This window comes from Candoia aspera, chromosome 6 (genome assembly GCF_035149785.1).
Source record: "Candoia aspera isolate rCanAsp1 chromosome 6, rCanAsp1.hap2, whole genome shotgun sequence".
Lineage (NCBI taxonomy): Eukaryota > Metazoa > Chordata > Lepidosauria > Squamata > Boidae > Candoia > Candoia aspera.
The window spans coordinates 29,843,495-29,899,780 of NC_086158.1; the positions used below are offsets into that span (position 1 = coordinate 29,843,495).

General features: G+C 37.7%; 1 protein-coding gene across 1 annotated transcript; it reads right to left on the minus strand.

Moving 5' to 3' along the window:
- Positions 1-1,141: 1,141 nt before the first annotated feature.
- ATP1B3 (ATPase Na+/K+ transporting subunit beta 3) lies at positions 1,142-36,011 on the minus strand. The gene is made up of 7 exons (XM_063306649.1): positions 35,722-36,011; positions 16,013-16,141; positions 13,510-13,623; positions 9,769-9,953; positions 8,446-8,496; positions 5,815-5,901; positions 1,142-2,206 (listed from the first exon to the last, which is right to left on the minus strand). The coding sequence occupies exons 1-7, from the start codon at positions 35,828-35,830 to the stop codon at positions 2,036-2,038; spliced, it is 846 nt and encodes a 281-aa protein (XP_063162719.1). The 5' UTR covers positions 35,831-36,011; the 3' UTR covers positions 1,142-2,035.
- Positions 36,012-56,286: the final 20,275 nt, after the last annotated feature.

Below are 56,286 nucleotides of genomic sequence, written 5' to 3' on the forward strand. Positions count from 1 at the left end.
GGGGGCAAAGAACATGGCCTGCCAGGCAATAACCCATCCATCCCTCCTTCCCTGTCCCTGAGATGCACCACCTTTGCCCATGGGGGATGTGGAACTCTCTGATGCCACATCTTTCAGAGTTGCTATTTGTTATGTTCTAAGCAGCCAATGTTAGAGTCAAATTCATAATAGAATTCTTCCAGTTGTACCTGCATCCTGATTCAACTTGTCTCGTATTTAGGCTGCTCTGTTATACCAAAGGGCAGAAGTATTCAAAATATTACCTTTGAATGAAATCACATTCCTAATAGCCTAGAAAACTGAGCCTTATTTCTCAATAATGCACCGTATCTCAAGCTTCACAGTTTTATCCTAATGCTTGACCTGCTCAAGTCTATGGCTACAGTAGGACCAACAATGGTTTTCACAGCACAGATTAAAGCCCTATCAGCCAAAGAATGGCAAATAAAACACTGTTTTTGAGCTTATTTTTTCACAGGCTCATCAAAACACTTTATACAACATAAAGGGACAGAGGGAGTTAAGTCTTTCTGTTCCTGTCCATACTGACCATTCTTGGATCAGTGTGAGAAGATAGTGCAATATAGTATGTGAAAACAACTCTTCGTTACAGCACAAAGCTGCATTCTTGCAAATGAATCAGTCCACTCTGACTCACCAGACCCAAACTCGTGTATTTAAAAATGACTTGGGACACATGACTGGCAGAGACTAGAGTTCATCAGTCTTTCTGGTCTGGTTCGACCTTCATTGAACTTCTTTTCTAGCTAACTTGAATATGTTCAATATGGATCTTATGTATTTAAGACAATTGAATACTTTTCCTCTCAGAACTCGTTCCATTGTCAATAGCTTTGTTCTTATTGACATTTTATTGTGTGTGTGTTTTTTTAAAATACTGGTGGCACAAAAGTTAATGGGTGTATTTTAATGCACATTCTGAACCACTTATTTTTGGTTCTTAAACTGCCTGGGATGAAAAAAAAAGAAGAAAGAAACATTAATAACATATCCAGGAGTAGAGAGAAGTTTTTAAAATAAATCTTGAAATGCAGAACTTATTAAGTCTGAATGAGCCTAATAGAAATTAAAACTAAATTCAAATACTACTTACAGAGAACAAAATTCATCTGAAACTATATAAATTAAACAAAGGAATGTTTAATCGGGACAGTCCTTACTGAGTTTTAAAATGTTTAAACAGACATTTCTCCATTCTGGATTTTTTTTTTATTGGAAATTGTACATCTAGTCTCATATTGTGAGGTCTTTTTTTTCTTTCAAGCAGCTTTATAATACAACTGTTACCAAGTCTCTAAACCATACACATTGCAAAGAACTTGTTTCATATTGATAATTCTCAATTAAAAAGTTTTAAAAAGTGACATTGTATTGGTTTTATCTGTGCTCCATGTAACAGCATTTAACACAATAATTTCGCAACTAAAATATCAAATCTAGACCAAACATTGCATGTACACACAATACTTGCACAATAAGCACAACACACTACTTCAGTATTTAAATAATGTCAAAAATCAATGCTAACACTTAAAATCCATTTAAAGCTCTCCACTACCTCCCATCCAATATAAGATTTAAGGCATCTCTGCACAAACTTAATTCATTGTGTTGGATTGGATAGTCTGAAATCATCTTACTTCTTACTCTAAGACTGTGTTGGTATTGATATGATAGTTAACCAGTGTTAAACCAATACAATATTTACATAGCACAGCACATACATTATAGACACTCACTTGGGGATAAAGCCCACATTTTGAACAGGTCAAAGACCACCACGACTACATGTTTGGAATCTATTTACAGTCACTAAAGTATCTGTACAGTGGTCCAATAGGGCAAGCAAAAGCATGATAGGCAGTTACGTTGTGACAAATTGAAAACATGATTTGGAAGCACATTATGCTACCCTGAATGCCTTGTTCCATCCCAGGCTTCTTATGGATGGACTCATCTTTCAGAATGGCAGGTCCTGCTGACAAGGTTGACTTTATGGCAATATTGGTGACTTTTATTCAGATATCTGAAATTTGAACGAAATCCGTCCCAGAAACTTGTCGCGCTCATCATTATTTCTTAAGTTGGCTGCTCCCATGATCTTGCATTCAATTGTTACGTCTTCTTTGGTACTGGTTGTGTTAAATGCTAGTTGAATAGCCACTAGTGGCTGTAAGTAGTCAGGCTAGTTCAAAAGAGGCAGAAATAAAAATTGTATTTTTTTCAAATAGAAGCACAGATTTAATATTACTTAAAACAAGCTATAACTGTTTAAGTTTGGTTAAAAACCTGGTCATCCTAAATGTGACTAACTATGCCAAACACATATTAGTTCAGTAGAATTTTTCCAAGTAAACACGCACAAATATTACAGTCCTCAAGTATTAACTCTGAGAATAATTCAAGCTACGGCGAAAGGCAAGAAGGAAAGTAAAGCAACCATCAGCCCTCCTAAGAAGCCAGCACTGTCAGTCTTGGCTCCTCCAGAGAAGTCATTTAACCATTCCTGTGGCAGGAGAAGCTAAGACCTACTAAGAATTTGGCTTATAAGTCTTCTCATTTTTCTTTTCCCGCCACCCTTTTTTCTTATTGCACTGTGATGTAGCTTTTTAGGTAGTCAACCTTAAGAATAGGAATTGCCTTGTTATTGATCTGTGAGTTGTACTGGGAGCCTTTCCAGCTAAAGTGTGGGATATAACTATTTTAAATATATAGAAATATAAAATGAAATCAGTAGGTACTACTGAACATTTTCTACCATTTTGACTGTCAAAAGACTTCCCTAGAAATAAATATACAAATTTATGCAGATAGATTTCCACATAAAATATATTTTATTAATATATTAATATACCAATATTAGTATTATTACTAGTATACTAATATTAGTGTATTCCACATAAAATATATTTTATTAGTTTATTAGTATCACATTCCAAAAAAAAAAAACTTAGTCTAATATAATAACTAATGGAGGTACATAGGAATTATTCTGCAATTTAAAAAATAATACATGAAAAAGTACAAGTTGCTCATTTGTAAATGTTTCTTAAGTGATCATCTTTGCATTCATACATGCTTGCATGCCTTCTAGAGTAATATGGAACAGGAAGCCCCACAAATGTATACCCTCCTGGAATTAGTTCCCTCTTTCCCTTCAGATCTCTAAGACTGCTAGCCCAGGGAGAAAACAGGTAAATCTACCAAGTGAAGCAGCTGAAGGGGATGGGTGGGAGAAAAGAGTCCAGAACAAGGCACAAGGCAGCTGCTGCTGCTGATTCACACAGCCCCTCTCCACCTCAAGGGGGTTGCCCTGAAAGAGCCCAACTGGCATGGCTGATGCCAGTTGAAATGTTCATTTTCTGTCCTTCCCAAACTTGTGCTGGAGAAAAGCAACCAGCCTGCTGGGAAAGCAGCAGCAGAAGAGCCTGACCAGCTCATCTCACCTACTTGCATCCCCATCAATATTCCCAGGATCTGGTTGTTCAGCCTTAGGAGACACAACTGCACCTGTGGCTGGCATATTCAGCCACACTCTGGCTTTCTTGAGCACATGACTATACCCACAGCTGGCCAGGTTAACCCACCTTCCCCTACCCAAGTCCTTTGGATAAAAGGGACAGGTAACTGGGGGTGGGGGTGGGGAGTAAAAGCAAACAGGAGGAGAGAATGGAAAAGGACTGAGTGAAGAAGCAGAGATGGCAATGTCAGAGTGACCAAGAGCAACAGCTGCTGCTGCTAAAAGGCAGCAAGTCTTGTCCCAAATATCCAGCCACTGGGACAAGAGCTGCAATAAGCTGCAGTTTGGGAGCTCAGCTTGATTCTCAGCAGCTAGCCAGACAACAAAAGACCATGGCAACCAGCCAAGACTACGCCAACCCCAAAGTGGCCAAGTAAACCTAGCAAGAGACAAGGATTGAGCTCCCTTTTAAACTTTGAGAATTTCAAGGGCCAGAAAGGGTTGAGTAAGTCAAAGCTGAATGGCCTGATTACCTGGCCAAACCAGGTAACTGTAAATGGGAGGGTGAGGTTTACCCTATGTGAAATAAACTGCACTCACAAGGAACAGTAGAGAAAAAGGGAGTAGAGGCTTGTATTGGGGAATTCTGAAGCACAGTAAAGTTCTAAAAAAGCCTCTACCCAGCCTATGTGTATATCTCCAGTCATAGCCAAAAGAATCCACTCAGAGGGAGAAAGGGAAGGCAGTTGTGCGAATGCACAGATGACCCCTTGAAGCATTAATCTATGGGTACTGCAACTGAACTGCAAACTCCTGTCAAAATACCATCACTCCCCAAAATCAAGCTATCATTTTATTAAATTGAGCCTCTTCTGGGAAGTGATTAAGGATGGTTATTTTACCTTCCTTTCCAAGGACAGAAATATCCTGTAGAAAACTGTTTTTACAACACATTCCCCAGAATTCTAATTGGTTGACTGTATGATCATACTTTTTTTCCAAATTCATCCAAAACCATGTCAGTGATAATATACTAGGGTGGCCTATACGCTGCCCAGACAATTCCTCTTAGAAGATGCTCTGACTAGAATGCCATATATGGAGAAAAAGGAAGTTGACTGAAGCCAGAAAAAAGTATCATCATCATCATCATCTTGGACTGAAAGATTGTTCATTTTGAAATATCTTTTACCAAGGTATTTGCTTGATCTTTTGAGGTCCAGGGATAACCTTTAGACTTCCATATATTTTGGACATGAAAAAGAAAACAGAGTATGGTAGTCCTTGCTTAACGACCACTTGTTCAAAGTTATGACCACACTGAATGAAAAGACTCATAACTGGTCCTTGCAGTTATGATGGTCAGTGTCCTGATTGTGATTGTGATTTGCGACCTTCACTGCTGGCTTCTGATAAGCAAAGTCGATGGGGAAGCCAGAAGGAGGTTGCAAATGGTGATCACGTCATGTCGCACTTAATGACCATGTGGGATTCACTTAATGAGAGCAACCAGAACTGCCCCAACTGCCATTGTAAGTTGCCGGTCTCAATTGTGGTTGTTAAGCAAGGATTACCTGTACAATCCAGATCTGCCTAAGACTTGGAAATTGGCTGTATAACTTTGATATCTATTACATGCTGAGTAGCTTTGAAAATGTTCTAGTATTTGAAAGGATTCCTAAGAGCCTAATGATGTAATTAACTTGTTTCTTGGCTGTTTGGTCAATTTTAAGGAACATCTCTTGAAAATATAATTCTGATGAATGATTCATCATGGTATCTTATCAAATTTGAACAAAGTTGAGGAAGTGGCCATCTCTTCCTGGACTGCCATGCAAGTATGTTTTACATCTGAGTTTTGGTATATATAAAAGCATAAGAGATGGATTTATAGAAATTTGTGTCTCTATTTCTATTTCATGTCTACAACTTACATGTACCTGAAGCCCTACAGAAATAAAAAGGCCAAAGGATTTCAATCTGTAATCTTCGTTTTTGTCTTTATCAAAATTGTCTTTAATGTTTTCCCAAAACGCCTAGCTTTTGCCGTATTCTCTATAGGTATAAAGACTGGCTATTTAGGAGCTCCAGCAAGACCAGATTGCTTAGCTCACAAAGCAGAAGCTGGGAATTGGGCCATACCCCCTCCATAGGAGAGGCAATGAATCCTGCCTGTTTGCTCCAGAAGAAGGGGGCATCCCACAGCTGCACATCCTAATTTTTAGTAGAAGTTGAATAGAACAAAATTATTAGTGAATCCAGTTACGTTCTCATAATGGTATTGACATGAACAAAGCAAATATATCAGACAGAGAATTAAGACATATACTCACATGTAGGCGTTTTCCATAATATGGGAAATACATCAAATCAATTGTTCCATTAACAGGAAAATAAGTTATTGTAGCCTTGCCTTCTTCCTATACAGGACAGAAATTTGTCAGTTAAACATTAGTACAATACATGTATACTTTAAGCCAGCATACAAAAGTAATTGGGAAATATGTTAATTTTAGAACAATATAATTTTGCCATACTTATTTGTAAAGTATTGTCTAGCAAGCTTTCAAAGTCTGTTCCAATTTCTTTATGAACTTCTCATCTTATAGAACAAGCTCAAATTCACTAAGAGAGATCTGTGAGGAAAATGTACTGAGAGAGATCTGTGAGGAAAAAATACGTTTCCATGTGGTGGTCATCCTTCAAAGGTGAGGTAAATTTACAGAAGAGCTTCTGGGGAAGGGAAAACTACCCCTAACAACTGGAAATTCACACATATAAGAAAATTTATGTATGTTTAACCCTGGAGGGAAGGGAAATCTTCATGTATACCATCTCTGACTTGCTAAGTTTGAGAGTTTTTAGACCAGGATCAGAACGTTTCAGGAAACTAGAAAAATGTCAAATGACAACTGCCCAATTCATAACTTGTAGGGAGCAACTGGTATTTTTAATATCAGATATCACAGAGCAGATAATCAAAACACCAGGTATTAAAAACCCTAAAGTACAATTTTAATCAAAACCAAAGACAAAACAATTCTTTTATTCACATATGTTGATTTGAGAGCTCCAGTTACCAATCTGAATGTGCCAAAATAGGGATGAACAGAACCTTATAAAAGAGTTCTGCAAGATTCCTTACTTTTGAACGTTTGTATATGAAATCTTACCTATAGCAGTTATAAATGAAAAAGAAAACACCACCATTAATACAAGAGTATTAATGTACCTATAATAGGCAATTTGCCGATTATGTATTTTAAAAAACATAAATTTTAAAACTTCAGAGAGAATGTTGACAGAATTATTAACTGAATTACATTTGATAATTAATTACTGTTTCAATAAAAAACTCTGACCCATTACTTGGCTTTGGGAGGTAAAGCAACAAGTATAGTGAATTAAACTAAGAATAAAGTTGTATATTTTGATGTGTAATTCTATCATCACTATTCACAAATAAATTACTTATCCATTTTTCCTGGATTTTTCAAGTACAAATAGATTTTAAAAGTCGCTATGAATAAGACATTTTATGTGAGCAATGAAACAGTATGCAAATTATGTCCCCAAAGTTAGTTGGGCTGATAAAAATTGACTAAGTAAATGAAAGAACCAAATTGCTTACATCTGAAATAAGACTATAAGAATAAATATAAAAATGCTGCATTAAAGAATGACATTACCAAATATGACAAAATATTCTCAAACAATTCTGAAAGCAATTTGGATTACAGGAGCAAATGAAAGATTTATATATAACAATAAACATTCTATAATAATATTTAAAACTCTTTAACAAATTAATTAGGATGCATAAAACTTAACAGTAGATGTTACAAATGTCAAATTGAAGTACCCTTAGATATGACAAGATAAAAGACTGTGACATTAAGCTGCTTATACCCAATTATTTTTTATGATTCGAAGTACAGGAATAGAAAAAAAAATTAGAAATAATTCTTATCATTAGAAGCCATATACTAGCCAGAACAAATGGAGGACTTGTCACACATCAAAACAGGAATTTCATAAAAGCTGGCACCATATTGATGAACAGTGTTATGGCAACTATGCATGTATTTGTGAAAATGTATAGTGGCATTTATCTGAAAAAGTATCAAAGATAAAATACAGCTGTGTGCAATGTCCACTGGTCTGAGGATTACCTCAGGTTTTGCATACCCTGAAGGGTTATATTCCCAAAGACAGCAAAGGCAGGCATTTTTTTTGAGGAGGATTTAAGGGATGAAATAGGATCCCTACCATTAGATACAATAGGATAGAGCCCAACGACAGGTGTTCCTTGTGCAGGCTTCCCTCTTTACGGCAGCTTGCCCCCACTCCCCCCGGCAAGGATGATTTGGCAATATTCATTTATAGGGGGACCCTGAAGGTCAGAAAGGGATGCTGACTAGTAGCATTATTTTCACTCTGGTTTAATAAATGTATGTTACAGAGGAAAAGACTTTAAAAGGAGTGTAAGTACAGGTACATACAATTATATTTCAGTATAAAGTAGAAGGTGGATTTTGATTTGAATATGTAAAATCATTTACATTAGAAGAAAAATTTTCAAGACATGTAACATTTATAATGAATAAATTTTGAAAATAATGGAATGAGTACAAGTGAACAATTTCACAGTGCAAACACTAAGATTTCATATTCTGCTTCAGTGCTCATTTTCTTACCCATCATAAATATATTGTGTAAGATGCATTTGCAGCATGGAGAGAAAAACAAAATGCTGGTTATGAAATGAAATAAAACAAAACAAAAAGCAAGTAATTATGAAGAAACGGTATCTCTTCTAAATGGAGACTGTAACATAAAATTTTAAAATTAGTGAACAGAGATCTAAAATACAGGGAAATAATATAATTAAGACTAATTTATATCAAACTACTTCCCCCTTTAATAACATAAAAATGAGCACATTTTTATTTTAAAATGCTTACCTTAGAATTACACTTTATGTATGGTTTTCCATTAGGCTTTAATCCAATTATCTGAAATGTAGAAAAAATGTTATATAACTTGAGGTGGAATACATTTTAAAAATAAACTACATGATAACACATTCTGATAGTTGAAGTTTTTAATTTTAATATAATGAAACTATATTTCTTTATATAACTATTTCTGTGGTATAGTTTACACAGAGGTTACTGTGTCCCATTTTAGAAATCAGTATATTCAAAGTATAAGTCCCTCTTTTGGGGGAGATGGGCGGTAATTAAATTTGAATAATAAATAAGGTAATAAGCAATGAAAATTGTTTTAAGTTTCAACCATGTCAAAGCTGTTTATTTTCAGTACATTAACGGATATCTGTAATTCCAATATATCACATGTACTAATGTCCCTGCAGCTATTAAAAATATGTATGTTTGATGTATATACAAAACTTAAACTCTACAACAATCTCAGTGTGGATACCAATTCATTTGGAACAGTTTTGTAAGGTATACAGCAAATAGGCACCTTATTCATTAGTTACGTTAAGTCTGCATTGTTGCTGGGCAGAAAGTTCTCAGCAAGGAAGGAAAATAATTATCGGTCTGCAGATGTAGGTGTTTTTAACATAATCCTGTTTTAAAGTACAGTCACAGAAGCACTCAAGAATGTTTCCCTTCCATGTGACAATTCCAGCAACAGCAGTTCATTATTTCAGATTAGGCACATAACATTAATGGCTGAATCCAGAAGGCACAGACAAGTAACATGTCACATAACACATAGTTAAACTGTTGAAAAAGTGAAATATTTAACTACAAGTAAGTGTGCAGCAGAGATTTTAAAGAAATCAAATGACATTCATCTGTGTTTGATAGAAATACATACTGGGTATCCTTGCGACGAACATTTTTGATCAGTAGATAATCTCTTGTGTGATGTACTTAAGTGAGTTGTTCTTTCCTGACTATAATATTATTGTTGTTTAGCCCAGAAACACACAATTTGAACTTTAGTGTTTTAAGCACAAAACTGACATGATTTCCTAAGCAACTGGGAATAACTGGTAAAATGCCATCCAACTTTAATATAAAAACTCTGAATTAGAAGCTCTAACATAGGCAGGCTAAATCTTTCCCATGAGCTCCTATCCTCAACACAGAAATCAGGAAAGCTCAGAAAAGAAGGAATTCTAAGAGCATGTAGTAACACACACACAGAAATTTACCCTCAAGCAAATAGCATCCAGCTACAAATTTTGAACAACAGTTTTCCGCAGGAAAATCTGGAAGCCTTATGAAATCCAAAAGAGTAACTGAACTTACTCTATTCATTTTTATAACAACACATGGTGTTCCTCTGTCATAACCAAAATTTTCATCCTGTAGTCCAGAGCATGGTCCCAGGTTATCACGATTAAACTGGCACGCCGATTTATTTACAGAGTTCTGGTCAAAGAGCTTCCCTGGAGAACACCAAATGTTTCTGGTTTGCTTTGATTCATTATATGCTAGAAAAAACAATTCAGTGCATGACATTACTATTTAATAAACATACAGACTACAGAATCATTTAGCAGATGAAAGCCTTTCATTTCCAAATTTTGAAAACTTACATTTTCAAAATACTCATTTCCAAATTTTGAAAAAACATTACTGTGCAGAGGTGTTCAACTTGTCAAGAGCTGGGATCCATTTGAAGCCTGAGCACAGACCCAGTTCCAAAATTCATGTGTTTAGGGGAATTACCAAGGAGAAAAATTAGATTAACTTCCAAACAATGCACAATATTTGCTTTATAATCACTACAGTAATTGAAAATGTCTGATAATTCAAATAGTATGGATGGTATTTTTTTTTCTTTCAGTGTTTGATTCAGTGTACTTTCCTGGAATACAATGAATGCTTTCTGGATCTTTTTTTTTGGTTCATAATAAAACATGTAACTATTAAGGCTGTCCTTAATTTTATTTAACAAAGACATGCTCAAAGATAAGCTACACTGAATAGTAATAGAATCATACAGCATCACTTACCATCTTTTTATTAACAGAAATCCAAAAGTTCAATATAATTCGCTGCTGAATTTACAACTTTAATTTTGTGCCATAAATTCATAGAATTTTCTCTTTAATTAATCTCAGACTTCAGTCTGTCTACACCCACACTGTAGGCAATTTTACTCCATTTCATATCTTCACACAAATCTTGGAGTACAAGGCACCAAACTGGTCCATATGCTGCATTACAACTTCTTTGTGAAATTGTTCTAGCATTTTCTTGAACATACATCTTCCTTACATTACCAAGAAACATGACATTTCTCTTTATATTGAGACATTCAGCTCATTCAAACAACTAAACTTGCCTGCAAGGTATGCCAGTTTCAAAACCAGGACTAATTTGTCAAATAAAAAAATATGAGCCAATGACTTGTTTCACACAAGAGAACAAATTTTTGTATAAGAAGTCTCAAAATTGCACACGTTACTGTTAATATTAAAAACTTCTACATGTTTCTCTAAATCCTGATGTGATTATCTGTTTAAGTACTGTATTTCTCTGTATATGAAGCAAATGAATCCGTTTTAGTTGAATAATACAAGGTAAATCAATAAATTTTCTAGAATGAAATTGCCCCAAAATTATTTGCTGACATAATTTTGACAACCAAAATTTAATTTCATTTTTCTGAAACATATCTTTAATATGTCTTTAATTTCTTTTTCTGAAACATATCTCAACTATGCAAGAATAATACCGGTAGTCCTCGCTTAATGTCTATTCATTCAGTGACTGTTTGAAGTTATGACGGAGCTGAATAAAGGGACTTGCAACCGGTCCTTAAAGTTTTGGCTGTTGCAGTGCCCCTGTGGTCATGTGAACAAAATTCAGGCCCACCTGCATTTACTACTGCCTTTTGGCCACCCACCTACCTGCTGCCCCCACTGCCCGGCCCTGTCTGCTGCTGCCATGCTGGCCACACTGCGCACTGTTTGGTACAGTAGTGGTTGTGGTGCGGTGGGCATGGCAGCAGAGGGGCAGCTGGTAGTCGGGCAGCCAAAAGGGCAGAGATGAGGGAGAGATGATGGATGGGGGGAGTTGAAGTAGAGGTTGTCCCTTACCTTTTCCCAAGAATGGCTTGGATCTGGATGGGTTTCTGCCTAATGACCGTGTGGGGTTCACTCAATGACAGCAACTGGAATTGCTGGAACTGCCGTTGCTAAGCAGAGCAGTCATGTGACCTTTTATTTAATGACTGTGTCGCTTAGCAACAGAGTCAGTGGTCCCAATTAGGGTCATTAAATGAGAACTACCTGTACACAATATCTGTTGATTCCTCTTAATGTATTGCAAATGTCTTAGTTTTTATAAGTTTATATGGCCTTAAATCATTGTAAGTGTTCTCAGATATTTGACTGTGGTGTGCAACAAAAATTTAGATTTCAATTTTGACGCCGCTACTAGATATTTCAGTATCCATATTAATTGCAGTTTGCAATAGAAGTCTCTTATTTTTAGTCCAATTGTTCATTTTTTCTCCACATTAGCAATGTGAGTTCTGCAACATTGTAACCATGGATTCTAATGGAATTTCTTATGAAGTTGTAAAATAGAGCAGTTTTCGTGCTCAACTCAGGCATATATCTATCTATATTTTTTATTTATTGGCTTTTTATAACTGGAATGCTGCCTCAACAGCTTTGATGGTTTCAACATTTGAAATATCGTATTTGCTAATGTCTAATATATAGCACACGCTGTGGTATTGGCGACCTACTTCTTCCAGCACAAGTAATCCTGTACATAATTTAATGTCAATTAAAGCAGTATTTTCACATTTGCACTTCCTTACCAAAAAGGCATTTGTAATCACTGAAATCTATTTCAGCTCACTTTTTAGTTTGCTTTCTCTCCTCTATCTTCTTTTTTCTTTCACATTTTTCTCTCGTTTACCTTCTATTCATCTCTCCTTTCACCTTCATCCTGCCACCGCCTTTGCCACCTTTGTTCATCTTTCTGTATTTTATCCTCTGACAATTCCTCTCATTTTTTCACTTTCTGTCACTTTTACTTGCCCTCTGACTTTCCTCTGCCCTCTTACTTTCTCATGCCTGCAACATGTAAAATACAAAAATATGAGGGTGTTCAACACATGAAGCTAACTACAGCCAAACTGAGTATCATCTGCTTTCAGGAAAGTTCTGAACAAGATTTCTGAGGCTGATTCTCTGTATTCTCAGACATCCCTTCCTTGCCCTTGTTTCAGCACTTTCCTATGTTCCTTTCTCAACTAAACACTGCACAGTTAAGACTTCCAGCTCTCTGCACATTTATTTGAAGTAAGTGCCTCTGAACGGTGTGCAACTCACTTCTCCCTAAATATGCATAGGAAGCAGTGACCGTATCATACCTGAGAAGAGTTCTGCAGGAGTGCATACTATCTTATCTGCACAGGTTTTGGGTTAAACTAATCAAATGCAGGCTGCATAATAAAGCCCTTGCACAGCTTACAAGGGCCTGCAATACAGAAGTGATGAAAGTGATTTTATTATCTTTTATCAGCAAACTCTTAATTGTCCTTTTTCCCTTCCTTCCTCCCTATTAAAAGTTTGTTAATAAACAGTATAGATCAGAGATATTCTTAAGCAAAGCAACAAAAATTACTTTACATTTTCACATCAAGCCATAATTTAATAAATACTCATCTTAGCAAATTTAATAATATTAACAGATCATTAAATTGGCCTTAAGTCAATCTAATTAATGTTCCAGAAGCTTCCAAAATAATTTATTTTTTAGCACAGAATGTAAACAAATTTGGCCATATTTTAAATTCAGGATATATCTTTACCAGTTCACAGAAAAATTGCTTTTCAGAAATCAGTAATTCTGACAACCTTAAGAAAACTACTTAATCATCAAAAATATAGCTGTTTTTACAAATAATTATTAGTGTAGTGCTAGAAAAAATTACAATCCACTGAAAGAATGACACAAGTTATCTGTCTACTGTCCCTCAGTAGCTTATATAAATTACTTGGAAAAGAGAGAAAGTATACATACCTCCTAGAAATTTATGAAGGGCTTCTACATAACGATTATAATTATAGCTTCTTGAGTTATTTTTGTTTATTGAAAATTCCAGTGCGGTTTCTGGTTTTGGTGAAATCATTAGCCCTACAAATATAAAAATTGTTCATCCAAAGTATCTCTCAAAAATGATTATTTCTTAATGTATAAAAATAGTTTGAGTAAATACTTTAAGAACTGGGTTTTATATAAACATGGGAGTAAACAGCTAAATCTTTTCATTATTTTACATTAAATTATCAAAGGATTTCATCATTTTATCACTGAACCAGCAATACCAAAATTATTTAAGCAGAAACACTTGCAGAGTACATTTTACTTTTACTTTTGCTTATCTATCAATTATTATATGAATTAGTATGGTTGCCCAATTAACACACAACTCTAAACAGCTAAAAAGCAATAAAACAACTACATTGACAATTAAAAATAATTAAAAATAATTATACCAAACAGGCTCATTCATTACTCAGGCTCAATAATATTTCCATAATCCAGATTTCATATCAAATCAGTAAATCTTGATTAAAAATTAATAATATAGGCATTTTTAGCTCTGCTTTATAATTTCAGTTAAGAATTTATTAAGTTTTTTAAACTTCACCCATTTGGACATGCAACCTGTGCCTGTAACACATTATATTTTGTAGAGAGCGTCCTTCAATTAAAGTTTATTTGAACTATGTCATTAATGTGCATCAGCAGCCTCATAGAATAGAAAGCTGGAAGGGTTTTGTATTAATTTCATGATAAACATGTGTTAAGAAAAAAAAAGTCAAATCCTAATGATTCATTCAGGAAAGGTGCTTACTTGTAGAATATCAGAGCACTGGAGACCTACATTAATCAGAAATACAGTCGGACAATTAATTTACTACCAAAATGGGTAGTACAGAAGAACTATGAGGATGGGCTACACTTTATGATGGTATGTAAGAAAATTTTGGGTGAGGTGAATTAAATATGTAATAGGAGCTGGAATCATGACTTTCAACTTCACCTTGTGTAACTCTGGTAGAAACCAGAGAAAAGAGGCTAATGAATAAATAAAGAAATAATGCTTTAAAAATTAGTGTTCTGGTACTGGGTATTAGATTCCAAACCAGATTTGGCAATAATGGATTGAAGCTAGATTCCAATGCTATCTTAAGAAGAAACACAAGCCAGTTCAGAATTCAAAAGTTATGTTAACACAGAGCATAGCATCAGCCTCTGGTGAATGGGGCAAGACATGTGTCTCTCCCTAGTTAAAAGATGTAAATGTGAGTTGGGGTTCATAGTGATCTCTGCAGCTTCAGTAGGTTTGAAAAGAAAGGATAGAATGACAGCTGAGTAAACAATGTCCAAAGTATCTCAAGCATACAGGACAAAACCAGGAAGCACTTCTTCATTTCTCTTCTGATGCACAGAAGCTAGGCTGAAGGTTCTTGCTGGAAAGCATTCCAAACTCTACTACCGAAGTATGACTGATGCTATTATACATCTTACCTCCTGTTTTACAGGAAAAACATAGCAGGAATCTTTCTTCAACCATTTCAGAAGAATTCAGAATTTCTACTCTAAATATTTGACACTTGCCTGCTCCTCAGTTGCCTTTGCCTTAGAAAATATTCGCTAGAGATAGTTTACTTCCATTAAATCATCAAAAGGATGGAACTGATTACTATTTTTACCTTGATTGATCAGGCTAAGTAGGAACTGTTCCTTGTAAACCAACTAACTGTGTCTATTGCTTGTGTCTAATAGATAAGTATCTATTAACTAGTCAGGAAAGCTTATTTCTGTTTATGGAAAATAATGAACCTTACATTATATAACAAAAGGGAATCCTCAACTCACTGTTGCTTATGCCATGTATTTACTGATTTAAATCTTCTTTCAAGTTCCACTTTCAGCTTTAGCTTGTATTTTTGCTACATGGAATAATGCTGTCCATTGATTTGTTATATTTCCATTCTGAAGTTTATGGGAATATTATAATTATAGTATTATAATTATTTGCGGACTGCCTTTTCCTGACGTTATCTGCCCATTTCACCAAGTCAGATAGGGTGGGCACACTTCAGGTTCCTTCCTTTACATACTGCCATCTCTAGAAAGCATGTCTTTTCTGCAGCAGCCCCTGCCCTGTGCAACACCCTTTCCCAGTGATCCAGCAGGACCCATCCTTTTAGCCTTCTGGAAAGCCATAAAGAGCTGGCTTTCTCCCAAGCACTGGGATAGGGTGAGGGTGAACCCTGGAGACTGTATCATTGGATGTATTGGAGAATGTTGGTTGAGGCATCAGGTTTTGATTTTACTGGAGCTGCCCAGGGTTGTATTTCATAAGATGAAATAAACAAAATCATCATCATCATCAATACAAAAAACTAGAAAGTCAGTATTATGACGACAGTGGTAAATGTTGACAAAATCAATATAAGTAAAAACACTTTTCTTACACTTTATATTGATAATTTCATTTGGACATACTTACCTGGACTAGAAATCTGATCACGATACTTGGGTATATCACTACTTAATGTCTGGAGCATAACCCACATTGTGAATGAGAAAAGTGCAGCTAAGAAGCCATAGAAGATGAGATAAAATAGCAAAATTAAGCCTAAAAAAGTAAAAACAGTGAAAAATATAAACAAAACATGCATTCAATAATTTAGTTTGGTCACTTACACTGCAAAGCCTGACATTCAGCTGACATCTGATACAATATGAGACACAATATTATATTAACTAACATTAGTATTATTTAGCCAAATATTTCAGTTTCTGAAATTGGTTTCTCTTCCAAATAATACTAGCTTCTAAAAATATAGTTGTGTTAACCTTCTGCACAAAGAGAGAGAGACTTTTGTGGCACTTTCAAGATTAACGTATTTCATTATTACATATAGTGAAATCTTATATAATAAAACTGGTTATTCTTCAGGGTGCTCTAAACTATTTTGTTTTAAAAACAAAGACCGGGATGTTCATTTTCTCATAGGTGCAAAATAAATATTACACAAACCCTATTGACTAAGTGATCCAATTTCTAAGATAGGACTCTTGGAAGACAGGTTATAATTAAATTTGTTAGTGCCAGGAGAACACATCTAAACTGGCACAGCAATACAATTATATTATATATGATTGCTATATCAAAGGAAAATAAATGAATTGATTTGAGGCATAAAAGAGGATCACAGAGCTAATTTGCATCTTATGGCTTTCACAACAGTTGTTCCCACTGCCTGTATCAAAATAATTAATATTATGTAATAAGTATCTATGTTAAGGATGCATCACAGTTTCAATAAAGAGGCAAAAAGTAAACACTTAATACACACATCAAAAAGCTGCAGCTCTAATGTAGTTATTATAGCTGCTTTTAATCCTTGAAAATACTGGAAGGTCAGATCACAGATCTTGAGCTTCTTGTCTATTTGCTCCTGAAAATCTAATATGCTTATTCTCCAACAATATCCATATATATATATATATAGTGTGTGTGTGTGTGTGTGTGTGTGTGTGTGTGTGTGTGTGTGTATGAATGACTTTGGGGAGAGGTATGGTGAACTGAAGACGGCTCCGCAAAAGCAGAGCCAATGACTGCAGCAAAGACCAAGGAACTGGTGAATGGACCAGTTCCTTGGAGCCTCTCCAGATAAGGAGAGGATGGGAGATTACCCACATGTGCTGTTGAGACCACAGGACAGCAGTTTGCTGTGGGTTTGAGTGCAGGAAGATGAAGGAATCAGCCCTCTTGCTTGCAACCGTGGCAGAGCCCTTTAAAGGACACTAAGGACACTAAGTTTGCAAACCTCACTTTCTAATCACTTTTGGAAATTGCCTATTAACCATCTTAAAGCTATTAGAGACCATAATGACAAGTTCAAAAAGTCATTGGGTGAGTTTTATCTTCAACTGTGAACAAAAGAATAATTAATTATAAGCTTAAGAACTTAAAGAATTTGAAATAAACAGTAAAAAGCTAAATAAGATTTTGATCTAAAAAGCGTTATAAACAGATTAAGGGTCCAGATAAATCTGGAATATTGACTTTTACTATAAGATTTTGGAATTAACTATAGAAATATGTAGCTTTGGATCATTTTCCTCAATGAATAAATGGACAAGTATAATGTTTGACTTATTTAATTGGGTTCTCTTTATCCAGTTTTAGGACTTGTGTGGAGAACAGATCACCTTTTAGGTCATATTTATGCAGAAATATTGAAAAGTCAAAAGGGGTCACGAACTTTTAAGCACCGCTGTATATCATGTATATGAAAAATTATGCAGTGGCTAGATTGGATAACCTAATGACTGAACACAATGAAATTATATGGAAGACTAGTGGAGAAATTATGTCTTAGTTTTCTTTCACTAAGACATCTACGCAAGAATAGATTAGAAGACTAGTCCTGAGTAGCTATACGTCTTTTACATCTTAGGAAATAGGGAGGACTGCTTGGTAACATTTTGAGACCAATTTGAGAAGTTGTTCATATCTGCTCTGACTTAGATACTACAATTATATCACTGTTAATATATTTTGATGGTTTGTCTATTAAAATGGTTATATTTTCATTTATAAGGTCAGAAGCTAAGAGTTGGTAGGATTGGTAAGATTCAGTAGACAGCAGCATCTGGCTAAACTTGTATCGGCTTGGAAGCTGAACAGAATCAAGCCAGATTAGTAATTTGATAAAAGACAACCAGTGGGAACAGGTAGTCCTCATTTAACAACCACTCATTCAGCGATCATTCAACCTTGTGACAGTACTGAATGAGTGGTACTTAAAACCAGTCCTTGAAGTTCAGGCCGTTGAAGTTGTTAATATATTGTTTTCTACTACAGATTAAGGTTACTATGGTAACTAAACATTTTGGCCGGGTGCAGAGATTGAATTCAACTATCCCCTTTTTGAATGTTAATTTTTGCACCTGGGGAAAAAAGAACTTGCTTGGACTTGTTTTAGTTTCTTTTTCCTTTCTGTGCAGGCATGTAGAGAGTCAAGCTGCTCTCACTGAGAGCCTGAGCTTTTAAATATGTTTTGCTTTCTGTAAATAAATTACTTTTATAGAAATGCCTGGTGTGTGACTTTTCTGATCTCTCCTGGGCCAAAGGCTTTCCCAGCAATCTGCCAAAAGAAGTGTCCCTGCAGTCATGTGATCACAAATCTGGCCCAGATTTTCGACCACCGCAGTGTACTGTGGTCACAATTCGCGACATTCCCTGCCAGCTTCCCACAAGCAAAGTCAATTGGGAAGCCAGTAGGAAGTTGGAAGTTGCAATCATATGAGGTCCTCACTTAATGACCCATACGGTCCTCACTTAATGATGCTAACAGGGGACTGCTGGAACTGCTGTTGCTAACTGCATTGCTTACCAACAGAAATTCCGATCCCAATTACTGTTGTTAAGCAAGGACTACTTGTACCAGGATAGTAGGCTAGACTGGGAAGTAAAAACCCCTCTCAGAAAGCAAGCGCATACTGCTTCTACAACTGTGACTAAGGAAACTGACTAAGGACTTGACTAAGGAAGTCAAGATCAACTCAAAGGAGACTTTATTTTATGATTTGTAAATGATTCACTGTGGGAGATGCAACATTTTGCAAATTTAAATAGCTATAGTAAAACTACTATTGAAAAACATGCTCTTAATTACACTGTATTGGAGTATACCCCACCCCCAAAATTTCATTCTTTCAAAAGATGCAAAAGCATATAATGGCTTTTCAGCTTCAGAGTTTTTCAGGATAAAACAAATTACGGACCACAGATTATGGTATTATTAAGGACTGTTTGACACAATGACCAGTGGTATCCCTCAGGACTTTATTTTGGCTATTGTATTATTTAACATCATAATAAAGTTAATGGGAATATCACCCGGGTCACTGTGACACTGAACTTTTTCCATTCTCACTAGAGAATGGAAGTGTCCTAGGGAAAGTGTCCTAAATCACTGGCTGGAAATGGCAATGGACAACAACTAAGAAACTGAAAGAGAACACAGATGAAACAGTGCTGGTGGTGTTTGTAGAATTCGCCAGAAATTGAGGTTCTACCTGAGTTGGATAGGGTAATACTCATAGGTTGGGAGTTACTCTGCATCTAGACCTGGATGTCCAGGGCTTCTTTGGTTATGGCCAAGAATACCTTTGCCCAGGTAAGACTTGTGTGTCAACTACAACTCGGGAATGCAAAACTGACAAGACTGACACATGCCTTGCTTGTATCATGTTTGGTTTACTCCAACATATTCTACATAAGACTGTCTTGAAAGCACTGGAAAAATATAACTGGTGTTTCTGATACAGTAGCATGATTGCTCTGACTCCCTGCAGAGCTTCTGTGTTAAAACAACTGCCTTGCTTTCTATTTATTTCTGTGTGTAATTCAAAGCTCTAGGAGTTACCTTGTCATGTTCCCCGTTGCAAGGCATATGTGCATCACAACGGGGAACATGCACATTAGGTAAGAGGAAGGGATAAGCATAATCCCTAAATCACTCAAGCACCCATATCCAGAAGGGAATCCCCAACACAATAGATAAGCCTTTAGACCAGACTTGGCATCCATAAAGAGATAGGGGGAACGCCTTCCCATTCCCCCAGGGGATGCATTCACACCTCCCTCAGGCACGCATGTCCACAGAGGAATATCCAACATAATGGGAGCGCCCATCAGACAGGACTTAACGCCTATCGGGAGATCAGGGAAACACCTTCCCATTTTCCCCAGGGGACGCACCCGGTCCGGACGAAGACAGGGAGACAAAGGAGATCGCCGGGATCGCCCATCAGCTGACACATCGCAGTCTCAAGCACCCATCCGGTCCTGGCTTGAGGGTAGAGAAGCACAACGTCCGCCAGCAAAGTATAAACAGGGCACCCTGTCACCACATAAGGATTCCCGTCTTTCTCTTTGCACGCACTCCATTCTAATAAAGCCAGAAATCCTTAGGCCTTCTAAGTGAGTCTGTGTCTTATTCAGAGCGTGGCTGCCCTGACATACCTTTAGTATTGGAATGGTTTAATATAGGGGCAGATAAACCATGTTTCTGAATCTCATTTTTGTAGCCTCCCTCCAATATCTTGCTACCAAAACTCTGCAACAAAACACTGAATAGCAGCAGCGCATAGCCTTGATAGTCCTAATATATTTACACAAGTAGCCAAAGCAACTTGGCACTTCCCTCTTCCCTTTCCTAGGAAATTAGGAATAGGAGAAAAATCAGGTTACATTTCTTATTCTATTATTCTCTATCACAAATCATTCTGAAATGATGCCATTTTCATTTCCCTATGACACACATGTAATTTCTCATACACTTAACTACAACTTTGAAACTGCTAAGTTTGCTTAATACTGAGCTGGCATCTAGACATTACTAATAGGCTTAGGAAATGGAATTTTTTTCCACTGAAAAATAAAGTGGAAGATTTTCTACCCTACAACCCTACAATACTGCTCTGAGATAGTCCAACTGAAATCTTAAATCCAGGGAGTGGCTCAGCAAAACAACTCTCTTCCCCCATAGTTTAACACGGAAAAAACAAGTATTTTTATTTTGCAGCACAATGGGATAAAATCTGCAGGAATCAGGGCAGGGATTTTCAAGCTATATGTCTTTAAAATCTACCATTCAAACAGATTTAGTCCCCTTCAGGGGAATGCATTTTCCCAAATTTCAAACAAGCCATATATGCAAAGGGAAGAAGTCTTCATAATAAATTATATTTCACCTGTTTATTAATGCAGTGAATAAGGTGGTCGAGGTTGCAGTGTAAGTATAAATTTAGTGTTTCCTAATGTAACCCATATAGAGCCTCGTGTGGCACAGAGTGGTAGGCGGCAGTATTGCAACCGAAACTCTCCCCACGACCTGAGTTCGATCCCAGCAGAAGCTGGATTCTCGGGTAGCCAGCTCAGGTCGACTCAGCCTTCCATCCTTCCGAGGTCAGTAAAATGAGTACCCAGCTTATTTATTATTCACATTTCTATCACCGCCCATCTACCCCTAAAAGGAAGTGATGACTGGGGAAGGCAATGGCAAACCACCCTGCTATAGTCTGCCAAGAAAACATCCTGAAAGCGGCGTCCCCCCAAAGGGTCAGACATGACTCGGCGCTTGCACAGGGGACCTTTCACTTCAATGTAATCCATAAAATACTCAAGATGAGAAACCAGGCAATACTGTGGTAACATTACAGAATGAATGGTTCGCCCATACCCTAATAATCTTGATATCCAACCAGACATTGTAATTGGGGCAACCAATGACAGACTGATTTGAGGGCAGAGCCATTGATTACAGAATGCTCCATTCTTTCCACATAGTGTATGATGTAAAAGACTTAACAAGTAAATTTTGTTTTATTCAGCTACCAGGATACCATTAACTGAAGCATATAAAAGCTCAGACCTGTAATCTTCCTCAGGTAAATAAAAATCTGCTCAAATTATTCTGGTTTTTCTTGAAATCTGAGTTTTTACTGAGTCTGAAACACAGTAAATAATATAGTGTCCACCAGAGAAAACATTTTTTTTCACCATTTATCACTTAATTAGAACATCAAGTAAGCATGTATTTGTATCAATGTATATTACATTTGTCAAGATTAAAGATAAACATTTTGGGTGTCAGTGAACTGAAATGGGCCACTTCGCATCAGATGACCACCAGCTCTACTACTGTGGACAAGAGGACCACAGAAGAAATGGAGTAGCCTTCATAATTAAAAGTAAAGTGGCTATAGCAGTGCTTGGATAAAATCCAAAAAACAATAGAATGATCTCAATTTGAATTCAGGGCAAGCCATCTAACATCACAGTGATCTAAATATACGCCCCAACCACAGATGCTGAAGAAGCTGAAGTAGAGCAGTTCTATAAGGATCTGCAGCACCTACTGGACAACATGCAAAAGAGATGTTATTTTCATCACGGGAGACTGGAATGCTAAGGTGGGCAGTCAAATGACACCTGGAATTACATGTAAGCATGGCCTGGGAGAACAAAACGAAGCAGGACATAGGCTGATAGAATTTTGCCAAGACAACTCACTCTGCATAACAAACACTCTCTTCCAACAGCCCAAGAGATGGCTTTATAAATGGACTTCACCAGATGGACAACACTGAAATCAGACTGACTACATCCTTTGCAGCCAAAGGTGGCAGACATCTATACAGTTGGTAAAAACAAGACCTGGAGCTGACAGTAGTTCAGATTACGAACTCCTTATTGCACAATATAGGATCAGACCAAAGAGATTAGGGAAGACCCACAGATCAGTTAGATATGAGCTCACTAATATTCCTAATGAATATGTGGTAGAGGTGAAGAATAGATTTAAGGGACTAGATTTAGTAGACAGGGTCTCGGAAGAGCTATGGACAGAAGTTTGCAACATTGTTCAGGAGATGGCAACAAAATACATCCCAAAGAAAAAGAAAACCAAGAAGGCAAAATGGCTGTCTGCTGAGACACTAGAAATAGCCCAAGAAAGAAGGAAAGCAAAAGGCAACAGTGATAGGGGGAGATATGCCCAATTAAATGCAAAATTCCAGAGGTTAGCCAGAAGAGATAAGGAATTATTTTTAAACAAGCAATGCAAGGAAGTGGAAGACGACAATAGAATAGGATGGACAAGAGACCTCTTCCAGAAAATTAGAAACATTGGAGGTAAATTCCAGGCAAAAGTGGGTATGTTCAAAAACAAAGATGGCAACGACCTAACAGAAGAAGAAGAGATCAAGAAAAGGTGGCAAGATTATACGGAAGACCTGTATAGGAAGGATAATAATATCAGAGATAGCTTTGACAGTGTGGTCAGTGAGTTAGAGCCAGACATACTGAAGAGTGAGGTTGATTGGGCCTTAAGAAGCATTGCTAATAACAAAGCAGCAGGAGACGACAATATCCCAGCTGAACTGCTTAAAATCTTGCAAGATGATACTGTCAAGGTGATGCATGCCATATGCCAGCAAATTTGGTAAACACAAGAATGGCTATCAGATTGGAAAAAATCAACTTATAGCCCCATACCAAAACAGAGAATGTTCAAACTATTGAACAATGGCACTTATTTCACATGACAGTAAGGTAATGCTCAAGATCCTGCAATTCATGGAGCGAGAATTGCCAGAGGTACAAGCTGGGTTTAGAAAAGGCAGAGGAACTAGGGACCAAATTGCCAATATCCGCTGGATAATGGAAAAAGCCAGGGAGTTTCAGAAAAACATCTATTTCTGTTTTATTGACTATTCTAAAGCCTTTGACTGTGTGGACCATAACAAACTGTGGCAAGTTCTTGGTGGTATGGGGATACTAAGTCATCTTGTCTGCCTCCTGAGGAATCTGTGTAACAACCAAGTAGCAACGGTAAGAACAGACCACAGAACAACAGACTGGTTTAAGATTGGGAAAGGAGCATGGTAGGGTTGTATACTCTCATCCTACCTATTCAACTTGTACGTAGAACACACCACGCGATGTGCTGGGCTTTATGAATCAAGGCTGGGGTTAAAAATCGCTGGAAGAAACATTAACAATCTCAGATATGCAGATGATACCACTTTGATGGCTGAAAGCGAAGAGGAACTGAGGAGCCTTATGATGAAGGTGAAAGAAGAAAGTGCAAAAGCTGGGTTGCAGTTAAACCTCAAAAAAACCAAGATTATGGCAACCAGCTTGACTGATAACTGGCAAATAGAGGGAGAAATAGTAGAGGCAGTGAAAGACTTTGTATTTCTGAGTGCAAAGATTACTGCAGATGCTGACTGCAGTCAGGAAATCAGAAGACATTTAATCCTTGGAAGAAGAGCAATGTCAAATCTCGATAAAATAATTAAGAGCAGAGACATCACACTGACAACAAAGGTCCGCATAGTTAAAGCAATGGTGTTCCCTGTAGTAACATATGGCTGCAAGAGCTGGACCATAAGGAGGGATGAGCGAAGGAAGATCGATGCTTTGGAACTGTGGTGTTGGAGGAAAATTCTGAGAGTGCCTTGGACTGCAAGAAGATCAAACCAGTCCATCCTCCAGGAAATAAAGCCAGACTGCTCACTTGAGGGAGTGATATTAAAGGCAAAACTGACGTCCTTTGGCCACGTAGTGAGAAGACAAGATACCCTGCAGAAGATGCTGATGCTAGGGAAAGTGGAAGGCAAAAGGAAGAGGGGCTGACCAAGGGCAAGATGGATGAATGATATTTTAGAGGTGACGGACTCGACCTTGGGGAAGCTGGGGGTGACAACTGACAGGAAGCTCTGGGGTAGACTGGTCCATGAAGTCACAAAGAGTTGGAAGCGACTGAACGAATAAACAACAATAATATTACATTTAAACCAACATTGTACTAAATGATGGGCTTATGGATCAGAGGACCTCATCAATAGTGGCAAAAGCCATCTGGGAAAACACTACATTCTGATTTGAAGGGGAATGTATACTCCAAGTTCCAGTGCCAGCAGAATACATGGTAAGGTTGGTAGATTTTGCAAGCAATTTTCATTCTCTTTTCAGCTCATATTTGGTCTTACATATTTGTGCATGTACACTGCAATTTACCATGCTTTGCTTATATTTACTCAATAAAAAACAAAACTTTACTGTGGAAATTTTATGTATTCTTGAGATTTAAAGTTTTTCTCCATATTCAGTGCAAGTTAATTAGCACTGTATATTCAAAAGTTTGAATCTTTACTTGATAGCTGTTTGTTAGAATATTTATCTTCCCTGCTAATCTATCACACAAACTGGGTTTAAAAAAACAAAGCAGAGGAAAGGCAGTGGCTTTCAAATCCAAATTTTGTGTGTGCACAAGATAATAAGTGTTCCTGAAAGCCAAGGATGGCTCAAGACAGCTTTTTCCAAACTAGTACCCTCCAAATTTATTAGGACTAGAAAACTAAATGGATCAGTACAACTGAAAACTAAATGGATCAGTACAACCAGAGATATGTCGGTATACCATCGGAAGATGAGACCCCCCAGGTCGGAAGATGGTCAAAATGCTACTGGGGAGGAACAGAGGATGAGTTCAACTAGCCCCAGACATGATGACGCAGCTAGCTCAAAGCCGAAAGGACAGCTAGCGGCTGACGGTGCTGGTGGTGAACGGCGAATCCAATGTTCTAAGGATCAACACACCATTGGAACCTGGAATGTAAGATCTATGAGCCAGGGCAAATTGGATGTGGTCATTGGTGAGATGTCAAGATTAAAGATAGACATTTTGGGCATCAGTGAACTGAAATGGACTGGAATGGCCACTTCACACCACCAGATCTACTACTGTGGACAAGAGGACCACAGAAGAAATGGAGTAGCCTTCATAATTAATAGTCAAGTGGCTAAAGCAGTGCTTGAATACAATCCAAAAAATGATAGAATGATCTCAATTCAAATTCAGGGCAAGCCATCTAACATCACTGATCCAAATCTACGCCCCAACCACAGATGTTGAAGAAGCTGAAGTAGAGCAGTTCTATGAGGATCTGCAGCACCTACTGGCCAACACGCCTAAAAGAGATGTTATTTTCATCACGGGAGACTGGAATGCTAAGGTGGGCAGTCAAATGACACCTGGAATTACATGTAAGCATGGCCTGGGAGAACAAAACGAAGCAGGACATAGGCTGATAGAATTTTGCCAAGACAATTCACTCTGCATAACAAACACTCTCTTCCAACAACCTAAGAGATGGCTTTATAAATGGACTTCACCAGATGGACAACACCAAAATCAGACTGACTACATCCTTTGCAGCCAAAGGTGGCAGACATCTATACAGTCGTTAAAAACAAGACCTGGAGAAGATGCTGATGCTAGGGAGAGTGGAGGGCAAAAGGAAGAGGGGCCGACCAAGGGCAAGGTGGATGGATGATATTCTAGAGGTGACGGACCCGTCCCTGGGGGAGCTAGGGGTGTTGACGACCAACAGGAAGCTCTGGCGTGGGCTGGTCCATGAAGTCATGAAGAGTCGGAAGCGACTAAACAAATAAACAACAAAAGAGCTCCTATTGATAAGGGATGGTAGCTGAAAGTATCATGGCTATGTTTGAATAAAGCTCTTTGTTCAACATACTGCAGTGACTTTGGTAAGACAGAAGAACAAATCTCTACTTGTCTTTCTTGCCTTCATATACATGGTAAGCTTATTTCCCTTATAATTGGTGGAATAAGGTGGAACTAGGTATAGAAATATACTAACATTCCAACACAGTGCCACTGAAAATCTATATATTATAAAATCTATATCACAAGCAAAGATCTGAACTACATTCTTCCATCTAATATCTTGCATGAAAGTTTATTCATGCAAACAAGTAAAGGTGCAGAAAGGTGAACACAACAGAGCTAGAAAGCTGTAGCAAGTCAGTCAGTCATTTTATTTCGGTCATTGACCAACAAATTCTGTAGCAAGTATCATACACCTGCCATAAAAACAAGTATGCTCCTAAGGGACAAAGTTTATCCTTGCATTTAATTACATCTATATTCTATTTTTCTGTAATAAATTAATAATATTAATTTATTAGAGTGGCTAAAATGTTGGACTGGACTGGAAAGATCAATATTCAATTCCATTCTCAGCCATGGAAATTCACAGAATGACTTTGCATCAGTCACCATCTCTCAGCAAAACCTTATCTCATAGGTTATTTCAGGAGGAAGTACTACATGTGTTGCTTTTAGCTCCTGGACAAAAGATGGCATAAAAATTAAATTAATAAATATTAATAAATAAAGCAGCACAAAATACATATTAACAGTATGCTAACATTTCAATAAATAAAATAATTTAAATACATTATAATTGCATAAGCAGACAAAATATTTAAAAAGTTATTATATCAGATTTTCTTAAAACTCAGGAACACTAAAAAGCAAAAGAAAACTGCTGTCACAGCCTTGTTTTTCCAGTGTTTGTACAAACTGAAAAGGCTTCTGAGAAAGCTCTTAATACACATGGAGGTCAAAGGGAAAACGCAATTCTTCAGGTAGTTGTTCAAGACTTTCTTACTTACTTTATCTACTCTACAAATCGTTCCTTATCTCTACTGTACATCAGATGTAGATTCCCTGATTCTGAACAGTGTAAGAACCAGTTCCAGACATTTTAAATGCTGCATAAGAACTGTTTCTTAATAATGTGGATATTCTACTTTTATTTCTTACATGTGATGACATGAATATAGCCTCAAGGAGAACAGCAGTACCCAGCCAACCTTAGTTGGTCTCTGAAGGTAAAGTGAGATGATTAGTATTTGGATGGGAGACCATTTTGGAATTCCAGGACTGCTGTCGGGCTAGATAGTCAAAAATATCTCAGAGGAAAGCAGTGGCAAACGATGTTGATAATACTGCCAAGAGAACTGCATGGATGCAGTCACCAAAAGTTGACCTAAACTCAAGTGGTATTTTCCTTTTCCTTTATGAATAGTTATCATCTGTTTCATTCAAAATTAGTACTTCAAAGTTCTAGCTTCTGCATAAGAGTTCTGCCTATTTCCATACTGCTGTGATGTGAACGCTAATTCACTTGTCACACCCTTTCAAAGTAGCATGAAAATTTTACTTTTTCTGAATTAGCAAGACTTTCAACTTTATTCTCAGACCACACAGAAAGCAGCAGCATATCAAGCTATCCCAGTGCCTTGAAAGAAAACTCCGTGCAGATGATGAAATCTTATTTTGCTTCATAATCTCCTAAACTGAATCTATAGAACAGGATAGAATAATCATGCTGCTCATTTCCCATTGATATAGGTGATTCTTGAAGAGAGAATCTCATTATTGTGATTGCTATCTCACAGCTTTTGGAGAATTAGAAGTGATTACATTTTCCTTTCCTCTTTCTTAATAATGGAAGCTAAATGGAAAAGCTGCCTTTGCTCCAGCTTGTTTTTGCCTCAAATGTTGAATACTTTCAAAATTCATGAAACTCAGAATAAAGCAGCCATGGAAACTTTCCAGCCGAGTTTTGTAGCACAAGGAAGACTTGTAGTCTTTACCATGTTAGGAAAGATACAGCTCTGTTTTCCCTGTGCAACAACGGAGAAATCCAAGTGTTTCTACAATCTATCTTCAAAGTTTCAAAGTCACAATCTTGCATCACTGGAGATAAGCCTCACTATACACAATGCAGTTTAACTCTAAATAGGCATATGCAGGATTGGTGTTATGAGGTAATCCAACATCCAAAAATAAAGCTGACATATCTTTTCCCATGCAATTATTTGCTTGGAGATGATCCTTTGGGACTTAAGGATATTCAGGTTCCTAGGGAAACTCTCCAGGGGGTGTATGAATCAAGATTGATTTAATGTTGGTCAGTGGGAGAGACATTTCTTCTGAGATTTTAGAATGTGTTTTAATTATTTTTGTGTTTCTTTATTATTGTTTTACTGTTTTTATTGTTTTACAGTGTTCTGAGCTGTCTCAAGTCCTGGATAAGATGGCATGTAAATAATGGGAAAAAATAAATAAAAAAGGAAAAAAAGACACTAAGCAGGAACAGCTGTAGGTAATTGCTTAGCACACATAAATACCCAGAAGTGAGTTAGAGAAACCATAGCTGACAGTTCACAGGTTTTCAATAAGACTTAAGAAAAAGATAGCATTCATCTTCGAATTATCTATAATTTATATGCTTGCCAACACTTATATTTCTGGCTTCCAGCCTGAGGACAATATGATGTCTAAATTATCAGTGGGTATCTCCTCCTATTTAGGCTTCCTAAAATGACCAGGCATCACAGCTTAAGTATATAGGCAGCTGGTTGGAAGATTATATATTATTTCAAATTGAGCACATTAAAGAGCTCACGTAATTAGCAGGCATAAATTGTAAGTATAGAAGTCAACCCCAGAGTAGGATCTTAGACAAATACAGGAACATATCCTAGAAAATCAGGACACTGATCTCATTATGAATGGCAACCTATTAGGGATGTGCAAAATATGTCAGTTCAGCAAGTCTGTTTCCCTGTAGAACATTCTGTTCTGGGGACAGTTCAGTAGTTTCCACAAATAAATTCTTCAAACCAGAAAAGCTCTGAGGTGTTCTGGTCAAAACAGGCCAGTTTCAGGGCAGGGCTATCCCAGGAAGACCTTGATCAACTTCTGGTTCAAAGGATTTACTCCCAAAAACCAATGAACTCCCCCTGGAATGGCATGGTCCAGAAGGAGTTGTGGCAAAGCCTAGAAGAAAATGTAACATTCAGATCTCAGATTGATGAATTTTGTATATATTAAATAAAAAACACTGGTTCTGTTTTGTGATTTAGCTAAATAAAGCTTTTACTTTCATTTGCATTTCATTCACATATACTTCCAAAATAATCTGGTACAACAGTGTAACTTTTAGAAGTTTAAAAATTGATTATGGTTATTTTGAGGAAATGCAGACCTCTTTCCAACAGCAAGTAACTGGAAGGCACCAATTAGACCAACTACTTCCTCTTTACAGGAACCCAAATGAAAGCATACACAACAGTTGGTTGCCTGAACACATTTAGTAAACAGGACCCCACTCCCTCTCAGACTAATTGGTTAGGACAGTGCCATTTCTAATGTTCAACTTCAATCTGCCCTTAACTTAGCATTATTCTGTGTTCTACAGTCTGGAATCACAGAGTATCTTAACCAACTTCAGTGTGACATCCTTTTAGGAACTCTATCTTATTCACCTTACATCTTATTTTCTCAAGTCTAAACATACACGTTTCCTTTGGTTTCTCCTTACAAAATGAGACATAGTACTTGAAATAGAATCTGACATTTGATATATAAAGTATACAATTACTTTCCTTGATTTGAAAATATTTCTGTTGAAGCTGTCCAAAATGGCATTTGCCATTTTTGCAGCCACATCACATTACTGATTCATATTCAGACTGTAATAAACTAATGTTTAAGATCTTTCTCACAAGAACAATTTCCAAGCCAGGCATCCCACAGTCTATACCTATGAATTTGATTTTTCTTTTCTAGAATACACTTGTCTCTAGAAAATTCTGTTATTCTAACTCAGTTTCTTTAATCTATCAAGATTGTCTTTAATTTTCTGTTTTCTAGAGTTAGCCATCTAAGCCACGACTGTATCAACTGGATATCTGATAAGCATTCCCTCTAATATAAATATTGAAAAGTAAGGAGTCTGGAACTGAAATTTATGGTACCCTGCTCAACACTTCTTCAATTTGAGGAGGAATCACTGACAAGCACTCTGTGACTACAATTTTCAGGCTACTGTTTAACTGTTATGCCATCTAGAGCCAACATAGCTTAATTGCAAATCAGAATACTTTGCTGTGAAATGAAGATATATTACATCGACAGAATTCCCACAATCTATTAACACAATTCAATCACAAAGTAAGGTAAGATTAGCATGGTAAGTCATTTTTTTGACAAATCCATGCTGACTTCTGGGAATTTCATTATTCTCAAAGTGCTTCCAGATTATGATATACTCTAGATTTTTCATGGGTAATTAATGTCAGAGTGACCTAGTTTCCACTTATATAGTCATCTGGCACTTCACCATTCCCTAGAATTTCTCAAAGATGTCTAAGGTTCTGGGGCTACCTGTATGTCCTCTTCCTTTTTCCATCTCAAATCTGTGTTCTCTTTTGTTTTCAGATATCCACTGTCTCTTATACAGCCATATTTGTTTCTTCTGCTATTATTTTTTTTCTCATTAGAATTGTTTGCAATTGTGTTTTTTTGTATCTCTTTTTTTATGAATTTCAACTCATCTTAAGCCCGTTTTCTCCATTAACATTTCCAGCCTTGGAATTCAATTATCACTGCTCTGAGTTTATTAATTCATTTTTGGAAGTCCAATCTTGAATATGATTTTGATAATATTACAGCAAGCATTAGCAGACAAGTAGTACATTTTGTCAACCATAGTGCCCACTCTAGTTGCTATATTTTTATGAAGATAGAACTCCAATAAGAACTGAAATTATGCAATATGCCAAATCATAGCTTGGAATTACAAGACGGTAACAAGAAACTCCCTCAATATCAAAATAATGTGTTTCTACTTTAATCAAAATCTTAAACTGTGGTTAATCTTGACTATCATTAAAGAAAATAAACATGTTTTATAAACCAGTTTATGCCACTAACTAGAATTTAATTAGTTTATTGGGTCTGAATGATAGTATGAACTCTCCTCATAGCAGTAGAGATAGTCCTTGACTTACGACCACAATTTCTGTCACTAATTGATGCAGTTGTAAAGCGCAACATCATGTGACTGCATTGCTTAGCAACAGCAATCCTGGCACTACTGGTTGCTGTTGTTAAGCAAATTCTGCCAGTCATTAGCCAAGGACCACCCCAAACCAAGCCATTCCAGGCTTGGTCCCTCCCAGCCCTAAGCCTCAGTAAGGTGAAGGACTGCCTCCAACTCCCCCACCTGCCTATCCCCCCCAACTCTGCCCCTTGACTCTAGGGCTGCTTGCCACACTGCAGCTCAGGGGCTTCTTGGCATGCTGTAGCTCTGGGGCTGAGTCCAGACACACCTCGTCAGCGGGTTACCTGCACTGCTGGACCAGGCTTCCATGGCATGCCAAGGGCCCAGGAATGCAGCACAAAGGGCCTTCTCGTGCCGCAGGCCCCAAGCCACAGTGCTGCATAAAGCCAACCCCAGCCCAGCACAAAGGGGCTGTTTGGCATGAAGGGCCAGGCTGGGCATACCTCATCAGCAGTGGGAGCAAGAAGACAGTGAAGGTCAGCTGGGGCAGGACTGCAGGGCGGCAGGGGGTCAAAAGGGCATTGATGTGGGGGAAATAGGTGGGGGGGGTTGAAATGCCCTTGTGGTCATAAGTGCAGGTGTGCTGCCAAGCACCCAAATTTTGATCATATGACTGTGGGGTGCTGCAATGGCTATAACTTTGGGGACTGGTCATAAGTCCCTTCGTTCAGTGCCAATATAACTGAATGGTCACTGAACGAATGGTCGTAACTCGAGGATTACCTACTAAAAAGAGAGGAGACACATACAAATCTAAGGCTTGGCTTGGTGACAAATTAGTACCTTCCATACATTTTGGACTATAACTCTTATTACCACCTATATGGGCTCAGGCTGATATGAACATGTAAGTATTAAATAAAAGGAAGGCATATGAAACAGATGACATATACTGCACTCCAGCATGGTCAAAACAAAGCAAATTTCAGTTGAAAGAACAAAGACAGAACAGTTAGAGCTTAGTATGGACTTTCTATAAAAGGCAACTACTACTAAGCATTCAGTACATTTTAACCTTCCTTAGGATGCAAATTTTAACTTAACATTATTTTGCAGATCTTTTGTTAGTATGCATCAACTTCAGCACTGAATCCAAAACAGCAATAATACTAGAACTATGCATCACGCCTAAATCAAGTACACTTGCCAATGCATAGTAAGAGTAATTCAGAACATTTTTCATTTATCTAGGTTGGTGGGGAAGAACCTGAAATCACCTATTTCTATGACATTTGGAACACTGGTCTACTCTTAATGGTCTGGTTTTCCAAAAATGTTCGTTATTCTAGTAGAAAAAACCAGCCGAGTTTTCCTTATACCAGATTATGGGGAGGGGGGGGGGGTAGGTCCCTCTCTTGAATCAGGGATCATATCAGATCGGTCAACTGCACTAATCCAGAGTACATCAGGTTATTTCTAGAGCTCCAGATCCAGCCTTCTCAACCATCCCAGCAGTAAATTGATCAAGGAGCTGATTATTTTGGATTTTCACCCTTTAATTCAAATAGCATACAAAACTTCTGTATAATCCAGTTTTCCCCTAACTACCTGCTTTCCATGAATTTTAGAACTCTATGGAACATAAGAGCTGGATAACAACATTTAGGGAAAGAAGAAGAGTAGAGAAGAGCAATTAAATTTATTAAACATGGTAGACTTACTTTCACATGTTTACGAAATCATGAATTCTCATTATGGCATATTGTTTATTGATATAAAGACTTGAAGGGGGAAAAAGTGTTTTTCCCCAGTTTTTCCAGATCTTTCATGCTTCAGGTAAGCCTATTAAACCCATTAGGATTTACTTCTGAATGGAGATATACAAGATTGCACTACAAGTTGTTGTTGTTTTTAACATAGTGAGAGTAAAAGGCTTTTAAAGAATCATGTAATTAAGTTGAGAGTATCTACAAGTATTGAAGTTATCCACAACACAGAGAGGTAAGAACTATCTCAGGTCATACAGGCAAAACAGATTTTCTAATATGTGTATCTACTTTGTTCTCACGTTTTTCTCTCTAGCCTCTGTAAAAAAGATGTTCCTTAGATATTTCATTTTACAACCAAGTAGTAAATGTCTCTTCACAACTAGATTTTATCCATTTCATGTATGAATATTTTATACATGAAAAATATACTGACTCCATTTTAAAATTTAATTTTGTGCAATGTAGTATGCCATGCTTTTAAAACAGACTGAATAATTCAAATGTTTTATTTGTACATAGAACATACATTAAACGTGAAGAATATCACACTCAAAAACAAGATGGAAGGTCAATTAGCAAATCATATCAACCATATTACCAGTGGAATATGCATTAAAAAAAGCTTGTTGTACATAAATACCCTTTAGAAAATCCATTTTAATTGGAAAACACCCTTTTATTTAACAGAATAATAAAATATTCAAAGATTTAATTTATTATGGTTTTAAAATATTGGTCTGTGCAAGACTTATTTTTTCTTGCTGCAACAGATTAATATATCTATTCTACTGGGAATAATTAAAGGAAATACCACCTACTGTATATTAATTTGACATACGTGACACATTTAAAGAACTGAAACGGTGAAGATCATTTCACAATTTATCAATGTGCATACACATTCCTCTATGTTCCTTGTTAACAGGTGCTCATTTGTGAATACATAAGGTAAACCAGGGACTGAGATAGGTAATTAAGGCAGAATAGAAATTTCCTTTCTAGTCCTCAATTTCGGAAGAAAGAGGAGGATCCAATTTCTGTTGGAATGAAGAAAAGTTTACAGCATAGTAAACCCTCTTCTGACAGATGGTCTTGGCAACAGAATCTACATGTGTATTCTGTTTTCAATTCTTCCACATCGTTTTAGAACATGTGCCCAAAGCACAAAAAGAGCAAAACTAAAACTTCTCACTGCACTGAAGCAGCAAGTTATTCTTCAAGCAAATGTGTCTTCCAATTTCATGATTCTACTGGCATATTTCTGCAACTTCCCAATTTTACCCTTTCTTTCAATGAACTAATTAATTAAACAGCACCCCCCCCCAATTTAAAGTTTCAAAGGCAAACTGTAAAAAAGAACTTGTAATATTAAGGTGTTTATTAAACACTTCTGTAAGTAGACCATGGCTGGTAGATTCAAAGCATCATCCACAAAACACACATGAGGGAAGAAAAAAATGTTTGAAAATGAACTATCTGGATGAAAAGAAAATAGGCTGTGGAAAAGAGCGCGTACACCCCATTGGGCTTTGAAGGTTTCTCCTCCACCCGCGCAGCTTCCAGCAGCCAAGAGGGAGGCATATTCGAGTTGTAGCACGTGGCAAGCGGCAGTTCCCAAACGCAAAGCAGGCGAGGGGAGAATCCTTCTTCTTCCATGTGCCTAGCATTGGGGGGGCGGGGGGAAGCGACACTGCTCCCCTGCACACTGACGCAGCTGCCAAAAGGAGGAGCCTGAGGGTGGCAGGAGGTGGTTCCTTTGCAACCCCGACAGAGGAGTGGGGCCAGCAGGAAGAGGAAGGCGGGTAGTCAGATGGGGACACGCGTTAAGAAATACCCCTCCTTTCCTTCTCCCAAGGAGCCCGCATCTGCTGAGGCTCTGCCCAGACGGCTTTCCCATCCCCTCCCTGCAAAACAGGAGGGGAGGGGAGGGGAGGGGAGGGGAGGCAAAGCCACCTCTCCGGTGGGCTCAAGGCGCCTCCTCCCCCTCTCCTCCCCTCCCGCATCTTCACGCTGTCACGCTCTGGCTATTTTTAGCTCGGCGCTCGCGGCAGTTCCCGACCCGCCGCTCGCCTCATGGTCCCCGATGAGTCCGGGGCTGCCCCGGGTGGCAGGCGCTCCCGTTCCACCAAGCAAGTCCCGCCGCCCGGCGCTCCCCTTCGGTAGGCTCAGGGTGCCCGCTCCCGCCGCTCGCCCTTACCCCAGCTCTTGGCCGTGCGCCCCAGAAACTCCCCGCTGTTTCGGTTGTAGATGAATTGCCGCCACTCGGCCACAGACTGGCGGAACGGTTTTTTCTCTTTCTTGGCCATAGCCGGCAGAGCCAAAAATGGAGCGAGAGATGGGCAGGAGAGGGCGGCTGCTTCCCGGGCACCCGAGCGGCGACGGCGGCGATTCCCTGCCGAACTAGAGCGGAGCCTCCGAACCGCTAAGTAACTATCCCTCAGGCGCCCGGCGGGAGAGCAGAAGAGAGGAAAGGAAAGAGGGGCTGGGCCAGTCACACGCACTGAACTGTGCTGCTCGCGCCGCCTCTCCCCACCCCGACAAATACGTCAATAGCCGGAGGAGCCAATCGCTGCCCGCGTCGGCTCGGAGTTCTGGTGGAACGGGGAGGCGATGGACGCCGAGAGTTGTCTGCTCGGTCGCTCGCAACGCTGCGCCCGGCTGCGCGGGTCTTGGAAGGAGAAACGAGGAGGGGGAGGGGGAGGGGGAGGGGGGCTTGCTACGGCGTCCTGAAGTCCCGCCTCCTCCCCTTTTTTCTTCCAATCCTGGTCTCATTGGGGAGACGAGGTGGGTTGTGCGCGTGCGGCGGGTCATGGGCTGCACGCCGAGGCTACGGGTTCTAGCGGTCAAAAGTAGGGCGAGAAGAGGAAGGCATCGCTTTGCTCTTTTTCACACTTGTAAACCATATATGGCATGAAATGTTGCAATACTTACATTGAAAGGATTACAGTTAAGCACACACACTTGCTTCTGTTTCCAAACTCAGCATATTAGAACCTAAAGTAAAAAAATATAACTTAAGGCAGAATTTTCAAAGAAACTTACTGGAGTTCTGATTCCTATTGCATATTCAAAGATTGGACGGATTTCCTTACTAAGCATAACTTGCCTGTTATGCAGGTGTAAAAGGAGCTCTGTTGCAAAACAAAAGTTGGCAAATCTTAACGGTTGTGTAACCAATCATTAGGAGGCCATTCTGTGCTTTGACCAACACAACAGCTCAATGTTACTGCTGAACACCCATTACATTTCTAGGCAGTTTGAGATCCATACTACTAGGAGGAGGATGCTGTCTTTGCCTTGCCTAAAAAAAATGTGAAACGTATCCATGCCATCGTTGAAATGGTAAGCTGAGGTGTACAATGGTAAGATACAAGTCCATAGACATTCAAACTGCCCTACTTCAGACTACTTTTAAGTACACAATATCCTCTCAGTTATTCCTAGTGTTCGCTCAAGACAATTTGCTGACTCAAGTGGAGCATAAAATGCTTCCATGCTAAATCTGTCACTTTAAAAATCTTGTTGCTTCATTTGAACATCAGTCTCTTCCTTCATCTAAATTTGGCTGCTTGGCACAGTGACTTCACGGTGTTGCCTAATACAGCCAGCCCAAGCTCTTCACAATATATCATGGCAAAAGAGGAGCTTTTGGGGAATTGATCTGGGCAAATCCATATGATCAAGTATCCATTCTCATGAATTTGAAATGAGGTGGTACTTGCTGGGTAACAGAAAAACAACCACCAAGTAGCAGGTTGAAATACCTTAGATCAAATGTTTACTAACAAACATAGCAACAAGGTTAAAATACAGAGAAGTGCCCTTCTATTTACAGCACAGTAACCAAAGATGGAATAAATGCAGTTTCTCCTCCTTTCTAACATAAAACAATCAGTCAAACTTTATTGTGGGTCACAGTCCTAGACTTAATTAAAAAGAAAAAAAAAGCAGTACAGTATGTGTTACAAATATGTATATTGGGATCTTTATCTGCCAAAAGAAGGTGCAGATGGAATTCTTCTGTCCAACCTGGAAAAGGGCTAAGAAGCGGTATTGGTAAGTCATTCCAGGTACCTCAGTAAAAATGGCAGTATAGTGGGATAGGTTCCCAGGATTAGTTGCTCCCATCTTTGCAGGGACAAAGCCTAGGAAAAGGGGTCTGACAGATTTCAGGGGGAAAGGTATTCTACAGGGTAGAGGCACGGAGAGCCCCAAACTGTGTGCTGCTGTGTATTTGGAAAGGATATAGGCATGGAAGAGACCTATTAGGAATTAAGGTGCCATGAAATACTACCAATCAAGGATTTGTAAACTTTGATTGTATCCACTTATTCACACATTCTATGGCATACATGATTCATAATGAGATACAGAATCTTTTGAATAAAATTTCCAGGGACATTGGGCCAAACAATTGTATACAACTCTGGATGGATGCAGGTGGGCTGAATCACCCTCTTTTCTGTTAGGAACAATAGGGGTAATTTAAACACTAACAAATTCCTGGGCCATGATGAAAGTATATTATAGAGCAATGCAGACGTGTTGCGGTATGGTGATTTATAGTTAGTAGTCATGATTATTAAGAACAAAGAGGGGAGTGTTCTTAGAAAGTTAAGCACCATGCTGTTCAGCCTGGTTCTGGAGAATAAAAAAGATGCCATCTGATTGATTTCAACAGAGAGAATGAATTACTATGAGTAATTGTATAGTTTTATACAATAAGGAGAATGAGATGTTCTAGGATTCCCATTTTCCTAAGGACAGTCCACAGCTTGACATGGTTGACACAATCAAAGGCCTTTTTATAATCAGTGAAGCACAATTTGCACTTACTCTTTTGGGTCCTGCACACCCACTTCATGACATTCTTGCTTCAGACATGCATGACAGTGGTACTGGCAGCCATGGGTAAATTTATGGTAATTGAAGTGTGACAGAATTAACAGAAACAGCATTCTTCAAGGAAGCCCTTGATGGTTTTAATCCTGTAGTGATGATTGTTGTGAACAAAAGGGACAACTGTTTTTCCTGTTGAGGCCTCCTTGTGACAAAAACATCTATAATTGTGGGAAAAGTAGAAAGAAAGAGAAAAAGAGGACCAGCAGCAAGGTGAATGGACTCAATTACAGCAGTGATGGGTGCACTGTTGGAAGATAGGAAGATCCAGGTTGGGGAGAGATCATCCTGGAAAAAGTCTTATCTATGTGGTTGCTAAGAATCAGTACCAACTTAATGGCACATAATCAAATAATCTCACATCCTCAACTTGTAGCAGTAAGCACGTAGAAAGGCCTTTACCTAATACATATATTGCAGAAACCTGAGCACTATTCTCATTATTCAAAATCCATTTTTCCAAGATAAGAACATGGCAATGTTCACTCTGAATTTCAAGTTCTTGGTTTTATTCTGTTGCCCCTGTGACCAGATGCAAATTGTCATACTAGAACAACAAATGTAACTATACAATATTTTTAGAAGTTTTCCAAGATTCCACCCACAACATCCAGTTACCTTTCTGTAGATTTGGCAGCCACCACCCCAGAAGCCTACAGACTGATTGACCTATTGTTTACACTAAGGAAAAGAAGAATAAAAAGCAGTTACCTAACTGTAGTTCAGGATGTTGGAGAGGGTACACAGCCAGGCCAGACCGAAACAGAAGAGAGCCATATTATGCAGTGCGAATAACAATATGGTTGAAATAGCAGAAATAGCCTTGAACACATTGAAAAGAAATCTTTCTCTGAAACCGTCATCATTCTGAATCTTAGAAAAGACTCATTAAAAAGTTGACTGATAGAAAGGGCTTACTCAAAAAGAAGTAGCAAATCAAGCAGCCAGGAGACTTTATTGAGCCATTGCTAGGTGCTGTTATTCTACTGATGAACTGTCTATTTGCTGGATAAACCATGGACCATTTATTTATTTATTAGACAAATTTATATGGCCGCCCAACTCACATACAGTGACTCCGGGTGGCTTACAAAATTAAAATCCACAATATATTTTTGCCACATTATCAGGGGGAATAATTGCAGGGCAGAATGACTACTATTGGGACTACAGATGCTAGCCAACTGGATGATGAGATGCATGCCATTCTTCAAAGAATAGATGTGTCTGAAGATGACAAGATTAAACTCTATAGTTTCTGTGCAGCAGAGATTTCTAAGACTGGCCTTACAAAATGAGTCTGAATTTCATTTATTGCCCAGAAGAACCTCAACCATCTCTGACATCCCTGGCACAATCTTCTTCACTGACACAGGTGAAAATTGCAAAAGGCCCTAAGGAAAAATCACACATTACAAGAAAAAAATACTGAACTTTTGCTGAACATATGAAGCAGCAGCAGGACATTTCACCCTGGAACAATCATAGTATCTTTTCTACAAGGATGTACCTTTTCTAAACTTGGTGAAAAGCACTGTACTTTTACCAAGAACAACAAAGCTAAAGATTGAGATGCATTTATTAATGCTACGGCTGTAATAAATGTTCCAACATCTGTTTAGTTCTGCATCTTTAAAGATCAATTGGACAGGTTAAAAGAGTCTTTTAATTTGTCTTTATTTTTGTCAACCTCTTTTTCTGGGCACTTTTTCAATTCTATACCCACACTGTTGGACAGAAGGGACCTTTTGGAGCTTCTCAGGGTAAAAAAAGCCCTTTACAGGCTCATCTCTGTAATCTTTTAATCTGTATACCATTCTTTCACCCTTATCCCTAATTCTTTCAGACCAATATATCACCCATGCGGGTTTGCTGACAGCCCTTTTCAAATCTCCATTTCAGGCCGGATACTCTGATACGATCCCCCACCTTAAGATCTTTCTCCTTCCTTTTACGTTTTAAATTTTTCTTGTACAGTCTTATTCTCAGCTCTCATTTGTTAGACAGGCTTATGCTGTCAGGGCCAACCTGAATACTATGGTGATAAGTACTATTGTAGCCCTGAAAAACATTGGCCATAGTGGCCACGTACCAATAGGTATGTCTAGCTGTAAAATATCTCGAGTTTCAGTGTATGGTTAAAACTCTATGACAGCTGCCTTAGCATCACTATCCATGACAAAGTGATAAATGCCATAACATTCAGAAGGATGTTTAAGAATTCTTTACCTACATCTGTTTATAATATGGGGGCGTGCACTATGTTTGGAATATATTTTGAAAGGCAGCAGCTACCTCCCTCCCCATCTTGTCAGATAAAGGGGTATCTCAGGCATATTTAGATCACCAATAAGATGAACATTTTTCTGCAGCTTGCTTTGGAAAATTTTTGAAATATCTATGCAATCAGACTGTCATTGCTAATCTAGGCAGGACATAACATTTCATTTCTAGCTAACTGACCCTTAGGATTTATGAAGACTATAAGCCTCTTGTCCTGAAAGCTAGGTCTTGACCTGTTTCTTGGACAGCTTTTTATTCTGCCCTCTTGATATAAGGAATTCACACACCCTGTAATTTCTTACATGACCAGGCAGATAATAAATGTTTAGATTTTTTTCATATTTCAACATACTGAAGGACTGTGGGGAAATGATCACATATCAGCTTAAAAACATACTATTATTGTAAACATACACTAAGTTCAGAGGGTGTTTCTATGATATATTTATTTATTTATTTATTTATTTACTATCCTGCCTTTATTATTTTTATAAATAACTCAAGGCAGTGAACATACCTAATACTCCTTCCTCCTCCTACTTCCCCCACAACAACCACCCTGTGAGGTGAGTTGGGCTGAGAGAGAGTGACTGGGCCAAGGTCACCCAGACGGCTTTCATGCCTAAGGCGGGACTAGAACTCTCAGTCTCCTGGATTCTAGCACATTGCCTTAACCACTAGACCAAACTGGCTCTCAATTAGATTAATTAATATTAATTAATTAATTATTAATTAATATTAATTAATATTAGATTAAGCCTCCTGATCATCACCATACTCTTCAGAAGAAATGGTGTGACACATCATTTTATAATACGCACCCCTTTCTGGCCACTCCATATCCCAAAATCAGACTTGCAATCACAAGCAGGCCAGTCTTCATTTGAATTACAGCACTCTGGATCACAGTGAAAATAGTTCAGCCTATTAGAATTGAATCACAGTCACATTCAAGATCTGAAAAATCCCCAGATTTCTGACAGTCATCACAGTAATATAAATGCAGTCTCATTTGAACTGCAAGCTTTCTAGGCAGAGTTAATGTAGAGACTGCAAAATATAAATCAAATCCTTTAGGATGAACTCCAACCGTTGGTATTTACATAAGAAGTAAAAACTAATTACTTATTTATCAGAGGCCCTTTACAGGGATCTAAAGGGGGCTATTTACGTTTCACAGATTGTCTGGTAAGTACTATATTATATTGCTTCCATTTTCTACTGCTGCTCATCAGCTTCATCAGAATTGCAACACTGTTTATGGCAGGCAAACAAGATATGTCTGTAAAAACAATTTTATTCATCAAAACTCTAATATTAGATTTTACTGCAGTTGGTCAGCAGTTGCTGTTCTTTCTATGGAAGCTGCACCTCGGCAGATACTGAAGAATATCTCCAGCGATATAGAAAGGTTTCTAGAATTTTTAAGCTCCTCTTTGATATTCATGGTTGCCAACCTCAACCATGTTTTAGTTTTTATAGGTATTTATTTTTCAAAAGCACACAGGACTTTTAAAAGTTAAAGTCAAATGTGGCCTCTGCTGATAGGTGCCAGGGCATAGAAACAATGCCCCCTTTTCTAAGTGACATTTTTACTCTTCCAGAGTATGTTCTGTGTATGCGTAGAGTATTTAGTCTGAATGTGCCCAGACACGTAACAAGCCTTCTCTTGCAGAACATGCTTTGGACATGCCCAGACCCATAATAAATCTCCTTTTGCATTTTTTCATTGCTTGCTGGAAGGTTGGAAGGATGTGTGTTTCCAATTAAATTTTAAAATATGTGTCTTTATATATGCGGTTGAATGGAAAGTAATGCCTCCAATGTTATAAGTCACCAAAAATATACTTTAGTTTCCTGAAATGAAAGGAAAACAGCACCCAATGCACACACATACACACTATGGATACAGTGGACACAAATTTGGTGAGTTTCCCAGAGTAAGGAAAGACTGCCACAACAGAAACTAAATATGGTTTTGACTTTCAGTGGGGACATGGTGGACTGAACAGCTGTGCCTGCAAGCTCAGCAGGCAGAACTGACAACATGGCAGGTTTTTTTGGGCTCAGGTATTTCCTTTTTCTTTCTACAGCAAGCAGGCTCTCTTGATGCTTATCACTATAATTGGGATCATTTTTTTAACATTCTTTTTAAGTTTTGGACTTTGTTTTCCATCCAAATATTAAGGAGGATTGAGAGTAAATAACTGTTTCCCTGTTATTATTTTTGTACTAAATTTGAAGATATTAGCATTTTCCTACATGCTGAATTGGCTGTTTTGAACTTTCAGTTTTCTGCTTCTACTTTCCCTGGGGAACTGTCTGCATATCTCACTTTCCCTTGTGTAAACATAATTTGGAATTCTTTCATATCTTCGACTTTCACTGGTTAAGTTCCTAGGGAGCACCATAATCTACTGTGTGAGACATGGAGGATTTTAAACAGACTTTCTCTGACTTCCACCAAGATTTTAAACAGATTCTTTCTGACTCCTACCAAGTTTTTATGCAAGGCATTTAGGACACTGTGGAAAATATGAGTCTAAAATGTGTCATCCGGTTGGGGATGTTGTGGATGAAACAGGAATTTCACAGCAACAGAAATGGCTCTTCTGAGAGTGAGATCTTCTGTTGAAATGCTGGATGAAGATTGGATAGTCGAGTTGAAGAAATTAAAGGGAGAGATTGAGTTGCAAGCCATAAGTGAAATTGATCTTCTGATGGAACGCCATGGAAAAGAAGGGGTTATTATGTACGGGAGGTCTCCTGAAGAGAAGTCAGAGTTTTTGAGGGGGGCAGTTGGGCTGTTCGATTTTTTAAAGAAAAGAGCTCTGTGCACATTGTGGGGATATATAAATGCTCTGGTTTAATTTAATGTGGGATAAGGGTTTAAGAATATTTATCTGGATTGCTTTTAGGGTTTGGCTGATTTCATTTATCTTTAATGATTTGGATTAAGATTATTAAGGTATAATAAAAATAATAAATGTCTGGTTTGGGATTTAATATGATTAAGATGATTAAAATTGTTGTATTATCAAGTACAATGGCAGACAATTCATATGTTTTTTAGTTTGATCTTTATTATAGTAAACAAAAATGTATAGAATAGTAATAGGAAGGAAATAATTAAATAAATGTTATTTTTGGAGGGAAGTTGATTAGGAGGTTTATATATATATATATATATATATATATATATATTTCTTTCTTTCTTTCTTTCTTTCTTTCTCTTTCTTTCTTTTAATGTAAGGGGAGGGAGCAACTGTATTTAGTGATTTTTATAATGTGCCAATGGAATGATTTATAGAAATAATGTGATTTTGGTATAATATAGAGTAAGGGATTGATTATGGAAAATTGTTGTATATCTTTGCTGCTAAAAGTCAGAAGTCACCTCTTTTTGTAATTTTGAAAAAATTTCTCTTGCGTTTCTGCACTTTTTTAGTTTTTTCTTTTTTTTCTTTGTAATGTTTTGTTTTTCTGTAGCTTTTATCTTTGCTTGAAACTTAATAAAATTCTTATTAAAAAAAACTAAATATGGTTTTCAGATTAATAAAACATGTCCCCAGAGTCTTGTTTGCTGCAGATTTTTTTAACCAACACATGCTGTAAGGAAATGCTTAAATTAACCTATAATCTGAAGTAATTTTGCTGTAGCGGGCAAGCCAAATCAAACAGTTACTTGTGTTACACTAGAAACCTTCCTTCTGCTAAGTAGGAAAACACTGTCCTAGAATTGTTAATCTCACCTTTTGTTCTGCCTGGCTTCTGCATATGCCCTCCTGTGAAACTCTGAAACTAGATGTGAAAACAAATTTTGTTTATAGAGTTGGAGAACATGTATAATGATACTCCCGGAAGGCATACTTTTCAGTCTATAGTTATGTCCATAAATGCCTGGCAACTGATCTTTTTTTAAAAAAAAATCATCTGCCTTACTGGAACCCCCTGTGCCTTCTTCAGAAAGCAGAAAATATTAATAGGTTCTTTCCTGTTTCTTCCTTTATGGTAGTGTGTATATCTCTGTATGTTATTATATTTAATTCTTTCCATAGCATTCAGACCTCCTCCTATCAAAGATTTAGCAGGAGAAAGATAAGGCCTAAATATATCCAAATCAAATCCTTCTCAGCATTTTCTTGTTGCTGTACTGTCATATAGAACATTTGCATTTTACCAAAACTGAAAGAATTAAGTCTGCAGATCACTTCCCTGAACATAGGCCTTACTATATTCCATGAGAGTTGCTTCTGAGCAGACATGAATGGGCTTTTCTTCATTAACAGATCAATGAACTGAAGGGATCATAGGTTTACAGATCAAGGCAACTGGCAGACTTAAATTCTAGCCTATGGGTTGCAGGAGGACACTTGCATCCAGAGGTTAAAGCATGAGTTAAAAATAGAAGGTGATATTTACCTCCTCCATTTCTTGGCAAGGAGGTCTTCCTGCAAAATCCCTCTTTCTCTTTTGTGCATTTTTAACCAATGATACCCAAACACCTTTTGTTCTGTTACGTATCACTTATTTATGAATGTTATTATTACAAAATGGAAAACTGGTTTTAAAAGATTTTAATGCTTTAGCCAAACTATATTTAAAAATGCATTATAGGTGCAAGGAATGAAAAATTTGGCCATCACCTGTCAAAATGATCTTAAACCTCTTTATTGATTCAACTGGATCAGCCCATGACAGGTACTTTCCCAAGCTTTAGGGAAGTATCTGGTCTATTTTCTCCCTCCTTTTTTCTCTCCTACATTCCAGACATAACACAGAGTTAACTTCTAATCAGAGGCACAGGGCAGGTCCGCACTGCAGCACAAGCACAACCTCCCCATCATTTCTGGAGGATGGGAATGCGTGACCTGGTCCTCCACCGACCTCTACCTGTATTTTCTGGCTCCACATCAAAAGTAATGTTTTCTGTCTGTCTAGTTGGTTGGTGGTTGTTTTTTTTTTTTTACAAATTTACCAACGGAATGGTGAGAAGCTGGTTTTTTGTTTTTGTTTTACAAATTCACTGTTAGAACAGTGGAATAATAGGCCTGTCTTTGTTTTTTATTTTGTACTTGGTTGAAAGTGACAAAAATTCTGCCGCTTTCTCCTTCCAGCCCAAGTAACTGTTTTCCTCCCTCCCTCCCTCCTCCAGATAGGAGAAAGAAGTAGGGGATAGGGGAATACACTAAACACCAAGCCATCACCATAGTCAAAGCAAAGGAAGGCGTTGAAATCCACAAATAAATTTATTAAGCTGGCTTCATTTCCAGCCAGTTCATACATGGGAAGGGAAGCAGTTGAAGGTGCAGTGTAGAAAAGTCCTTAGTAAGGCACGGGTATTGTAGACCAGATTTGTTATATTACATAAACTTCTCACGATCTATGAACTCATTCTATATGAGTAACAGATTAATAACTGATGAAAATAGTAATATAAACAGTGAGGCCAGAGAAGCAGCATTAGAAATACAGGAGGAGGGAGGAGAAGAATAATGTGGGTAAACACTGCAATCTACATAACAGGATTTTCCTGCCAAGTTATCTGCTTCTAACTATATTTTCCAATTGCTATTGATTGCTATAGCATTTAGAATCTTGCAAAAGGACTGTTTTATGTCATGCAATATTTTTATATTGTAATAGTATACAATTCACATGTAGATCACCATTTGCAAATCATACATATGTTTTTATTCATGCAAAATAAGCTATATGTGTATGGAATTACATGAAACACATTCTGTAGTAATTCCTTCAGAGAAACATTTTATATTTAGAAATTTTGTAATGTGTGAAGTTGGTTTTAATACTTAAACTTCTGATGTTAGTATTTATCTTTGTCCTCTTGTAAGAAAAGAGGCAAAGAAATGTAAGGGACAAAGCAAATAGAAGAACGGTTAGTTCTGTGATCTCTGTGGCAAAAGAGACATCATGAAAAATAGTTTTCTGTTGCATTTAAAAAAACTGTGATGGAAGTTTTGAGACACATGCTTCTACAAATTATCCACAACAATGTGAAAGACTTCCCACTCCAAAGCAAGGATGAAAACCTCTGTCTCATTGTGAAAGCAAAGGTCTGGCTAGCTGCCACTGAATCAGATGAGTAGTGCCCGGCAAAATGGAATCATTGTATAAATTCCCATAAATACTCCCTACGCATTGAGGCAAGGTTCTGTTCTGACATCAGAACAATGGTGAGAAAGCCTAGTAACCAACAGGGAAAAAGTAATTCAAATGCTCAGTTAAATGTGATAGCAATTCTGTTCTAAAATAGTTGCTTCATTTATATTTGTGGTTGTTAAAAGATTGTCACTTTCACTAGGTCTCACTGTGTTTTTAAGGCAACTATTTCTGTACTATACTTTACAAGTTGAAATTGTGGTGGGTGGGAATAGATACATTTCCAAAAACCTATAATTAGCTTTACAAATAATTTCATAAGTAGTAAGAATAGCTGCTTTGTCATGCTTAAAAATGAACTTACTATTTTACAAGATTCCTGCAAAACTCAGTTTGAAGCATGTTATGGAAACATAACTGGTTGGGTTTCTTAGTTTTACAGGGCTGAGTTTTTACAACATAATCTAGTGGCACCTGAAATGAATGCTTGTGAGTCATGAGGGATTATTTTGTATGTGTGTGTGTGTGTGTGTCAGAAGCACCTACCAAGGAGCTTCTGTATTGAAAGGATTTGCTGGTGACATCACCATTGCCTGGAGGATGCCCGAAGGGGCTCCTTTCATGTCCCTGTTATTTTCCCACTGAAGTGGTACCTGTTTATCTACTTGCATTTGCATGCTTTCGAACTGCTAGGTTAGCAGGAGCTGGGACAAGTTGACGGGAGCTCACTCCGTCACACAGCTCGCGCTCTCAGCGTTCGAACTGCCGAGCTGCCTACCTTAATGGTCCTCTGACTCAGTGTCTTAACCACTGAGCCACCGTAGCCCCCTAGGGACTATTAATAGACCCTGCATGCATACATGCAATAATCCCTAAGAAGGATTTAATTGATGGAAAATAGCTTTTATATAGCTTCAATAGGAAGATAAGCCACTGGTGTGAGTTACTCTCTGTCAGATTTATTTATTTAACTATAAAATGTTCATCACAATCTGCCCATATATTTGCTACAGGTAGTCCTCACTTAACAACAGTAATTGAGATCAGAATTTCCATCGCTAAGTGATGTTGTAAAGCGCAATATCACATGACCACACTGCTTAGCAAAGGAAATTCTGGCACTTCTGGTTGCCATTGTTAAGCTAACTGCAGTTCAATGGAAAGTATGCTTATGATGAAAAATTCAGCTATCTGTGAATGTTGCACAGCAAAAATTCCAGATGCCTTTTCACAAGTATGAATAAAGACAGTAGGTATTTTAATTACAGCATATATTGAAATATAAAGGAAAAAGTTTATTTTCTGAAGTCAAAAAAGACAGTATAAATGGCAGAAAGAGAAGATAATTACTATGTTATTTAAAGGAATAGCTAAAGCATGTTGTTGCAATACAGCAAATGGAAAGAAAACCAGTAGAGATAAAAGGACCAGTAAGGTATTGGTGATGACCACTATTTTACTGTATTTTTATTCTGCATTTCAGAATATTATCTTTTAAATACCTCCATTCATATGAGTTTTGAAATGGGGGTGGGGGGTGGGGAGGATGACTACCAGAAGGCTTACAAAAAGTTTTATGTGGAAAACATGACTGGTTCTCAAATTTCGGAACAAAGTCATGAAGAATAAGCAATATGGGTTGTTCTTTCCTCACTGAATGTTTTTGGCTGGACACCAACAGATGCCTCTTGTTCAGTTGGCTGGTGCTTGACTCCAGGGCTCTTTCTCATTTTGATTTCAATACAGCCCTGGGTGGTTTTTCTATTAGGCAGTATGATAGAAGTGTCTTGCTTTTCTGGCCAATGAATAGGCCAAATTAATCTCTTTCTCACTTTGATTTTATTCCTGGGTCTAGGTATGCAGCTTTCCAGTGTTAGCAGACTGCATTTTTCTTCTGCTCTCCAGTTGAAAGACAATGTGAAAAAAAAAATTAAGAAGCAGATCTCACATGCTAAGATCACAGAAGTCAAATGAAAGTGCTTGCATTAGGGAAAATAAAGTTAATTTAGGTTTTTGTACAAGTAGAAGCAAAACAAAGCAGCATATAATTCTATGAGGGCTTATTCAAGCATGCTTGTATATTCTGAATTTGTTTCACTGAGGAAAATGATGTGCACATAGGAACTTTGGGATTAGTTTGATCAGTTCTTATTGTACATTGATTTTTACTACTGTACAACATGTAATAACTGTTTAAAACCATACTTGCATAAAATCAACAATTGTTGGTTTAATCCAAAAATAAATCAGTTATGTGTATTAAATTCAAAAGTTTTGATGAAAAGAAAAACTTGCATTGTTTTTAAAATCCCACCCCCCATCATCCACCATTCCCCAATCTTCTTTACTATACTTACAGCTGAATAGTTCAGTCACTAATCTAAACTGATACAGTTAAGTTGAAGGAAACCAGTAAAGAGCATAGATGTAGAGCTTGCTCATGGAATAAGCACACCTTCTGAGAAAGTGAGAAGCCAAGTGAATTAACTCAGCACCGGGAGAGGGGAGGGGAGATTATCTGTTAAGTAACTTATTCTTTATGGGGTCCCTCAGTCATCACTGAAGTGAAATAAGACTGTCCTCATTACTGTTATTTTGGCACAATGATGGTTGGATGACTCTTAAAGTTGCTGTAAATCACTAGTGGATAATTACAGGTTTTCATATATTTCTCATTTCAGAATAACAGGAAATCATGACACTGATTTTTTTTTTTCACTATTGTGATTCCAGGACAAAAACAAACAGTAGTTGGGAGTTATAAGCAGCCCTTAGAATTTGTTGCTTGCTCTTGTTCTAAGGCATCAAGACAGTGATTAAAAAGGTTGAATTTATTAGGCACGTAACATTTGTCCTATCCAGGGTATCTGAGAGGGGTATTTCCATAAATCTTAACTAGTTGGGAACAAAGAAACTGTTCAGGAGCACATACCTTTGATATCATAAGGCAAGAATAAATGAATGAATATCTTTATTATAGTTTTGACCAGCCTTTACAATAAAAGAAAATAGTTTAACCCAACAGTTCATTGTAAGGAAAAAAGGAAACAATAAAACAATAAAACAATATATCTAATTAAAAGTTTTGCATAATTGTATAGCTTGATAAAAAATATTTGGCCACCTGGTTTGTGAATATAGAAACAGCATCCCTTAAAAAGAAATAAATGTAAAGTCTATCAGCGTGACCGACAAATTTAGCAATAATTGGGGAGATCAGAGCACCTCTTGGGGCATCGTAAAAAGGACACCACATGAGGACACGGGCAAGAGTTTCTACCTCCCTGGATCCACAAGGGCCAAGTCTCTGTGAATAAGGAGTCCCATGAAATCTTCTTGCCAGCAGTGCGAAGGGAGGGCATCAAAGCGGGCTCTGGAAAAGGCACATCTATGTTTGCCTGAGGAGAGATTGTATAGATACCCTGCAGCAGAGGATTTGCGGCTACCTAGAATTTGGCAATACAATTTGGGAGGACTGGTAATATCATTTTGGTGATCAACGTCCCGAATTCTTTGTTTTACTGTTGATTTGGCCTGCTCCAAAGTTAGTTGGCCTAAATATTCAGGAGAGAGGCCAAGACTGCAATGCTCTTTTGTACAAGTACAGTGCCAATGAGATTGGTAGCTGTCTGACAACAGCAAAGGCATCAGGCCTGTAGGATCGAACATGATTCTGAGTCCTGAAGTTAAAATCCTGATCCGGGCCTGAGCCTTAATACTTGGCATGTTAGCTTCAAGCCTCAAAATTGCATTGGGGGTGCATTTTGGGGTACCAAACAAAGACTAAGGAAATCTGATTGGACGGTTTCATAAGCCCTTAGGTTTGTGTATGGGCCAAGTTTTATCCCATATAGTAGTTAGGCAACCATTTTGGCCACAAACAGTTTAATTGCTGCTTGGATATAATTTGCCCCCTGCTGCCTTTAAATTTTATTATTGCTTGTGAGCATTTCTGGGCAGTAGAAGTGGCATAGTTTACCTGGGCTGTTAACTTCCTAGAGGTCTGAAATACTATGCACAGGTATTTAAAATATTTAACAAGTTCTAGTTCATGGGAGTCAATTGTCCACTTTTGCTTTTGTCTTTTATTAGAGAAAACTAAGACTTTAGATTTGTCATAATAGATTATTAATTGCTCCTCATTACAGTAGGATGCCAGGGCACTTAGTGCCCGCTTCATGCCTACGGAAGACAAGGAGAGAAGAACTGCATCATCTGCATAGAGGAGAATTGGGAGATGTCTATCAGCCAATTTAGGTGCATGGATATCAACTCTCTGAAGAGTTTTGTGAGTGGGGTTTTGCAATTGTTGAAGGGAATAGGGAAATGAGAACCTGGGAGAAGATGATGATTGGAGCTGGCTATGGGACTGGCTGCCAGGATTCAGGTGGATAAAACAGTTATTAGTTATAGGGATTATTATTATAACCATGTTACTTGCTATGTGTTGTGTACAGTGTGTTCCAATATGTTTAACTCAGATACAGGGGGGGGGGGTGATCCCAGAAAGGAGAAATGAATAATGTTGCTTGAGTTTGAGGCAATGAAGAAAGAGAAAAAGGGGGGGAATTGTGAGGGGGGGGGCAAGGTAAAGAAAAACCCCTGTACGTGCCTCAAACTCATGAGAGAAAAAAGGGAGTTAGCCACAGATGGGTGAACAGACCCTGAACACTGATAAAATTGCTTAGGTTAAGAATTTGTAGCTGATTGTGTGTAGGATGGCTGGCCAATAGAAATATGTGTTTGAGTAGAGATAGACCTTGAAACAAGGATGGGAAAGGATCTGCAGACTCATCCTACAGACCCAAAAGTTTAGTAGATAGTGTAGGAATGTATAAGATAATGCTGACTGTTTAGGAAACAGGAAGATTGTGAGCTGAGCCCTCGGAGGAGGGGGAGGACAGGTAGGGTATAAAAACTTTGAGCTAGCTTTGTTCTTGGTTCCTTCTTGCACGGAGGGACCCGCCTTTGCAAACGCGTAAATAAATCCTTTTCTCTGAATCATCGAACCTTGTGGATTGGAATTCTTTTGGGAGGTTTTCCCGCTGACAGTTTTAATCAGAGAGTTGATACAAATGTTAAAAAGCAATGGTGTTAAAATGCCTCCTTGTTTTACCCACTTAACAGTCTGCATAAAATCAGAAAGGTCCCCTCCCCGGTTACATCTTACTCTAAGGCCGGTTTTGTCGTATAGCTTATGAATTAGGAGCAAGAGTCTTTTGCCTATAAAGGATCTTCTTAGAATTTCCCAGAGTCTGACCCTTGAGATATTATCAAAACCTGCATAAGGCAAGAATATATTTGAAGTATATAAAGAGAAAATGGCCTCTAAACTAAGCATCTTTACAAACATTAGTAATATTTTGCAGATTGATTCCTGGTAGCACTTTTTCTCTGTGGCTATTTTAATGGCTCTTCTGGTGCTATCATCTTTGTCAATCCTCATCTTTTATTAATTCACTAAATGGGTTTTCAGAAAACAATCTAAGAAAGAAGAACACTAAAAGCCCCTCCCTTTGAAGTGAAAAAAAACTTAATGACTCAGTGTCAAATCTAATTTAAAACTGAAATTGGTACATTGTTTCTAGTAGATGCTTTTGTTTGTTCCTATTGAACAATCTTTTTAATAGCAACAATAAATAATTCTTGACTATATTGACTGACCACAACCCTAACTACTTTTGCCTGAGATATAGATGGCAAGCTACTGCATCTTAACTGCTAAGAGATGTTACTTCTTAACCAACAGCTTATTCATCCTTATGAGTTTGCTTCAAAAAAGGATTAGATAAATTCATGTACGATAAAGCTAATATTAACTATTGGTCATGGTGACTTAATCTTAGCTCCAGTACTGGAACCAGTGGCCTTCTGAATATCAGGTGTTGGGGAACATGAATAGGAGGGAGCACTATTCCATACAGTATTGGGCTTCTGATAGCCTTCCGGCTTGGCATTATTGAAACAAAAGGTGTTCTAAATCTGTGGTTTGATCCAGCACAATGTTTATGTTCTTCTAATCTTATGATTTGAAATGAGAAGATAAGATAGGAGATGTGGAAATGAACCTATTCTCTCTGTGTGTGTGCCTTTCCCAATCCCCTAAGCAAGTGCTGGGGTTAGATCACCTGGCAATGCCAACAGTGGGGTCATTGTCCCTGCGTTATGATTCTCCCTATCATGTCTAGTGCATAAGCATATATTGTGATATATCAGTCTGTTTGAATATATGCCCTGCCATTATGATCCATCACCCTATCTATTCCAAGTGTACACAGATAGGATCAGATACAATGACTTTACACAGAACTCTTAGAACAACCACTGATCATGCAGCAGTTGTTTGTGGAGTCAGGAAGGGTAGACACTTGCAAATTAGCTTCTCTTCCTCTAAAATCTGAAGCTCCAAGCCCAGCAGAACTTCTGCTTCAGCTCTGAAGGAAGAGGTCTACACAAATTTCTGCTGGCTGCCACTCCAACCTCAACAAGCTCTGGCTTGAGCAAGACTAGGAAAGGTAAATAGCAACATTTTAGAGGCAGTGCTTAGATTTCTGGCCATACTGAATCTGACCTCATTTAAAAAAATTCTGTTTTCATTTCATTTATTTCCCTGACCCATCCATGAATGCTTGTTATCTCCTTTGCCAAGAAGATTAGGATGCTCACAAAGAAGGGACTGTTACTTAATTAGCCTCTCACACAAATGCAGTAGGTTTCATCAGCCCATCAGTAATAGGAATTAATCCATTACTGTTTGAAGTATCCCACCTTTGTCTCAATTTCCTTTGGAGAGGACTCCAACTGTATCGAGCAAATCTGAAAGGCCTTCAGGAAGAAGAGGAATGAAATATTTCTTATGGGAGTGATGTTGAATCTTGTTCCATGTCAGATGTTCTGCTTTCTGAGTATGGGGAAAGGGTGAGAGGTACAAGAAAGAAACTTCAACTCTGAGTATATGCATGGGTTTATGTATGAATCTGCATATTTCTGCATGTGTGTATACTTTTATGTAGATTTGTGCATTCTGTCTGCTTTTATGTATATGTAATAACTGGTAATGTCACCAAATAGTACTGACCACCAGTCATCTGTGAAGTTTGTATTAATGACTCTAATTTTTAAATTACTCTATATTCTGGTATCTGTATTTTAATAAAATGTTTTGTATTGTTTTTACAGATGCAGGAAATATAATAAGGGCTGGTGAAAGCAGTCAAAATGTTTATTTGAAAGGTTTTAAGTAGAAAGAAATTCTTCCCTTGTACTAGCCACTAGCTACTCCTGCCTCAAAAAAACAAAAACAAAACCTTTTGATGGATTCTTCTTTTTACTTAATGGCTTATCTAGGTAATTATGGTGTTTTATGATAATGCACATTTTGGCTATGATCCTGCAATAGACTCACTACGTCAATGGTGAGAGTCTTACAGTGCTCTGTTGATAATAATGCAATATTCTGATTATACTGAGGTAGACTGAGGCATAAAATGCAAATATATCCCCTATTACTTAATCAAAAATGGTTAGTTATCTAGAAATGAAAAGAATGGAATCTAGATACCTTCCTGAGTAGACTGAAGTAAGATAGGAATTATTTGAACATTTATTGTGATAATATTTCCAGTCACAATATATTTCCTGTTAAATAATACTTCCTTTCTTGTACTGTTAGATTTTTCATTGTTCTTTAGAAATAATAGGATAGTTGCTATTTTTAAGCAAGCAGGAAAATCTTGAGAATAATACATAATTAAAAACTGTTTTTATAAACAATGAATGGATTTACTGATAGCTTAAGAGACAATGAAGCTTGAAGGTCTCCAATATGTTACTTGATTTATAGCAGCCTTTCTCAATCTGGTACTTTGCAGGTATGCTGGACTGTAATATAATGGTCTTGCTAGCTAAGGCCATCCTTTCTTACTAAACTAGAAAACAGTAATTGTAATAACAACCACAATATTTTCAGATGTCAAAGTGATTCACATACGTTATCTTGGAAATCATTACAACAGACCTATAAATAGGGGTACCTGGATCCCCTACAGCTAAGCCACCTTTTGCCCTCACATCATGTAAAACATCCCAGATTCTCAAAATGGTTTGATTCACCTTTTAACAAAATTCTCTAATAGAATGAGGGGAAAATGTTGAAGTTCAAGTTTGCTATCCTGATTTGATAGGACTGATCCTGATTTCAATCTTTTTCATCTTGTAGAATGACATGATGCAATATCATCACATCTGCTCATTATTATTTCTTCTTCCTCTTCCTTCTTGCAACATATAGTTTACTGGAAAGAGCAAGAGCTAATTTCTTCAGAATCTCTTAATGCACACTCCTTAATTTATCAGATATGCCAGCCTTCTTCAATTTGTACTTTCGAGATACACTAGCCAGAATGGCTGGGAATTTATTTGTTGTTTTGTTAGATTTGTATCCTGCCTTTCATTCAGGAGAATTCTGGAAGTTGTAGTCCCAGAATCTCCAGAGAGCCTCAGGTTGTCTTGAGCAATATGTAGCACAGTATGTTTGGTCTATAAAGAAAGAAAAATATCCCTTGGGACCATTCCTCTCGTAAATGGTTGAGTAAAGAATTTCCCTCTTTTGTTCCTGATAGTATGTGGAAAGAAAGAAAGGGGGCAAAATAATATGTGTCTTGTTTTGTTCCTCAGTAGCTTGGTATTAAACAGTTGTGATAGAAAATATGGGCATGGGTAAAATGGTTGTTTGCATAAGTATTCCATCCATGGTCCAATATACAACACAGTTAAACTTATGAACTGTTGGATTCATGTATAGAATTAGCCTCTTAACCGGTTACCTTGCCAGACACCAAGTGAAACTGTACTAACTTTATATATGAATGGAGTAAGTGTGACTTGTATACACTAGGCTATGTGTAGAATGCTTCTTATGGCAGAAGCTTTTTAGCTGTCCCCAGCACACTTGTTTTAGCCTATACAGTAGTCTTCAATCCTATGCATGCACATCTGGAAATAAACAGTATTGACTACTGTTCATTGTGCTCTTCCTGAAAAGCATTTCATATTATTTCTTCTCCTGGCTTATATGGGCTTGTAATACAAAAGAGTGTTAACCTTTTTATGTTATAAACATTGGGACTTTTTGAGCTAATTATATATAACATGAGATGAGGAACTGGGGTTGCAATAACTTGTGAAGGAAGAATATTACTGATAAATTTTGCTTACCGCATTCACTCTTTCCATTCCCTAAAGGTAGCGTATTTCTCCCTTCCCCTAAACACAGAGCAAAGCTTCATATTAGAAGTAAGCTTGGCTGGTGGAAAAATGTCAGGTATGGAAAAGATTGGAGGTAGGAGGTAGGAGTTTTTCTAGCTCTTCCTTACACTTGACCAGATCACATCAGACAAACTTTAGAGACAGATATCTACCTGGAAGATATTTAAGTTTGTTTTTCTTTGCCAGCAAG

Coding starts and splice junctions, on each gene's coding strand:
- ATP1B3 (XM_063306649.1), bottom strand. CDS start 35,830: ATGGCCAAGAAAGAGAAAAAACCGTTCCGCCAGTCTGTGGCCGAGTGG. Junction 8,497..9,768: donor TTGTTATAAAAATGAATAGA/GTAAGTTCAGTT, acceptor TCTACATTTCAG/ATAATTGGATTAAAGCCTAA. Junction 2,207..5,814: donor ATTATGGAAAACGCCTACAT/GTGAGTATATGT, acceptor CTTTTGAACTAG/CCTGACTACTTACAGCCACT.